General features: G+C 43.0%; 1 protein-coding gene across 8 annotated transcripts; it reads left to right on the top strand.

The window, feature by feature from the left end:
• Positions 1–18,464: 18,464 nt before the first annotated feature.
• LOC145542868 (monocyte to macrophage differentiation factor) lies at positions 18,465–49,563 on the top strand. 8 transcript variants are annotated; one of them, XM_081582591.1, is made up of 7 exons: positions 18,465–18,738; positions 25,944–26,025; positions 30,937–31,102; positions 34,591–34,660; positions 36,587–36,688; positions 38,843–38,912; positions 47,607–49,563. In XM_081582591.1, the coding sequence occupies exons 1-7, from the start codon at positions 18,713–18,715 to the stop codon at positions 47,805–47,807; spliced, it is 717 nt and encodes a 238-aa protein (XP_081438717.1). In that variant the 5' UTR covers positions 18,465–18,712; the 3' UTR covers positions 47,808–49,563. The 8 variants fall into 8 exon arrangements, with proteins under 8 accessions (XP_081438717.1, XP_081438716.1, XP_081438723.1 ...); XM_081582590.1 differs by having other exon boundaries at positions 30,937–31,097; positions 34,586–34,660; XM_081582593.1 differs by having other exon boundaries at positions 18,580–19,535; positions 30,937–31,097; positions 34,586–34,660.
• Positions 49,564–72,089: the final 22,526 nt, after the last annotated feature.

Here is a 72,089-nt window from a genome sequence, read left to right on the forward strand (position 1 = left end):
AGCTGATTCTTAGATAGGTTAATAAGGAGTCCAGAGCCCTCGAGAAGGAGAAAGAGGTCCAGGGCTCTCAAGGAGGAGAAAAGGATAAACGTTCCTTAGTCTTAGTCACATCAGACTTTTATTTAAGCCCAGAGCTATTTTCTTTAAGTTATTAGTTACTATATATTCTTTAAGCTATTTCTTTAGTTTCTTTAAGCCCAGAGCTGATGATCACACAACAAAACAACTCATCTTAAACTCTGCACTAAGGATTATAAAACAACAAGGTATACTAATCTTGTTATCCTGTGTGGGAGTGGGTCTGGTAAGACTTTTCTATTGTTAGTTCTAACCTTGTTAATTTAAGATATAAGTTGTGGGAGTGGGTCTGGTAAAAATGTATAAGACCTTGATAAGACTAGTGAAGGGAGCACTCTCCATTCCCCTTCTGATGTCTATGTCAGAAGCGTTCTCTGTCTTTATACTTTAGTAAAACTCTGCTACACAAAAGCTCTTGAGTGATCAAGACTGGTCCCTGGTACCGAAGCTAAATCTTCTTCTTTGGAGATCACGAATCTGACATCGTTCACCATAAGCTATCACCACCCTTCACTGTCCAGAGCAAATGACTTTCTCCGTGAAGACTTTCTCTATAATCCCAGCAGATGGACAGCGTGTATTTATCCCTTTCTGTGGAGTCAACACTTCATGCCTATGGAGGCATACCATATTAGTCATACACTCTCTTGGTTTAGAGTTATTTTTATGAAACCCACCAGGTTTAAGTCCCTTGAAAGACAGAATTGCTCCTTATTCATCTTTACATTCCATCCTCTGACCTGACCCCAGCATCACCACCTGCACAATGCAGACTAGGGTGCCTGATACACTGTAGGCATTTGACAAATGTGGGCTGGGCCCATGAATCTCTGGGATGTAAGAAAGCATAAGGGTGAAGATGCAGGAGAATTCCTCATATAGCCAAAATGGTTGTTCAGTCGCTAAGTGGTGTCTGATTTTTTGTCACCACATGAACTGCAGCACACCAGGCTTCCCTGTCCTTTACTACCTCCCAGAGCTTGCTCAAACTCATGTCCATCGAGTCGGTGATGCCATCCAACCATCTCATCCTCTGTCGCCCCCTGCTCCTCTTGCCCTCCACCTCTCCCAGCATCAAGGCCTTTTCCAAAGAGTCAGCTCTTCGCATCAGGTGGCCAAAGCATTGGAGTTTCAGCTTCAGCATCAGTCCAGGGTTGACCATCATGTTCAGGGTTGACTTCCTTTAGGATGGACTGATCTGATCTCCTTGCTGTCCAGGGGACTCTCAAGAGTCTTATCTGGCACCACAATTCAAAAGCATCCATTCTTAGGCGCTCAGTCTTCTTGGGGCCCATTGAGAATCCCATGAATACTATGTAGCCCAAGTGGCAAAACAAAAAGTAGATGCCTGTAACCCAGGGGGTGCAACCACTTACTAAAATTCAAATTCTGAGGACAAATTCTTGCATACATCAGGAGCGAGCTACACTCACACCCTCTTCTGAAAGAACTGTCCCCCGTACTCAGAGCCCCTGGTGAAATGATGGATGAGTCAATTGTGTTGTTCTGTCATAGTTCATCTTCTAGCCTGAGTTAATTGGATCAGGGCAGTCAGTTCATAGAAAGCCTGGTTACCTCAAACCTCAAGAGATAAGCCTCAGCTAATGGCTGTCCCACTGAGAATGTCAGATTGGGATTTGGAGTATTTAACCAAGAGCTATAAATACCAGAGCTGCTGTAATAATAACACACCTGTATTTATTGAGCATGTACTATGTGTCATGACTATTCAGAGTATTTAAGGACATTATCTTATTTATTCCTCACAATATCTTTGAAGTTGAGGCTGTTATTAGCTCCATTTTATAGATGAGGAAAGCGAACACAGGAGTTAAGTGATAAATCATTAGCAAGACTCCACCAATCTGTCTCTAGAGTCTGTGCCCTTAATCTCTGTGTTGAAATATTTGTTTCTCCAGGACAGGGCAGGGCAGGATGAACAGTCCTGAAGACAGAGAGGAGACAACCGTTTGAAAGTCGCAGGCAAGTCAAGGAGTAAGTGGAGGAAGCCAGTCTACAGAGGAAAACACAACAACAACAGAAGTAGGGTCAAAGATAAACGTAAATGAAAGACTACGCAGCAGCAGAAAGACATCATTTCCCGTCAGCTGTGAAATTCCCAGGGGCTTGGCAATATTATGTTTCCTGCCATAGGATTTTGAAACCCAACTGCTTATGATAAACTGACCTTTGTATGAACTAAATCGTAGGGCTTCTTTGCAATGAAAAGAACCTACGTGCATTTGTTCCAAGCCCGTGTTTCCATGTGGCATGTTCAGCCTGTAGACTCAGAGGTCACACTCATTTCATGGTCCCCAACCCAGCCCTGCTCCAACTCTGCAGACCCTCCTGCTCAGAAAAGAATTCCTTATTCAGAATCCAGGACCTTGTTGGAGTCCTAGCTCAGCCATCTTATTAACTGTGTGACCTTTTACTGATCCTGATGTGTTTGAACCTCAACAGTGTCATTCATAAAATGGAGGTCAGGGAGGGGATGGCCTATAACAAAACATTTGTCCTGCCTCCAACCAAGAGTTGTTGCTACAGTGTAACTAAGTTAACAAAGTAGGTGAAGAGGCTGTGGAAATATGGAGCGCTTTTTTAAGTACAGCATTCCTTAGGGTTTGTTTGAGAGCTACAGCTTTTATCAGCGGTGCTGGACCAGTCAGGAAGAAAAAGGACGCCATCACCATCGCACTCCCTTACCCCTGCCTCTGTTTACAAGGTCACAGGTGTTGCGAGAAAACACTCACATTCCTTTGTTCTCACTAATGAGGCAACACTGGAAGCACCAGTCTCTACCAGTAAGACATCTGTTTTTCCTCTGCTCTGTTTACAAATGAGGGGAAACACCCTCCTGGGCCGGTTCTCCCCAGCCTTGGCATGAGTCTTCCCACTTCTCTGCCTCACTGAACCTTTGCTATTCTGCCAAGTTGGGCCTAGACGGCCCAACCCCCAGCAAGAGTTGTGATTGCTGTCCAGGGAACCCTTAACTGACTGGGAAGAAATTTACTTCACAACAAAGAGATGGCTCAGATAGATATTATCATGAGGAAAGGAAAGGAAAGTGAAGTCGCTCAGTCATGTCTGACTCTTTGCGACCCCATGGACCGTAGCCTACCAGGCTCCTCTGTCCATGGGATTTTCCAGGCAAGAGTACTGGAGTGGGTGGCCATTTCCTTCTCCAGGGGATCTTCCCGACCCAGGGATCGAACTCGGGTCTCCCACATTGCAGGCAGATGCTTTACCGTCTGAGCCACCAAGGAAGCCAGCCATCTTATCTTGAGAGTCCAGCCAATTGTGTGATTCTCTGATATAATTAAGATCAATTGTATCTTGTGATACAAGGCAGAGGGATTTAAAATCTAGCTTAATTTCTTTGGTAGGTTTCTTTATAAATGAATCATTATTTTGTGGGGTTTTCCCAACTTTAGAAATGTTTACCATCTCCTCAAAACCACAAAACTCACTAAATTATAGAGAAAACTCACTTTCTCTTTTGCAACTCAAGCAGACATAACCTGAATTTCCTGTAAATAAATTATGAGATAATGGCATGCTTAGTTGTTCAGTCGTGTCTGACTCTGTGTGACCCCATGGACTGTAGCCCACCAGACTCCTCTGCCCTGGTATTTTTCAGGTAAGAATACTGGAGTGGGTTGCCATGTCCTCTTCCAGGGATCTTCCCAACCCAGGGATCAAACCCATGTTTCCTGTGTCTCCTGCATTGCAGACACATTCTTTACCTGCTGAGCCACAGGGGAAGCCATGAGATAGTGTATGCTTGCTTTATTAAGTCAGGGAGTAGGGAGGATCTTGAGACATAGTAACTCTGAGGTGGGCTGGCAGGTGAAACACAGGACTCTCAGTTAAGTTAAATTTAGATTTCAGATAAATAATGAATAAACAAGGGTGTATGGAAAATGTTTCCTGCCATATGGGTAGAGAAAGGATGTTGTAGTCATCGAGCCATCAGTCACTGCAGCCCATCCTGACTATCACCCTGAGAGGATTCAGGATAAAGAAAAACAGGATACTGCCCTAGATAGTTAAGGTGCATAATCAAAGAAATGATTTCCATGAGCCCAGACTCTTGCATCTCCCAAAACATAGAAAAGAGCTAAATTCATTCACTCGAGATGTCTGTTTTTCTTTAATGAGCAATAATCTTTTGATGTTCTGGCTATCTTTTGTTTGCAAAAACTCCTATATATCCTTGTTCCTCCCTTACCTATTCAGAACAGCCCCTCAGAAATGTCAGAGTGGCTGTCTCTCAGGTCTAAGTCCTCAATATGTCCACCAAATAAAACATAATTCTGAACTTTAAGTTGTGCATTTATTTTTTCAGCTGACACAACCAATACTTCATGGGATGAATTTATACTAAGAAATTATTTGTTGTGAACTAAAATTCAAATTTAACTGGGTGCCCTCTATTTTTATTTGCTAAATCTGGCAACTCTACTCTATTCTGACTCTTATTTACAGATTAACATTTAAATTCTCCTGTCCTCAGTATCCTCTATAAAATGAGAAGTCTGAAGAAGATGAACCCTAAAGTTTCCTATAATTACATAAGTCTATGACTCAGATATTAATGAACAACAAACATGATATTCAGTGAGTGATTTAATCTTTAGACAGATCATCTTCAAAATAATGATAAAGCTAACATCACAGAATTGATCATCATAGATGAGTGGACCTTTGTCAAAGAGAGACAAAGTCAGACACTGAAGTGATGAAAATATTTTATTCAGTAACTACTGACAGTGAAGTGAAGTGAAGTGAAAGTTGCTCAGTCGTGTCCAACTCTTTGCGACCCCATGAACTATACAGTCCATGGAATTCTCCAGGCCAGAATACTGGAGTGGGTAGCCTTTCCCTTCTCCAGGGTGAAGGAGTCTTTGGGCCTAGAAAAGAAAACAACAGTCTCAAAGGTCCTTGCTGAATCATCTAACTTCAGAGAAAACAAAACCAAACTTTAGGTCCTGCCCTGGTGCTCCAAGCAGGTTATATCTATCTGGGACTTATTAACCCCTGTCCAGAAACCTTCCACCCCCTGCATCTGCCAGAGACTTATCACCCCCTGCCCAGAAGACTTATCACCCTCTGCCCAACTACAAATGCCACCACAACTAAAGAATACCCAAAACATCCTGCCTGATTAACGTTTTCCTTATTGCTTCCACAAACCTCCCTTTAAATATGGAGCCTCCCTGATCCTTCTGGTGCTCAGCTTGGTCGTTAGGCTGACTGTCGCCCCTCCTTGCCTGAATAAAGGTAACCTACCTCCGTTGAGGTCGTCTCTCCTTCTTTTCTGCCTTGGCCCAAACTATACCTTACACAGGGGATCTTCCCAACCCCAGAGATCGAACCCAGGTCTCCACCCGCACTGCAGGTGGATTCTTTACCAGCTGAGCCACTAACTACTGACAGTAAGGGAAAGAGTTCAATTCCATTCTGTTCTGCGCAGAGGTATCTGATCTGTGCAGGGTTGGGTGTTTAAAGGGAAGATGAGCCAGTGGAGGTTGAGGGGGGCAATTGGAGCCTCAAGTAGAGGAAGTAAGAAATTACAAAAGGTTAGTTAATGTAAATCTAGCAGCCAGCTGTGTTGGGTAGCTGGCAGTTACTAAAGCAAGGAATCTATCCTCCCACCGAGACTGGGAGACATAGGCCCTTGATTCCATTTCAAAGGAATAGCTTTTAGGGGAATTTGTCGGCAGTCCAGTGGTTAGGACTCTGTGCACTCACTTCAGAGGGCCCAGGTTCAGTCCCTGGTTGGGGAACTAAAGTCCCACAAGTCTGTCAGCACAGCACCCCCCGCCCCCCAAAAAAGAAGGAGGAATAGCGTTCAGAAAAACACCCCCAAACCTATCTGAACCAAAGTCACCTGCCTCAGTCAGGGGATAGTTTCCTGGTTACATTCACACTGTCAGTAACAAAACTGAGTTTGGCACAAGCCAGACAGGCCTTTACTCAGTGGCCAGAGAATGTAGAAGAGGCGCTCATGATTCCGCAGGGAGGAAAGTAGGGACCTTATAAGGGATAAGAGGCAGGTGCATCATCAGAAACTGGGGTGGACGGGGATTTCCAGAAACAGATGGCACACGCAGTCCCTCAGACTCCCTTGCACATGGCACAAACTGTGCCCAGCAGAATACAAATCTACCCCTTTGGGTTGACATCTTAGCACGGCAATGAAGCAAAGGTAACTTTCAAGCACCTCCAGGTTTCACCTGAACAAGCTCATTCCTGTGGTCAAACCAGAGCCAGTTTGAAGTGGTTGACTATTGTATATCTCTCAAAGCATGTATCTCTCAAAGTATAGCTGCAAAGCATCTCTGCCAAACATCAAGGACTCTTGAAACAGAGACATGAATCAAGGCAATGAAAGTGGTGACTACTAGCCTACTTGGCCCACTATCTTGGATCCAGCTGGTCAGTTTTGGTTTGTTGAGGGCCTTCGTGGCATCTTGTTCATAAAACACAGTTAGTCTATATGATTAAAAACAGTTTTGGGCCCGGAGGCCTGATCTGCATCGTAAGGGTGACAATTCCTTTTTTCATTCAAAATACTATAAGATCGTTTCTAATCAAACTGTATTCAACCAGAATGTTTTACAATGTGAAGAAACAGCTTTTGATGCAAAGGTTTAGTGTAAAAAAGAGAATAGAAAACTTGCTTAACGTGGTTAAAATATTGTCTTAAGAAACTGTTGGCAAGCAATGGACATGCTGCATTTTAAATTAATCTTATTTTTTAATTAAGACATCTTTTAACACTTGCCATCAATGTTTTTGTTTACATGAAGTGGGTGATCTATAGGCACAAAAAACAGACATTTAAATTATTCTAGGATTTTTACTGTAAGTTAGCTCTCAGTAACTTAATCCAAATACAAAGATTTCTCAAGTTTCTGAATAGGTAAGGGTACTACATTGATTTAATTTTATCCGTATTGCTACCAACCTGAGCTGAGTGTGGAGAAGAGCATATGTTCTATTTTTGTTTCTCTTTACTCATTAGATTTCTATTTTTAAACAGTACTGAATTTTGAGTTTAACTTAATGCTCACAGAAGCAGTCATGGATGGAACTATTCCTCCTTGAGTTTTCACAGATTCAGGCTTTGTATAAAGAGCCCTTTTATCCTTCTCAGATGAGCTCCTTTCTCTGCATTCCAATGGCTTTACTCTAGTTCTGACCTGCATCACTTCTTGGCTGGATTATTCTAATCATGTTTCACCTGGTCACTCCATTTCCAGCTTTAGTCACAGTATCCGTTAGAATAACCTGCATGTGAGAGAAGCCCAGAATAAGAGTGGTATAAACAAGACAGAACTTTATTTCTCTGTTGCTCAAAAGTCTGGCTGTTATGACAACTCTGGATCATGGGGGCCCAGTTCCTTCTATCTTTCTGCCCTGTTCTGCCACATACTCCCCTACATTGCAGTTCAGTCTGTGGAGAAAGGGACCTGGGTGAAGGGGAAGTCCCTCATCCATCATCCAGCAACCGCACTTCAGCTCACATATCTCATTACCCAGAATGTAGTCATATGGCCCACACTTAGCTATAAAGCATCTTTATTTTGTGCAACCATGAGGCCAGCTAAAAAACTGGGTCTCTCTTAGGACAGACAAAAAGGAAATGATATATAATAGTGATGCCAAATATGGTAGCCACTAGCCACATGTGGCCATTTACATTTAAATTTAGTAAAACTCAGTATCAGCAAAATTGAGTTTTTCAGATGCACTAGCCACATTTCAAGTGCTCAGTAGTGTAAGTGGCTACATACCATGATATTGGACAGCATAGATATAGAACATTTCTATCATCATTGAAAGTTACACTGGATAGAACTGATATAGACAACCAACAATCTTGTCCACACCCCTCCAGTTCTCCAAACAAATTTCATCGTATATAACTAATCACTTCATTTGTGTGTTTAAAGTTTTTCAACAGGTCTCCACTGCTTTCAGAAAAAACGCCAAATCTCCTTAGCTTATCACATCAGTCCTTTGTTTAATCTGAACCCTTCTTATGACTCCATCTTCATCTATGACAATTCTCCACAAATGCCTTTGACTTAAAGCATGTGGAATTGCAGGTCTTGAAACATATCATGCTTTTGTATATGCTATGCTCTCTCTGTTACCCCCAAATTGAGTTCACCTCTTGGTGGGTATCAAGCCCAAAGACCCTGTACCTTATCTCCTTATAAAATCTCCCCTTGAGATACTTCACTCTTCAATCCCAAGCAGTACTGGGCTGAAGGTCAGTCTTCTGTAACTGCTTCCTGCCGAGAACATGTGTTGTAGTATCCCTAGTTAGATGAGTGAAACTGTTGCTGCTTGAGCTAGATAAGTTTTGGAGTCCACTGAAGTAGCATTTGAACCTCACTTGAATAGGATTATTCTAGCATGTATAGGAGAGGCACAGCAAGAGAGACAATTAACAGAAACTTTGCAATGTAGAGATATGAGCCAAGATTCCCCTAAATCAAACTAGTTTTCTAACATTTCCCCTAAACTAGGAAGGGGTTTCCCAGATAGCTCAGATCATAAAGAATCTGTCTGCAGTGCAGAAGTCCTTGGTTTGATCCCTGCATTGGGGAAATCTCCTGGAGGAGGAAATGGCAACCTATTCCAGTATTCTTGCCTGGAAAATTTCATGGACAGAGGAGCCTGGTGAGCTACAGTGCATGCGGTCACAAAGAGTCAGACACAACTGAGCAACTAAATACAGGAAGGGAATAATTCAGAGATGAGATTTTATATATATATACCATAAGTTGAATCACATTAGAAGGCTCATCAGGTATAAAAAAGTAGCATTTGGTATGTATTATATAATAACATAAGCTCTTTCTTGAGAGACTGTTAAAATATCAAGGGCCGTGTGTTTTCGTGGGACCATTTTTTTTTTAAATCATAGAAACATTTGAGTTCAGCAGATTGGTGTTACTACTTAAATGATTACTATCTTTTAAGTCTTGCAGGGTAAAATTCCTTAAGGCCTCTATGTGAGTGACAACATCCTCTATTTTTTTATTTCTGAATGCATTCCCCTCTTCAACAGCCAAAGCAGATGTACAATGCATGTTTATAGGTCACAAAACAGAGCACTCTAGTCAGTGTAAAGTTTGATTTAAATCATGTGCTGGTCACAATAACCTCCTCAGTTGGAAAATTTCTATCTTTTGATTGAAATTCTTTCAATAGGTCAAAATATTTGTCCCTACATGCAAGGGTGCTTGCTGCCTGCCATGACTCCGTCATGTCCATCAACACAAGGCCTCCTTTTTGTTCATATATTTGCCTAGTCATCCACATTTGCGTAAAACGAATCAGACCCAGTGAACAAGCTTAGAGTTATGTTAATGGGGGAAAATGTTATCAACTATACACGTTATCAATTATCCTGAATTGTCACAGAAATTTTGTACACGTGCTTTTAGCAGTAGACTTAAAGCAAGCCATAATACAGATCATGAGTAGTTATATTCTGTGACAATTTCACTAGAGAATTTCCTTTCCATCCTAAACATTGAGGGAACTTCCAGTGTTGATGATGAGACAAACATTTGGTAAACAGCTCAATTAAAGGAGTAGGATGGGTCTTGGTCCTGGTCCAGATTCCCAGGTCAGCTGTCTATCACTGCCGCTGTCTTTCCCACTCCTAGTGTGGATGTCCTCTGGGGCCAGCAGGGCCTGGTATAGACCAGTCCAATGCAGAGGCCCTCTTGATAAGGGTCATTTTAATAGGTACTTTACAGTACTATAACATAGTACTTTATAGTACTATAACATAACAGAAAGGAACTATCTGGAAAGTGAGTTTTAGGCAGTAAATACAGACCTTAGTTAACAAAACTAGAATTTAATATCCACTGAAACATAATCTTTTTATTTCTAAAATCACCCTCATTTCAAGTATAGTCAAGTTAAAACTAATTTGCTTGCAAAATTAAGTCTGGTTAATGGACCATGTAGGCTCTTTTAACTTACCTGTGCTGAAACTTCATAAGGTAACTAATCTTTTCTGTTAATAGTTTTATGAAGCCATTGGGGTTTTCATTAAGATTCTTTAATTTATTACCCAGTTCAGCAGTATGATCTGAAATTTATCAGCATCAAGTAATTGTCAAAAAGTCCTTCCTGTGAATCTTCTTGACGATAAAACACTTTTGCAAAAACATTGGAGTTAAACAAAAGCTGTCTATGAATAGCAAGAGACTTTAAAGGCATGATTAAACATTTGATCACAATCAATTGACAAAGAAACTTGGTTATAATAGCTAGAATTATGACTGATAATACTATATTTTATCAGGATATACCAGATTTTTTGGAACTTCATATAATTTTTAGAATACCTATATTAATAACATTTACCCATACAGCATAACCTGAGAAGGCTTATCACCGCTCATTTTACAAAGCTTCCCACATAATTTCCGGAGAAAGGAATGGCTACGCACTCCAGTATTCCTGCCTTTAGAATTCCACGGACAGAGGAGCCTGGTGGGCTACAGTCCATGGGTTGCAAAGAGTCGGACATGACTGTGCAACTAACACTTTCCACATAGTTTAACATACCAAATAAACCTAGTTAATTTAGTGTTGCTCCGAGATTCCCCAGAGTTTCTCTGAAGCATCCCAAAGTTAGCTGGTCAAAAGAACTTCAATTAGCATTTGATATTTGGGAAGTTTGTAAAAAGTACCAAAACATTTCAAAACATCTAGTCAAATAGGATTAGAGGTCACTGTGAAATACTCATTCACTTAACCAAAGTGACAATAAAAGATTTCATAGGCAAATACAGAAAGTTCTAATCAGATCTCTCAAAAGGCAAAGAAACTTATTAACTATTATCAACAACTCAACACTCTAAGAAAACTTTGTTTTCCTAGAAGAGAGAAATCCAAACCTCAGTCTTGCATCAGCCTACTCTGAATAACAAAATTTATTTACTTAATTAAATTCAGTCTAATCTTAGCCAGTCCTAACCATTTACAAAACACTGGACTGGATTGCCATGCCCTCCTCCATGGGATCTTCCTGACCCGGGAATCAAACCTGTATCTTTTATTTCTCCTGCATTGGCAGGAGTGTTCTTTACCACTAGCACTACCTGAGACACCTCCTAGAAAGCCAGTTGTTACTGTGTGGCAAAACCAGTTTTAGAATATCAAAGGAGCCCCATCTTGGCATTTCCAGTGTCAGATTTCCTAGTATCTTTCTTTCCTGAGACTCATTTGACGTTGTAGTTCCTCTTGGAGAGCGGAACACCTTGGAGATGTCAACACGAAGAATGTATCTGGTATCTAACAAAAATTCAATTGGTTCTTCCCTTATTTCTATGGTGAAACAGGGCTCCTCAGGAAATATTGAGATGGTGCTTTGAAGACACAGTTGGGGAACCCCCAGGGCCCACCAGCTCTCTTCTTTGGCTACTGGGAGCTGAAAGGAAGGCTGTTGAGTTCAGGCCTTCCCTCTCTGGGAACAGTCAGAGCACCCCCTTTACCAATATCCCTCTTTCTCAGTAAGCTCATTGACTAGGTGCCAGCTTTGCTGGAGATCTTCCCATGTTGGGGGCAGGAATCACTACCCATTCCTGGGGTGGTCCACTTTTTGTCTTCATTTTCTTCTTCCATCATGTCCCACTTTTTGAAAACTCTAAAGACCAGTGCAACTAGTTGGGAGATGGGAGTGTTAGCTGCAATATTTTGAAATTTGCAGCTAATATTATACTGGGAACATTCTGAGATATGACCTAAGTGTTTATTACTACTGTACTTCTTGTATCCTCAGGGTCCAGGGTGGGGTATTGCCTAAATTACTCTCTAATCTTCTCTAAAAAGGTGGAGGGGTTTTTACTCCTTTCCTTTTACAAACAGTTCAAGTTGAAAGATGGTGTTATAATTTAATGAGCCACCCTCTGGCCATTTCTCGTAGTCACCTAGTTGGTATTGTGGCCAGACTGTATTACTAAAAAAAAAAAAAAAAGTTGGTTTTTGTCATCGGGATATAGCTACACAGTTTCCAATGACTCAGAATGTACCCTAATTTGCTGTCTGAGGGGACAAATATCTGTTTTCCCGTATCCTCAGATCTTGGTTGAGGATTTGTCTTCAACTCCAAGAGGTCTATGGTAGGCGCTGATGGAGACACAGATTGAGCCATTCTTAGCCCAATGAAAATTTCCTTATTTAGAGAGTTAGTGATAATTTCTTTCAATTAATAATTTAAGTGTTCACTATTCACCTGAAACTATCATAGCATTGTTAATTGACTATGTGTGTGTATTAATTGCTTAGGCATGTCTGACTCTTTGAGACCCCATGGACCATAGCGCACCAGATTCCTCTGTCCATAGGATTCTCCAGGCAAGAACAATGGTGTGGGTTGCCATTTCCTTCTCCATAATTGACTATCAGTTCAGTTCACTCACTCAGTCGTGTCTGACTCTTTCCGACCCTGTAGACTGCAGCACGCCAGGCCTCCCTGTCCATCACCAACTCCCACAGTCTACTCAAACTCATGTCCATTGAGTCAATGATGCCATCCAGCCATCTCATCCTCTGTCATCCCCTTCTCCTCCTGCCTTCAATCTTTCCCAGCATCAGGGTCTTTTCAAATGAGTCAGCTCTTCCCATCAGGTGGCCAAAGTATTGGAGTATCAGCTTCAGCATCAGTCCTTCCAGTGAAAATTCAGGACTGATTTCTTTAGGATGGACTGGTTGCATCTCCTTGCAGTTCGAGGACCTCTCAAGAGTCCTCTCAAACACCATAGTTCAAAAACATCAATTTTTTGGCACTCAGCTTTCTTTATAGTCCAACTCTCACATCGATGCATGACTGCTGGAAAAACCATAGCTTTGACTAGAAGGACTTTTGTTGGCAAAGTAATGTCTCTGCTTTTTAATATGCTATCTAGGTTGGTCATAGCTTTTCTTCCAAGGAGCAAGCATCTTTTAATTTCATGGCTGCAGTCACCATCTACAGTGATTTTGGAGCCCAAAAAATAAAGTCTGTCACTGTGTCCACTGTTTCCCCATCTATTTGCCATGAAGTGATGGGACCGGATGCCATGATCTTAGTTTTCTGAATGGTGAGCTTTAAGCCTACTTTTTCACTCTCCCTTTTCACTTTCATCAAGAGGCTCTTTAGTTCTTCTTCACTTTCTGCCATAAGGGTGGTGTTATCTGCATATCTGAGGTTATTGATATTTCTCCTGGCAATCTTGATTCCAGCTTGTGCTTCTTCCAGTCCAGCATTTCTCATGATGCACTCTGCATGTAAGTTAAATAAGCAGGGTGACAATATACAGCCTTGACGTACTCCTTTTCCTATTTGGAACCAGTCTGTTGTTCCATGTCCAGTTCTAACTGTTGCTTCCTGACCTGCATACAGGTTTCTTAAGAGGCAGGTCAGGTGGTCTGGTATTCCCATCTCTTTCAGAATTTTCCACAGTTTATTGTGATCCACACAATCAAAGGCTTTGGCATAGTCAATAAAGCAGAAATAGATGTTTTTCTGGAACTCTCTTGCTTTTTCAATGATCCAGAAGATGTTGGCAATTTGATCTCTGGTTCCTCTGCCTTTTCTAAAACCAGCTTGAACATCTGGAAGTTCATGGTTCACGTATTGCTGAAGCCTGGCTTGGAGAATTTTGAGCATTACTTTACTAGCATGTGAGATGAGTGCAATTGTGTAGTAGTTCGAGCATTCTTTGGCATTGCCTTTCTTTGGGATTGGAATGAAAACTGATCTTTTCCAGTCCTGTGGCCACTGCTGAGTTTTCCAAATTTGCTGACTTATTGAGTGCAGCACTTCCACAGAATCATCTTTTAGGATTTGAAATAGCTCAACTGGAATTCTATCACCTCCACTAGCTTTGACTGTAGTGTAATTCATGCCTTCAGCAGAGGAGAATTCAGCACAGAATTGAGAGTTAGGTCAACAGAGTCCAAGCTTTAGTTCCAGATTATGGAAATTTTTTCTCTCACTCATTTCCGTCTTGTAAACCAATATAGTCTCTCTGCCAAGGCCTCTTTTTTCTCTCTAGATCTTTCTTCCCATTGTTTTCTCCAACTGTTTTCATTGTGAAAGTCTAGGATCTGGACATGAAAGAGACAGGTATTCCTTGAAGGTCAAGTTTTAGTCTACTTGGGCTATTAAAAAAAAAAAAAGACTGGGTGGCTTATCAACCACAGATATTTATCTTTTACAGTTCTGGAATCTAGAAGTCCAAGATCAGACTGCCAGAATGATCAGGGTCTGATGAAAACCCTCTTCTGGGTTGAAAACTGCTGACTTGGGTCTTCACATGATGAAAGGGGGCCAGAGATCTCTCTCATGGCTCTTTTACGAGGATATTAAACTCATTCATAAGGGTGGTGGTTGACCTAATCACCTCTCACCCCTCCTCCCATCACCCCACTAATACCATCACATTGAGCATTAGGATTTCAACATATGCAGCTTGGAGTAGGGACGAAGACAATAAGGAAATGTAGGCAAAACACTAAGAACTAAGACTAATACAGCATTCCTGTCTTCGGGAAAGGGAAAAAAGGATGGGAGCATTTACATTTTAATAACTGCTTTACAGTGTCATATTTGTAAAGAGACACACTGAAAGCCAGTCAGAGAGTAAGACTTGCAATCAGAAGTTCAGGCAACCTCCTTGGTCATCTGGGGCCACAGTATGGAGCACAGCTGCTACTTTCTGATTGGATGATGGCAGCTGAAGGACTAGGTTTCAGGTGCTTCCTAGTATGGTCAGCATCAAATCAGGAACTCTGTGGCCCTCAGCAAGCAGGGCAGGTGTTCTCCCAAGAGATTCTTCTGCAGCTGGCATCTGCTCCTTCACAAATCCTTTCTTCCAGGCAGAGGCTATGCAAATAATTGTCTGCTGTTTTGCAGAAAGAACTAGTATATTTCTGAGCTCAACAAAATTGTCACATCCTGCTAATGTGAAAAATTCCATTTTCTTCCACTTCAAAATGCTAATCTTTAAGTCAAAGCTAGTACCTCTTTTCTGAAAACATACTCAGGATTTCTCCTCAAAAAGATGAAAACAACAACAAAAAAGATTCAAGTGGACACCTCAGTAAAAAAGGGAGGAGGGGCAGGTGTTTATGTAAATAATCTAAACTCTTTCATGGTTTTTATTTTTATCTTTTGAGAATTGCTTTCACTTGGGAGAGTCACCAAGAATGAGGTTGATTTAAATTTGTGATCATATTGTTTACACAAGCAATTTTTAGTTAGTTAAGATTCCTGTGTATTTTATTCCTACAATATTTCCATGGAAGAGACTACTATAAGTCAAGATACTTTATTCTGATTTGATCTAATTTTTATCTCACTCATTTTCCCCCCGCCTTGGTAAATGCTATTCATAATGATGTTTCTAAACCTAGGTGGCCATTCACAAGTTTTCCCCATACTGACCATATTTCCTATGTTTCCCAAGCTATTGTACTTTATGAAAGGATGTGTGCCAAGTCATGCCCATCATCTCTTTTAAAATTCATCTGCATGGCTAACAAACACATGAAAAGATGCTCAACATCACTCATTATTAGAGAAATGCAAATCAAAACCACAATGAGGTACCATTTCACGCCAGTCAGAATGGCTGCTATCCAAAAGTCTACAAGCAATAAATGCTGGAGAGGGTGTGGAGAAAAGGGAACCCTCTTACACTGTTGGTGGGAATGCAAACTAGTACAGCCACTATGGAGAACAGTGTGGAGACTCCTTAAAAAACTGGGAATAGAACTGCCATATGACCCAGCAATCCCACTGCTGGGCATACACACCGAGGAAACCAGAATTGAAAGAGACGCGTGTACCGCAATGTTCATCGCAGCACTGTTTACAATAGCCAGGACATGGAAGCAACCTAGATGTCCATCAGCAGACGAATGGATAAGGAAGCTGTGGTACATATACACAATGGAATATTACTCAGCCATTAAAAAAAATACATTTGAATCGGTTCTACTGAGATGGATGAAACTGGAGCCCATTATACAGAGTGAAGTAAGCCAGAAAGAAAAACAACAATACAGTATACTAATGCATATATATGGAATTAGAAAGATGGTAACGATAACCCTATATGCGAGACAGAATAAGAGACACAGATGCATAGAACAATTTTATGGACTCTGAGGGAGAAGGTGAGGGTGGGACGTTCTGGGAGAATAGCATTGAAACATGTATATTATCATATGTGAAACAGAACACCATTCCAGGTTCGATGCATGAGACAAACGCTCAGGGCTCGGGCAATGGGATGGGGATGGAGGTGGAAGGGGAGTTCAGGATGGGGAACACATGCAAACCCATGGCTGATTCATGTCAATGTATGGCAAAAACTACTACAATATTGTAAAGTAATTAGCCCCCAACTAAAATAAATAAATTTATTTAAAAAAAAAATGCATCTGCAGACTTCCTTCTCTCATGTACCGCATTCCCTAATTAGCCTCACCACACTTAGCATCTCAGTCTCCTGCACATTTCTAAACCATTGCTAGGATGGGACCTAGCATCTGCTGGTTCATTGTTTTTTTAATGCTTCCTTTGTTACTTCATATTGTTATTTTTTTATCTGTTTTTATTAGTTATTTCCTTTGTGACCTTTCCCTCCCCCACCAATTCATTTAACCCAGTGGCTGGACAGAGCAGTTTAGTAAACCTTCAATCCATGCTCATTTTTCTGACTTTTAGAAAAAAAAATTAAAGAAATATACTACTTTACAACTTAGGGAGAGGCAATTTGGGGCTGAAAGGATCTGAGGCTTTATGTTAGACAAAGCTAGGAACAAATCCTAGTTTTGCTTTTGGCAAGATTCTAAACTTCTTAGCCTCCTTATCTGTGAAATGAGTAAGATAATGCTTATCTCCTGGGAAATTGATGAAGTAACCATGGAAAGCACCCTTCTAGATCCAGCCAACTTGGAAGGTGCTAAAGGAAAGCAAACTAGAATTTTGGGTTACCTACTTCTCAGCTTTCCAATGTTCCCACTGCATGTTGACTAAACACTTCTAATAGGCTGACCTACTGTCCCCTTGAGAGCCTGAAGTTTGGGGTGTCACTAGAAATCAGCTATTTGGGACTTCCCTAGAGGTCCGGTGGATTGGGACTCCTGGCTTCCACTGCAGGGGCACGGGTTTGTTCCCAGGTTGGGGAACAAGAATCCTACAGGCCATGTGATGCAGCTGAAAAAAAAATTAAAATTAAAAAAGAAAAAATAAAACCAGGGGCTTCCCTGGTGGTTCAGCGGTTAAGAATTCGCTTGTCGATGCAAGATACACGGGTTCTACCCCTGATCGTGTCAGTTCCCACATGTCACGGAGCAACTAAGCCCAGGAGCCACAAGTACTGAGCCCACGGGCAGAAACTACTGAAACCCGTGTATCCTAAAGCCCACACTCCCCAACATGAGAAATCCTCACACCACAGCTAGAGAGTAGCCCCCCACTCAGGGCAACGAGAGAAAGCCTGCACAGCAATGAAGACCCAGCACTAAATAAATAAATATATAAAACTTGAAAAACAAACTATCATTGACGGCTTTGAAGATGATTAAAAATTGTACATAGCTTAGTCCATCCCAAGAATTCTACCCCAAAATTTAAAAACAAACAAACAAACAGTCATTCACTAAATATTCTTTGACCCTCTTACAGGAAGCCCTCTGAGTTTAGATTTTTCCCAAAGGACCCTGATTCAAATCTACTTTTTGGCTTATTTAGAAGTTGCTTGGATTAAGCAAATAAATGAAAGGATTATATGTAAGCATCCCTACATGACAGGCGAGGAAAGATTTTAAAAATCTATCCCAGAACCTCGCGTAACAGCCTCAGAGTAGCTGACCTTGAAAATGATGAAGGAATAAATGAACGGAGAGATAAAGAAACAAATGCTGAAGAACGAAAGACACCGAGTCAGGACTAGAACACAGACAGAGGTCTTGTTTGTTGCTGTTTTCATCATACTCGCTTTCAAGAGTCGTGCCTCACATCCTCCTTTACCATTTTTCTTCCTGTCATCGGGCACTTCTATCTTCTCGCTCCCACTCCACCCCGCGAGCCGTGAGCCGCCCTCTAGCTCCCGCCCCGCCGGGAGGCCCCGCCCCTGCTCTCGCCCCGCCCCCAGTCGGGAGGCCCCACCTCCCGCCTGGCCGCGGGAATGAATGGCAGCGCGGCCGCGGCTCCACTCGCGCGCTGATTGGCCCCCGGGCCCGGTGACGCGCGGGCGGCCGCGGGAGCACGCAGGCGGGCGGGGCGTGAGCAGGGGGGGCGGGGCCGGGGGCCGGGGGCCGGGCGCCGGGCGGGGCGGGGCCTCCCGGCCGGGGCTGGCGGGGCCGGCGGCGGGAGGCGGCCGGGCCGTTTAAGGGCTTCCCTCCCGCCCCCAGGCGCCTGGTCTGGCTCTGGCCCGGCCCCGACCCCCCGGCCCGGCCCCCTCTGCGCCGCCCCGTCCTGTGGTCTGCCGGGCACGCGGCGGCCCCCGGAGCCGCCCCAGCTCCTGAGGGCCGCGCGCCCGGCCGCCGGCGCTGACGAGACGGAGCTCGCGGTCCCCGCGGAGGAGCAGGAGCATCGATGCGGTTCCAGAGTCGATTCCAGCGGTGAGAGGGCAGCGCCCCGGGCCTGCCGCCCGCTCCGGCACCGGGTCCCGGACCCGCCTCCGCCCGCGTGGGGCCTGACGCCCCGCCCGGTTCTCCTCTCGTGCTCCCGAGGCTCCTCGCCCCGTCCCCGGGCGCCCCCGCTCCGGGAGCGGGTCTCGCGCCGGCCCAGGTCCCCGCTGCTTGCTGAGGACTGCAGTCCCCAGCCCTCGGACCGCGGTTGCCCTCCCGGGGCGTCGGTTGCCCGCCCTGCTTCGCCCTGCAGGGACACCCTCTCGCTTGCTCCGGGGACCTGAACGCCGGCTGCAGGCACAGCCCCGGATCTTCCGACCCTAGCCTTGGCCTGCACCCCTGACCGGGCTTAGGGGGGTCCCCGAGGCGCCCGGACCCGAGCCAGGTTGCCCATCCGGGGTGCTGGGGGTTTCCGGCGCTTTGTCTTTGAACGGCCGTGGCGGTGGGGGAAACTGAGGCAGGCTCCGCCGGTTTAGCCGTGCCTGCGGGGTTTCCGGGCTTAGAGCCCCAGCGTGTGCTATGTTGGGCCACCGCGCCGGGACAAGTTAGCTTCTGGGTGGTGAGACCTGCAGTTGAGGCGCCTGGGTTAGGAAACAAGGAACCGAGGAGGCCCCCCGGAAGGCTGGCCGGCTGCTTTTTGGCTGGAGAGCCGGTGGGAACGCCAGCCTGGGGAGACACCGTGGCCTTAATCCTGACTCCAGGTCTCTGCCATCTAGCAATGAATGGAGGCTGGCCGTAATTCGAGAGGAAGCTCTGCGCTTTTTTTTTTCCCCCTAATTCTCCTTCGTGTAAGTGGGTGAAAGTTCATCTCTCCTGTGTTTGTGGTAACTCTCCATCCCTTTGTCTGAATCAGGCAGGCATCCCCATTCCCAGGCCTTCACCCTGAACGGGCTAGCTTAGTGTGCAGTGACCCGGGGAATTTGAAAAAAAGAAAAAAAATGCATGAAATCTTCCAAGGTTTTTGTTGAGTTTTTAGGCATTGCTTTTTATTACAAGATTTTAAAGTATGCCTTTTTTTTTGTTCTTTCCAGTGCCTTAATACCTAGACACCCTCTCACCTATTCTGCTGGTCTCATTCCTCCTCCAGTTCCGAAGGATAGAGTGACATTTGCACAGGGAGAGTTGGGGTGATCAGGGTGAAGACTTGGATTAACTTTTGAACACTGCTTATCACTCAGGCCTGGCAATGTTCGCCTAATGGGAACATCATATCAGTTCTTCCAAAGGCAAAAAGAAACCATGATGTTCTGGCTTTAGAACATGAAGTCAGCCATGAGGACTGGAGGGGCTTAAAGGGAGGATGTAACCCAGGTTCAGCAGTGGTTGGCAAAACCCTGTATGTGTGGTTTGTTTGATTTGGTTTTACTTCTCTGCACATCTGTGCTCTTCCTGTTTTCCGGAAACAGTGGCAGTCTTCTATGCATTTACCGGTTTTTGTTAGATTAAAGAGTTCTATTTCTTTTCTATCCTTTCAGTTCTTCTCCAGAAAAAGAAGGAAAAAAAGGAACTTGTGTCATTGTTTATCGCGCAAACATTAGCAGTATTAAGAGAAATGAAAAACAAACATCTTTATTTAAGATCCTACCACCTCAGCTGATTGAACTGTTCTTTTTTGCTGGACACTAATCTATGCAGTCCTTATTACAGTTGTAATGTGATTTTGCGCTCCACTCCATTCATTTAAAAATTAAAAATACAGGCATTTTCTTTTGGTATAGCATAGACATTGTAATTTTCGCAGCAACTGCACAATGTCAGTGGATATTTAACAGTTATTTTCTTGATGACATCTCAATCTACCCGATTTTCTTTGCAGAATGAATGATCCCATAATTTCTTGTTTGGAAAGATATTTCTATAAATCAATTTGAACTTAGAAATAAAGTCTGCAAATAAGTAATATATTGTGGTCTGTACATTAACATATTGAGAGTACTGTTCTGCATCTCTTAAAAGCTGTGTTTGTTATCTATCTTGTGAGCATTTAGGATAGTTACAGGTTGTAAATGACAGAGGAACTAGAAAGAGGAACAGACTTATCTTTGAGCCCATGTGTTCCTTCTGATAGATTCACCAGGACTCCGTTGAAGAGCATTTGACTCAAGTAAAAACATTTCATTAGGCCATCCTTTGTGGCTATGTCTAAATTATAAGAAAACTTGAACACCCTGCTGGTTTGTTCATAATGGAAACTTGGTGGTCACTGTGGCTTTGGATCAACTTCCAGAGCTCTGCCATATCTGGAGAAGAGCTGTAAGGATGCCTAACCCGGTGTAGTAAGTGGAGGGCTTTATGCAGGCATGGCTTCTCAAAAATCTTAGGTTGTGAAAAATCCCACTGGGACACCTTTTATCTTTTGTACTGTATCCCTTTCACACTTGATTCCACCCCCACACTGCACACAGAGTCATTCTCTCCCTTTCACAGCATCTCTGACTGATTAGAATACTTGCTAACCTTTATTGAGTGCCTGTCGGTGCCAGGCAGTAGCTGGGTATTTGTGGATAACTCATCTCATTCCTAACTATAACCCTGAAAGGCTAACTTTCTACCCATTTAATAGAAGAGCCTTAGAGAAGAAAAGAGAGCCTGCCATCATCATACAACTAGCAAGGGGCAGACAGAAGGGTGCATGTCCCTTTCCACCGCCCATGCAGCCCACACACAACATGTGTGTGATAGCTCAGAGGCCTAGGACCCAGAGCTGCTCAAGTGTCCTGCTGGTGTGTGCTCGTTTCTCCAGCCTGGCAACCAGAAATCCAAGGAAAAGGATACTGCTTTCCTTAGCTCCAGCCTCATGACCACTGGTTAGTTTCAAATTGAGTATGTGGTAAGGCATCTTATTCTAAAGCACTAGGAAGTCTTCCAGTGCTGCCTGTTGCCTCTCTTTTTGTTCCAAGTTCTCAGAGCATTGACTCATACACTGATTCGGTGACATTGAAGAACATTGAAGTTGTTTCCTTATATGTACCATTTCCCTTATTTAATAATTAATTAAATGTCCCCCACCACTGTCACCAGCTCTGGCAGCACTTTTTCCTAAACATCATGCTCATTCATACAGGACAGCTAGTAGTAAGGTTGTACGTAGGGATCAGTTCTGTTGACCCATCGAATGTTGGTGAAGGAGGCCTTGAAAGAAATATTCATGGTCTTGTCCTTTGTCCATTTTGTTTTCACGAGACTGAGGATTCTCTTGGCTCTAAGACTGTCTGTTTTTGTTGCATACAGAAATCCCCAGTGAAACTAATTGACGACAGGATCTCTCTCAGGATAATAAAATGCTTTAGCAGCAGGCAAAATTCTGTCTTTTTATTCTCATTCAACACTTATTTATTAAGCTCCAACAATCAGCTGGACTTTGTGTTTAGGACTGGAAATGAAAAGGTAGACAAGGCAGCCTTCATGGAATTCACATTACAGTGGGGAAAGATGAAATAAAAAATAAGTTCAAAAGTCCAATTCTTACTAACCGTGATAAGGGCTCTGCTGAATTGATACTTTAGGTAGGATGGTTGAGCCGAGTTTGACAGGTGAGAGGAGAGCTGGGCACACTGGAGGAGAATGTTCTGGGCAGAAGTAAACAGCAGACACAGATGCTCTGAGTCAGGTCAGACCTGGTTGGTTTGAAGAGCAGAAAGGCTGTGGTTGGCTGGAGGGGGAGAGGGAGAGGTGGGAGCCCCCGGCTGGAGAAGTTGGGAGGGCTCGTGGCCTGCAGAGGAGGCTGTGTTTCCAAGCACTTTGGGAAGCCAGACAGGTTTTAAGCTGGGGTTAGCGTGTGATGTGATCTGGTGTTAACAGACTTGTGGTGGCTGGGTAAAGAAGAGGGTCCATGTGCGGGCGGGCAGGGAGACCAGAGCCTTTGTTTACAGACCAGAGGAGTCGATGTCTTGATTTAAGGTAGTAACTTTGAAACTGTAGAGAGTAGGACTGACTTGGAATATATTTTGAAGATAGCACAGACAGTACTTGGATTTGGAGTGTGGGGACCACAGAGGAATCAAGGACGACTTCTGAGATTCGATCTCAGGCTCTGATATCTGATGGCGCGTTGCGGATTTACCTTCAGAAGGCCCTGCTTTGGGCTAAAGGTTTGTGGGGGCAGTGGGGAGGCTGTGCTGTATCTTCGCTGTAGCATGTGGGCCCTTTCTTGGGGCACAGGGGCTTTCTCCGGCTTCCCATGAGACACTACTGGTAAAGAACCCACCTGGCAATGCAGGAAACCTAAGAGACACGAGGTCAGTCTCTGGGTCAGGGACGTGCCCTGGAGGAGGGCATGGCGACCACTCCAGTGTTCTTGCCTAGAGAATCCCATGGACAGAGGAGCCTGGCGGACTACGGTCTGTAGAATCACCAAGAGTCCAGGCAACTGAAGTGACTTAGCAAGCACGCATGGGCTTTCTCTAGTTGTAACAGTTGTGGGGGAGGGGGCTTCTGTTGTTGCGGCATGGGCAACATACCCAACGTTAGAATGTTTTCTCGCATTGGATGACCATCAGGATGGCCTTGCTTTAAGTGGAGGTGTCTTGCCTAAGTGCGTGCTGTTTCCCATAAACTCTTGAGATCCTTCCTCATTCTTTTTGGGGGGAAGAGAATAGCCTCAGTGTGTGGGGATTTATTTGCATTTTTACATCTGCTTTTCATGTAGGTCTTGGGTGACTAATTTCTTCATAACGATTTCTTCAGGAGGCAATGGGAGGTATGATTGGATCAGAGAGAAATGGAAAAATGTAAATTTCCTGGTAGAACCATGTGCCATCCCACAGGGCCCCAGACAGTGCCTGGCATACTTGCTCTTCCTTTCCTTATTGCCAGAATCTTGACCCTGCCCTTAAAGAGAAACTACCTTAAGTCACATGGGTGGAATATTTTTCTCTGCAACTTCTGAGTTTATTTTTAACCTGAGTGATTCCAGGTGGGCACAAACATGTTACAAACATGGCCACTCAGCTTCTTTGCTTTTAAAGTCTACCCCTGTCTCTATGTTATAGCCTGACTATTTTTAGATTGGGCTGCCAGAGATATAAATTGCTATTTTAGTCTGCAGGCTGGTGGTGGGTAGACAAACCCTACTGACTGTGCCCTGCACAGAGTGCTTGCAGTTTAATCTACCCTCAGCCATCCTGGAGCGTAATTCTTTACCCTTTACAGTCCCTAACAGGGCATGCTACTTATAGCTGTGTCATTATGTCTCAGGCTGATAATTTGGTAGGCCCTTGAATGCTGGGGACACTTTTAAGGCCTCCTTCCCAAGAGTGTAATTATTTTCCTTTTTACTAATAACTGCCGTATAGCAACACTCTCATCCCTTAGGAAATTAGTGAAATTATTTAAAGGATTGTCAGGGGAGAAAAGATTTATTTATCTATGTGTGAGAATATTTTGGAATGATTCTGAAGCTGTTAACTGTACATTTCTCTTTAACAGCTTCCAAGCCATGTGATGAATCCCATTCAGTATGTGTATCTCTTGCATGTTAGTTAGGTAGCTGCCCATTGGTGTTCCAGGGAAGGTATCTTCACAGTGCCAAAGCCATTCCCTAGGGGATCTTCCACTCGAACTTTCTGTGTCTGGTTGGCAGGGACTGCCACTTGATCTTTCCTCATTTGCTCTAGGGATACCAGGCCCTTCTTTAATTCAGGGAGAAAGTGCCAGCTGGTCTTTTGTTCATACACTGCACACTGTTTGGAACTGCTTGGCCACATGTTTTAGTCAGTTTTTGGCAACCTGTCTGTGCCATTTGGTTTAGCCTGGTACCGTTTTTCCATTGTGTTAAATGATAAGACATGACTAGTCAGAACTTACTAGTGACGAGTAACAAAGTCTCCTTCCCCTACCCACACCCTCTTAAACTAACTCAAGCAAAAACCTACATTATTGTGCAAAGCCTGTTGACATCGTGCAAGCCCCAAGCACAGGAATGCTGCTTGAATGCTCAGACCTGACTGTCACCAGGGCGCTCTTACCGCTGTGTTCTCTGCATCTGCTGCTTTCAGACAGCTGCCTTTTCATCTTCCTGAGCTTATATCTCACTCCTTCCAAAGAACACGCAGACTAAACCAGAATCCTTTGTTAAACATGGCAGGGGTGTGAGCTGGGGCTGGGGAGATCCTCACCCACACACTGAAATAGAAGGCAGCTGTTTCTCTCTTTCATGTCCAGTGGTATTGGTGCTTTTCACTGCTTTGCTGGTTGCCACAAAATTAGCCCAGAGAGGGAGGGAATGGAATATGGACATATGTCTATATGTATGGTATAGACCATACAGATACCAAATTTTGGTATTTAGATACAGGCACACTTTGGGGCTTCCCAGGTGGCTCAGTGATAATTCGCCTGCCAATACAGGAGATGCAAGAGACGCAGGGTCGATCCCTGGGTTGGGAAGATCCTGGCAACCTGCCCCAGTATTCTTGCCTGGAAAATTCCATGGACAGGGGAGCCTGGGGGGCTACAGTGCATGGGGTCACAAAGAGACACGACTAAGCACCATGCACCCATGAATGTTATGACCAGTGTGTCAGGCGCTAGTCACATATTTAGATTTTGAAGCAAACTCTTTTTATTCAGGAAGAATGCAGGTGAAAATGAACCTCTTGTTTCAGGTGGCCTAGAGGCAGCCAAGTATCATTTATTTAAGCTGTCTGGTGCTGGAACAGGTAGTGCAATTCAGGGAAACTATTTGGCAGCCCTGCTAATAATGGGATGGAGCATTTAAAAATCTGCATGTATAAAGCTTTATACATTTTGAGAGACAAAATAGCAACTTTCAAATGCATTGAATTCACATTAAATGGTGGTTACTGGTATTTGTAAAGTTTAGGAAAATGACCTTTATTTTTTTTTTCAATTTCAGATTTGGTTGTGCCATTTTTAATTTTTTTTTTTTTTTTTAACTATACCGGTTGAAGAGTACCAGTTGAAGGGATAGATATGAGTTTTGTTTGCTTTTGGTTGGTAGAAGGTTTTTTTGAATGAACTGAAAGAATACTTAATCCAGTTAACTAGGGCATTCAATTTAGACCAAGGTTTTGGTTCAATTTACACCAAAGCTTTGTGGCTTTGGTTTTGTTCCAGTAACTAGGTATTTCCAGCAGTCACCTCTTCAGTTAGAATACACCAGACAACCTCTGACGAGCTTTCCCATCATTCTTTACACTCTGAGCTTTTCTCACGGGAGGTCTTTGTTCCTGTAGGTTCATGAACCACCGGGCCCCCGCCAATGGCCGCTACAAGCCGACGTGCTACGAGCATGCTGCTAACTGTTACACACATGCGGTGAGTGTGAGCTTTCTGCCTTCTCTGTGCTTCCCAAGCGCTTTGGTGGGAAGAAGGGGCAATCATCTCTGTTAATCTCAGCCCCGTTGACCCAGTTCACCCATCCCTGTGACCTTACCTGACCTAGTATCAGTACCACGTCATGTCACCAGAAACTGTGAGCCTGTCAGATACTTTGAGTGCTCTGACCTACAGTCAGCTCTGTTGATCCTGAATTTGCTTTCTCAGATAAGATCTTCTTTGAAGGAAAATAAGTGTTTAGTTATAAGAGAAACCAAAGGAAATTATTTATAGACTATCACCCCTGGAATGAAATGAATTACCTTTTCAAGACAGTCAGCAGAGTTCATTTAGCAAGAAGAGTTCACCATTTGCTGAGAAAGATTTTTCCCTCCAGTGATCCCCGAAAACAAATAGCCACATCCTTCCCATCCCTATGGTCATCATTGCTTTTCAGAGCAGATGTTAGTCCGTACTGTAAAAGAAAAGTTTAATTCCTGAATTCAATTTTTTCTTCCTTCTAAAAGCAAAGCATGTTCATTTTAAGAAAAATGGAAAATACTGAAGAATACATAAGAAAAGCAAAACTACCTAGAAAGTGAAGTTGCTCAGTCGTGTCCAACTCTTTGAGATCCTATGGACTGTAGCCCGCCAGGCTCCTCCGTCCATGGAATTTTCCAGGCAAGAATACTGGAGTGGGTTGCCTTTTCCTTCTCCAGGGAATCTTTCTGACCCAGGGACTGAACTCAGGTCTCCCACGTTGCAGGCAGACACTTTACCATCTGAGCCACCAGGGAAACCCAGTGTTTGCGTTTATGTATATATTTTCATAGTTTCCCTTTAATTTCATTTTATTGGCATTTTCTTGTGTTATTTTAAACTTCCTTTTATCTATGATTTCATTATTCCCTTTGAAAGTTGCATCTAGTGAAATTTTTTGAGGGGAAAATGGTGGCTGGTATATAGTCTGAAGATCAGAGATAGAGGAGATCAATTTATCCCTTTAGTGAAGAGTGTTTAGAACAGACTAATTCAGTTACTTTAGACAGTGTTAGTATAATATGTAGGTTTCATATAAATGTTATTAGAATAAAATTTGCTTGAATTCAAGTTGTGCCTTTTCATTTCTTTAAGCCCCTTCTCCAAAGAATAGTCAGTGTTTTCTATAAAGGAACGTGATGCCAAATAAACCTGAAATAAACTAGTTTTTGGTAGATTCCCTTGTAATCTAATAGAACCATGCTGTCTGGTCATTACTTAGCAGAAATCAAACTTTCTAACATATCAGTTCTATGTATTATAATGAAGTGAAGTGAAAGTGTTAGTCACTCAGCTGTGTCTGACTCTTTGAGACTCCATGGACTGTAGCCCACCAGGCTCCTCTGTCCGTGGAATTCTCCAAGCAAGAATACTGGAGTGGGTTGCCATGTCCTAGTATTATAATAGTAAAATTCAAATATTATTTGTGGTATTGAAATGTTATTCTCATTTATCACTGTCCTTTTTCTTTAGGTGCTCAAAAGATTTTTATTTAAATAATTGAAATGCTGAAATCTTGCTGAATATTTTTTCTTTAGAAAAGAGTTTCTACCTACTTTGTTTGTACATGCTTGCCCTGGATTCCGTTAAAGGGCTTCTTCAGTAATGAAATTTGGAGTAACCTCACTCGTGGACAGTCTCCCTGGACCTGTGGCTTAGATTCTTAGGGCAGGAAGGATTTGGGGAAATTCTCTAGACTTGTGCTGACCCCTGTCTTTGCGTTAATGACACACACTTTGTGAAGTGAGCGTCACAACACCAAAGGGTCAAAATGTTTAGAGTCCAAACTTAAGAATACACAGCCTAATTTGATTGTTAGCTGTACTTTCCAGAGATCCGTCTTTTATTCTTTTTTTTAAATTGAAGTGTAGTTGATTTCCAATATTACGTCAGTTTCAACAGTACTGTAAAGTGATAGTTTTATTTATATATACATATATATACACACGTGTTTTTCTGATTATTTTTCATTTGTTCAGTCGCTAAGTTGTGTGTGACTCTTTGTGACCCCACGGACTGTAGCACGCCAGGTTTCCCTGTCCTTCACTATCTCCCAGAGTTTGCTCAGATTCATGTCTGTTGAATCGATGATGCCATCCAACCATCTCATCCTCTGCCACTCTTCTTTTCCCTTCAGTCTTTCCCAACATCAGGGTCTTTTTCAGTGAGTTGGCTCTTCGCATCAGGTAGCCAAGGTATTAGAGTTTCAGCTTCAGCATCAGTCCTTCCAGTGAATATTCAGGGTTGATTTCTTTTAAGATTGACTGGTTTGATCTCCTTACAGTAGAAGGGACTCCCAAGAGTCTTCCCCAGCACCACAGTTTGAAAGAATCTATTCTTCATTGCCCAGCCTTCTTTATGATCCAACTCTCACACTTGTACATGGCTACTGGAAAAACCATAGCCTTGACTATACGGACCTTTGTCAGCAAAGTCATGTCTCTGCTTTTTAATACACTGTCTAGGTTTGTCATAGCTTTCCTTCCAAGGCACTAGCGTGTTAAAATTTCATGACTGCAGTCACCGTCCACAGTGATTTTGAGCCCAAGAAAATAAAATCTGTCCCTGTTTCTGCTTTTTCTTCTTCTGTTTGCCATGAAGTGATGGGACCAGATGCCATGATATTCATTTTTTGAATGTTGAGTTTTAAGCCAGCTTTTTCATTATAGGTTATTGTAAGAATTGAATATAGTTCCCTCTGCTATACAATAAATCTTTGAGCTTTTCTGTTTTGTCTGGTAGTGTGTATTTGTTAATCCCATAGTGCTTATTTATCCCCCACTCCCCTTCTCCTTTGGTTATCATGGTTATTTTCTGTGAGTCTGTTTCTGCTTTGTATATAGATTCATTTATTTATTTTTTTTAGATTTCACATATAAGTGATATCATATATTTCTTTGACTTACTTCACTTAGTATGATAATCTCTAGGTCCCTCCATATTGCTGCAAATTGGCAATATTTCTTTTTTTTTAGGACTGAGTAATATTCTATTATGTTTGTGTGTGTATGTATACATGTGTGTATGTGTATATGTTTATACATATCCCACCTTCTTTATCTATTCATCTTTTGATAGACATTTGGATTGTTTCCATTTTTTATTCTTAACTAAATGTCTGATGAATTTAACAGAGCTAAAAGTAATTTCTTAAGATAATTGTCCACAGACCCTTAAGAAAATAAGTGTGTGTGTGTATTTAAGTCTACATCAGTATTAGGATATAAGGGATATAAAAGTTTGAATAACAGCTTATATGGCCTTTTCTTTCACTTATTGTTCCAGTATACATCCATCATTTTATCCATTTACCAACTGGAAAATACTGATAGAAGTTAGAAAAATAATGTCCTGATAGTTTTCAAAATACTGACCTATAAAAGCAACCAGTGAAGTGCTTATTATTTAGCATAATGCTGAACATTTAAATATAATTGCTTGGTTGTTGAGATGCACAGGTCACCTTTAAGAATAATATTTTCTTGAAATAGACCTGAATAATCCTTAAGTTTATCTCTCCTGGATGGTCATCAGGAACACTTATATAAACCAAAGTTAAGGAAAAACTGAAAAAACATACACATTAATTTTTTAGAACAGAAAATGTCCGCTTATTAAATTTACTAAACTGTATTCCTGATTTTTGGATTTCAGAGAGCATTAAAATTTCTAAAAATGACAAAACAAAAAACATCCATCTACTTTCCATTAACAGGAAGATACTTTAATATAAAAAAATAGGACATAATCTCAAAATAAATTAAATTTTGTTTTATGAAAAACTTACTTTGTTGTCCTTAATTTTCAATTTTGTTCTGGGCCATTGTAATCAGCATTTGAAATTCAGTGCTGATCATATCTGGAGGATTTAATATTCTGTTGCAAGAGAGAAAACATAGATGTTGGAGACAAAAATAGATGAGATTTCTAAAGTTTGCATTCTTTGCCAGGTATGTTTATTCTGGTATCTAATAAAGTAGTTTATTTCTTCTGATGATTTCTATTATTATAAAATGTTTATTAGTCATACTGTTATGGCTAGACTTTGTACTTTGTGTCCGTATGTAGTGTAAAATATGGTGCAAAAGCAAAATTCTCTCTTAATAGTCTAGACTCTTAAAATTATTTGACTCGGTAGGAGTGGATTACTCTTGTCTACTTGAGAGGTACTATTAAAAATGAAATAACCCAGGAACTTTCCTGGTGGTCCCATGTCTGAGGTTCCATCCTCCCAGTGCACGGTGCCTGGGTTCAATCCCTGGTTGGGGAACTAGATCTCACATGCTGCAGCCAAGATCTGGCACAGTCAAATAGGTAAATAAATCTCAAAAAATGAGATAACCCAAAGACCCTTTCACCCCTTTCAGTCTACAGTAGCCCCCAAACTGGTGGAATGTAGACATCCCAACTAGAAATGAGGACATATGATTTGGACAAATGATTTGAGTGGTGGTATGTGCATTATACTTGCTGATTTGATTCATTTAGTTACCCTTTGCTGAAATTTGGGGTTTCAGTAGCACATTAGGGAAACAGGAAGGAATATCTAAAGATCAAGTCATCCCTGGGAAATCTGGGTACATGCTTGGTAGTGAAATTAGGATAGAGGATGTTTGTTTTGCAATAGTTGAGTAATTTTGCTGCTTGACTCTGTCCCCATTGGCAGACATAGGTTCCGGGTCCTAAACAACAGTACCTGTTCCCAGTGCAGAAAAACGTCAACTTCATCTGGTTCTTGTTCTAATTATCCAGGAGAGGAAATGTTTGTTTTAAAGTGATCTTCCTAAAGTTGTCCTTGGTAAACCTGTGCATTTTTGACATTCTCAATTCAATGTTTTACTGAATATTTATTTTTCTTTCCCTTTCTCTCAGTTTCTCATTGTTCCGGCCATTGTGGGCAGTGCCCTCCTTCACCGGCTATCTGATGACTGCTGGGAAAAGATAACGGCTTGGATTTATGGAATGGGCCTCTGTGCCCTCTTCATCGTCTCCACAGTATTTCACATTGTAGCATGGAAGAAGAGCCACTTAAGGTACCGTGAATGGCAGCTGCTTCAACAGGTCACACAGAATAATTGGTTCAGGCTGGCCTTTCATGCCAGCATGCTTTGGGCAGGTGAGGCGAAGAATGGACATTTCCCTTCCTGGTAGACTCAGCTGTCCCATTGCTCAAGAAATTTTCTATGGATTGGAAGGAGTTTGAGGACCCCCATATGTATCTTTAAAAGGCGGGTCTTTGTTCAGAAAACAAACAGAACCGCATTGCTGGGAATTCCCTGGCAGCTCACTGGTTAGGACTCTGCAGCCTCACTGCTGGAGCCCCGGGTTCAGTCCCTGGTCAGGGATCCTGCAAGCCTCGCTGCACAGCCGAAATAAAACCCAGCCAGCCAACAAGCAAGCAAACCCACATTGCTTCCCTAGGACTGACTGTGGAATCCTGACGCCTGGTTTCCACTGCAGCTGCAGGGTGGTGGGCAGTACCCTGGACTTGGACTCATCAGTTGGGTTTTGAGTCCCAGCCTTGCAACCTAGCCTCATGTAGCCTCAGTTTCCTCATCACTAAAATGAGAATGGTAATGCCCGACTGGTGGGCTGTTGTGATAGGTGAATGAGATGATGCATGTGAGAGTGACTAAAAATTACAATCACTGCTGCTATACTGCAGGTATATTACAGCTCAGGTTACTGTTTTGCGAAGTTCAGCTTTCAGAATTAGGTCCAGTGTATCTACTCAAACAAAATACACATATGTTGCTACTTATTAGCTATTAAACACTTTCTAGACAATACTGTGGTCCGTTGCCTCCCAATGAGGACATAAACACACTCATCCTTCGAATGAAGGGTTAATTTGGGGGGAATACAAAGGTAGAGCACACCATTTAGTTGCTTATGAAATAGATTCTGCACAACTCCAAAGGGCAAAATTTCTTCTCAGAAAGGAGGATTTAGAACAGACCTAAAGTGATTTAATGTAATATTAGAAGGTAATTTTTGGTTCTATAGAATGTCCAAAGAAATCTCAAGCTATTTGGACAATCTAACATTAAAAAGATGCGCTTTATTTAAAAGCAGGATTTGGGATTCTGCTAGTGATGAGATGGTTACTAGTTTCCTCACATTTAAAGGTCAGTTTTAGAACCAGAAGAATCCTTAAAGAACATCTAATCCAAACCCCATAATTTTCACCTGGGGAAATTGAGACCCAGAGAAGCAGCCTGACTTGCTCAAGTCATTGATACCAGCAGAATCTGATCATCCCAGGTCCTCTGACTCCTATCCTGAGTTTTACTTCCACCACATCCTTCACATTATTGCTTATAGTTTGTAGTCTGCCACCTTCACCCAGAAGCTGACAGTTTCCTGAGCTTAAAATAAAACCACAGCACTGAATCATGAAGGAACCCTGGGACACACTCAGAAGCAAGCCTCAAAAGTGCCAGTCCTGACTCTTCAGGACACACTGTCACAGAGGCTGGAGCACTTCATTATTTTTTGGCATAGTGCAGTCCCTGTGATTGCCTTGTCTCACTTGGCTTTGCTGTCTAGATTTCTGAATCAATAAAGAGTTGTAGGTACCTGCTTCAGTATTCAGGGCCTCCCTACTAGGGCCTTAGAAGAAGGTATAAGAGAAACTAGTCTCTCTTGAACCTTGCAATAGCACTGCTAGAATCATAAGCTAAGGGTGGATTTTTGCTCTGCATTAGTTCTTTTTTTATAATTAATTAATTTATTTTAATTGCATTAATTCTTAAAAATATCCAAGTATATCCTTAATTTAAGTAAAAGAGGGAAGGGAATAAGCATTGGTTAAGTACCTACTATGTGCTGGGTGCTGTGCTAAACACATGGCTACATCATCTCATTTAATGCTCATACATACTCTGATAAAGATGTTGTTATTTCTGTTTACCTGTGAGGAGGGTGAGTGTCAGAGAGGCGGGTGGTAGGATTTTATTTTTTTTAGTATTTTATTTATTTGTTTATTATTTTTTTGGCTGCACCAGATCTTAGTTGCCGCAAATGATCTCTTAGTTATGGCAGGTGGGATCTAGTTCCCACGCCAGGGCTCAAACCCGGGCCCTGAGTGCTGGGCGCATGGAGTCTCAGCCCTGGGCCAGCAGGGCAGTCCCTGGGGGGTGGGTCTTGAATACGCTGCAGGCTTGACTTTGGGTGCTGCCACCGTCTGGAAAGCAGAATTAGAAAGGCCCCAGAACTGGCTCAGAATCACAGTCATCCAAGCCGTTAAAAAAAAAGAGATTCCCCTCTTGCCTTCATCTTCTAGCCCTTTTAAGTCAGGATCTTCTGGCCTAGAGTTTGTGACTATATTGTAGCTTCCCCAGGTGACTCTGAAAGGGAGTCACGCTTGAGAAACATTGATGTAGTGACCAGCACTGACTGTGGCTGATCACCCTCGGCCTGCCCTGGCCACCGCACTGTGTGTGGTGAGGCAGGTCTGCTGCTGCTAAGTCGCGTCAGTTGTGTCCGACTCTGTGCGACCCCATAGACGGCAGCCCACCAGGCTCCTCCGTCCCTGGGATTCTCCAGGCAGGAATACTGGAGTGGGCTGCCATTTCCTTCTCCAGTGCGTGAAAGTGAAAAGTGAAAGTGAGGTCACTCAGTTGTGTCCGACTCTTCGTGACCCCGTGGGCTGCAGCCTACCAGGCTCCTCCATCCATGGGGTTTCCCAGGCAAGAGTACTGGAGTGGGGTGCCATTGCCTTCTCCGGAGGCAGGTTTAATGCTGGTGAACCACCAAGCCATCGTGTCCACCCCTTGGACTGAAAGTGGATTAAAGATTACAGTGCAGTGTGTTTGTACTTTTTACATCCCCTCAGTGAAGGGCAGATCCTATCTTATCTGCTCTGTGAATAGACCTCAGGGAGCCAGGTCATTGTCCACTTCCTGACCCTTTGGTTTCAGAAGGAAAAAACTTGCTTAGAAGCCCAGGTGGCTACCCTCTTGACAGCAAATACACCTTTTTTTTTTCCTTGTTGTGTTGTTGCTGTTCCTAAATTAGTTTCTAAATTTGCTTTATTGCAACTTATTGTCTGCACTAAGATATTTGGAGTAAAGACTGCTTCAGAGACATTCTAAAAAGAATGTGACTTTAGGGAGTATTTTACTGAGCCCTCACAGGTTTGTGCCTTGCACCATGATAGTGATTGAGAGGTGGTCTGCCCTCGGGGAACTTCATTTTCCTGTTAGATAGGATCTAAAAGAAATGGAAAATATCAGAAAGTACAGATTTTCCTTGTTATTTTTTAACAAATTCAGAGTTTCTGATTGTTGTAGGGTTCTTACATGGAGAGGATCTTTGGTATGTGTAATCTTAATAATGAAAGCTTTTATTTGTGGCTTCATCTTATTAAAAAAAAAAGCCATGTGACTTTTAGGCCAATTTATGTATGCCATGAGAACTCAGAACAAGAGTGGCAGCTGTGGCATAGTAGAGTGATAACCCCTACTTCCAGTCTTAAAGTTTTCTGAAAACTTTGTCTAATGTGTTCCCCCCCCCACAGGACAGTGGAGCATTGCTTTCACATGTGCGATAGAATGGTTATCTATTTCTTCATTGCTGCATCTTACGCTCCATGGTAAGACACAGTTTCTCTGGTTTTGAAGATAGCATTTTTATGAGAGAATTTTCAGTCCTTCTTTCCTCCTGTCTTCCTGTCCCTCCCCCCTACCCCCCCACCCCCCCACCCCCCCACCCCCCCACCCCCAAAAGCATATGTACATGGTTTTTTTCCTTTCCCATTTTGTTTTTTTTTAAAATAAATTTATTTATTTTAGTTGGGGGCTAATTACTTTACAATATTGTAATAGTTTTTGCCATACATTGATTTGCTTGAGTTAGATTGCAGACTTTAAGGAAAGAAGGTTGCCGACATTCAGAATACATATCTGGCACTGGAGTGTTTGAGAGAAGTGCTACAAAGTCGTGTGTCGGTAGCAGGCTCACTTTGGAAATATGTTACCTTTGCCTTCCATATGCTTTCCCTGTGCTTCTACTATTCAGAATACTTGGGCATCTAATTGTTTAAATGGAAATGCTATAAGGGAAAGGGAAGTCTCTCAGTCGTGTCCGACTCTTTGCGACCCCGTGGACCGTAGCCTACCAGGCTCCTCCGTCCATGGGATTCTCCAGGCAAGAATACTGGAGTGGTTTGCCATTTCCTTCTCCAGAGGATCTTCCCCACCCAGGGATCGAACCCAGGTCTCCCGCATTGGAGGCAGACGCTTTAACCTCTGAGCCACCAGGGATCCTAATGCTATAAATATATATATAAAGAAAACAAGCTAACTTTTGAGATTTATACTGCTTGTCTTCACAGCACAGTAGCTACTATATATGGAGTGCGTTTCTCATTTCTTCAGCTATATGAATAAGAGAGCTAGCCTAATTAGTTAGCTATTTAAAATGTGTGGTATTCAGTTCAGTGTCCTGGTTCTTCCTGTCTTTTTGGTATAGACAAGATAGAGTCTTTTGCTGTTTTGAATCCATAATTAAAGAAAAATTAGTTTTCCTCTACCACGGTATGGTCCAGTTTTAACCACTCAGAAATTCATATTATGCTGTCTGCTACTATAGTCATTACAAACAGCCGGCCTCTAGATTCTGACTAATGTAGCATCCATCATTCAAAGGAAACCTAATTATGTGTTGTAGTAAAAAGTAAGTGCTGTCTCTCCCCAGTACCTGTTACTAAATTATAGGTCTGCATCATATTGGGAGTGAGAATACTTGGAGGCATTTGTGAAGTATACCTCAATTTAAAATAAGTAAATAAAAATTTTAAATGTAGACTGAGGAAACAAATATGACAGTAAACAGTTTGTTCACATGTAAGTCTTCAATATGCAGATGGTACCTTTTCCATTTGGAAATATTAATTTTGTAGTAATCACTCAACATATTTTTTTCCCCATATCTATTCTTAATCAGAGTTTAGTACCGATGAATTTGTAGCATTTTAAATTCAGGCTTCACAGGAGTCCATGGTTAAATTCTAACAAAATACCTTACATGACATATGTTGGGCTAATTCTTCTGATGTTTTCTTTTGGCAGAGATACTTGGTCTGTGTATTAGGTATCCATTGTGTGTGTGTGATCCGGTTGAGGGTTTTGTTCTCAGGAATCTTTGTAAACAGTCTGCTCTCAAGTACACAGTCAGGAATGAGACGGCGAGTGGCCTTTGCAGCAGCCTGCCTAATAAGGAAAGTCGGGTATCACGGTGTGCTGGAACTCACCTCCACATGTCTCCTTTCAGCTGGTTCTGTTTTTAAACCACACTGGAACTGATTCTAAGTCTTAAAGGCTGAACAACAATTTTATCTTTAAGTTAATAATTTTACCCCAATTGCCCAAATACTTCTACCACGTGTTGAGTGCTTTTTTCTTTCTGATCTTATCCTCGTACCTTCTCTCTCAGTTTTCAGGACTAGAGGGAAACACAGGTTGTATGAATTCCTCTCATTTATCATTTCTGTTCTCTGTTGTCATGTTTACATTTTTAGGTTAAATCTCCGTGAACTTGGACCCCTGGCCTCTCATATGCGTTGGTTTATCTGGCTCATGGCAGCTGGAGGAACCATTTATGTATTTCTCTACCATGAAAAGTAAGAGAAAACAATTTACATTTAATACCTTTAAAATTAACTTCCTAAATTTTATCTACATTACAATATGATTTACTTTATATTTGCACTTCAAAATAGTAGTAATACATAAACAGAATATATATTGTTTTAACAAATCTTCAGAACCATTTGCTATTTATCATTGGCAGACAGATTGCTGCAAACAAATGAATGGTACCTGTGTAACATATGATGCAGGTGAAGGACAAAGTAGACTTCTCCCTCATCTGCCATGGCAGCTCAGTTCTGACTCTGAAATGAGTCAGACTTCATTTCACATCCTCAGCCAGACTAGTCGTATCTGCAAACTAGCCTGATCCTCTGTGACTTACAGTTACCACATGAGAAAAATAACTGCTTTTCTAAGTTTCTAGGGAGGTTGAAGATAATCGATATTAAGCCTCCAGCATAACACTTACCTAGTTAGGAACCCAAAGGCTGTTCCAACCTAGGACTCCTGGGAAAGGGGATGTTTGGAAGGTTATACAAACTCTTAGTATCATCACCATGGAACACACTTTTTTTAACCTGTTATTCATAGGTCCTAGTGTGTGAAACAATATAAAAAGAAAGCTTATTGAAATTTAGCATCTTAGTTCTAGAGGAGACCTTCAAGTCATCTATTTCTGCTTCATGCTTGAAAAATGAGAACATTTAGTACATGCATGAAATTAGTGACACATCTGGAATTAGGACCCAGGTGGCCTAGTTCCTAGTCGATGGCTGTTTTCATCATTTCATATGCCTGAACTTGAGAAACTCACAACCATGAAATCATTTATTTGGATAGAGTTTATTAAATTCTTCATCTATTGTTTTTGGCAGAATGGCCCTCAGAATTGAATATAACGTGTGCTTGTCACAAAGTAATAAATTATTTTGTCTTTTCAGAAGAAAATAGTAAGTTTTAGCTAACTTCTCTGTAACTTTCAAATTCACTTAAGTGCATTTTTGACCATAATTAGCAATTCTGAGTGGTGTTATGCTTTATATATATATATATATATCCAAGGGAACAGTTTGCTTCTCAGACTCAAACCCATAATTTATACCCTTGGATAAAATAAGAAATAAAGTAAGACAACTATTTTTTCTCCTATTTCAGTCCTTCTGATGTAAACCAAACCCACATTCTTCCCCAGTTCCCTGATATGGTTACTTCCTGGTGGACTTTGAGTACAAAACACTAAGAACAAGATGCGAGTCACCTTGGCCATTTGGTTTGGCAGGTATTAGGGAGAACCTAAATGGTGCCACATACTGTTCTAGGCCCTGCAGATCCAAACATAAATGTACCTTGATCCTTGCCTTCGAGGAACTTAGAGTGTAGTTTGACTAGGCATAAATATAACTTGAATTTCAGTACAGTGTGTTTTTTTAGCATTTTCAGATAATCTGCATCTAAGGTGATGAGCCTTACAAATTAAGAGTTTATATAGATACAAAATAAACAATCAGAAACACATTCCCTTAGTTCTTTAAGGCTCCCATCCCTTTGCCACTGATAAAGGAGGCCCCAAGCTATTCTTTGTGCAGCTTCATAATTTCAGTGTCTTATAGTGATGAATTAGAAAGATGGTGAAGGCAAACACTGAGATTAGAAAGGGAAAGTGCATGGTTAATTGGATTCAGTGATAACTTTTGGCAAAGAACATTTTCCATGTAGCATGTAAAATCTTATGCTTTATCAATCCTGAAAGGGCTTCTCGGGTGGCTCAGTGGTAAAGAATCCACCTGCCAATGCAGGAGATACAGATTCAGTCCCTGGGTCAGGAAGATCCCCTGGAGAAGGAAATGGCAGCCCAGTGCAGTATTCCTGCCTGGAGAATCCCATGGACAGAGGAGCCGGGTGGGTTACAGTCCATGGGGTCACAGAAGGATCAGACAGGATGTAATGACTAAACAACAACAATCCTGAAAGAAATATTAGTTCATTGTTACTCAGCTACAGTATTTCAGTTAGAGGCTTAATGGTCTCCTATAGGGAAAATACATTTCATTTGAAATGAAATACATTTCATTAAGAGTTTACATTTGTTTTTCAAAAGAAAAAAGAAAAAATTGTTAAGGAAATGGTTTAAGTGTTGTAGGAATAGATAAATTATATTAATTTAACACATTTCTCTTCTGCAGGTATAAGGTCATTGAGCTCTTTTTCTATCTCACAATGGGATTTTCTCCAGCCTTGGTGGTAACATCAATGGTAAGAAGTTTCTTCGTAATTTAGTTATTTCACCTTATTTTCTTTCCAGTCACTATGACTTTTAATATGTCTATAGATACGATCTGTAGCTGTTATTTCTGAAGCTATAACATGCCTATTAATTAGAGACTAAAAAGAAAAAATATATAAATTACAAAGTGCCACAACGTGCACTGCTTGCTGTCTATAGTTTGGAAAAGCTGTATATCTAAGTGTGTCTTCGTCTGTATGGTGATCTGCTGTATTTGTTCTTTGGGATAACCTTTCTATCTACCCCATCCCCACTCCCACCCTTTTCCCAGAGAGGTGTGAGTTAGTATAAAGGTGGGAATATCTCATGTTACTTAGTGTCTTAACCCTAAATCCATGGACAAGGGTAATTTTTTTAATTTTTTAAAAATCTTTTTATTTTATATTGAAGTATAGCTAATTAACAATGCTGTGATAGTTTCAGGAGCACAGCAAAGCACCTCTGCATATACATGTATCCATTCTCCCCAGACTCCCTCCCGTCCAGGCTGCCACCTAACGCTGGGCTGCATCCTCTGTGCTGCATGGCAGGCCTTCTGGTCGCCCATTTTAAATACAGCCGTGTGCACGTCAGTCCCAGGCTTCCTGCCTGTCCCTTCCTGCCGTCCTCCCCTCCTGGCAACCATAACTTCCTTTTCTGAGTCTGTGGGTCTGTGTCTATTTTGTAAATCAGTTCGTTTGTTTCATTTCTTTTTAGATTGCACATATAAAGGATGTCATACAACATTTCTCTTCTGACTTACTGCACTCAGTATAACAGTCTCCAGGTCCATCCATATTGCTACAAATGGCATTATTTCATTCTTTTTAATGGCTTGTAATTTTAAAATATTACTCAATTATAATGGAGTGATATTCCATTGTATATATGTACCACATCTTCTTTATCCATTCCTCTGTTGATGGACATTTAGATTGCTTTCATGTCTTGGCTTGGCTACTATAAAGAGTTAAATTAATGACTTCTTAAAATTTAAGCATTGAAGGACTTCAAAAGGTCATTTGGCTCAACATTCTATTGGATATTTCTCAAATCCCTTCACTCTTACATTTCCTTTCACTTTCTTTTAAGTCATATTATTTCTCTTTCCCAGGAAAGTGCTTTTTTAAAAAAAAAAAAAACTTTACTTGAAATTTTCTTTTGGGGACTTTAATGAGTGAAAGTGTGGCATTACCTGGAGGAGTCAGTTGGCATGTATGTTTTGTACTCCCAGTCAGACTAATCAGTGTTGAGAAATCCATGTGTATTTGTCAGTTTGAAACAGTAACGTAAGAACCTCACAATCCCACACGCTTCTCACTTGTGCCTTTAGCTTATGTATTTCCAGTGTATACTCTGCATTTTGGGCACTGGGTACTGTTTTAATTAAGGAAGTCATGGTTTGTTTAGTTTGAACTCTCTTCTTAGCCTGCAAGGGTCAGAAATGTACCTATAATTTCACTCCTGAGCTCATAGGCACTTTGTAAGAATTTTGCTGTGTATAGTTCTCGCCCTGGTCACAAAAATACCTGTAAAAGATTTAGGATTTATGTTTGCTTATGTTTTTTCAGAGGGTATGTTTTATGAGATTGTAACGAGATATCTCCTTTGAGATATGAGATTTGTAACGGCTTTAGTAATTTACCTTGCACCAAAAATATATAGTTTAGTTGGTAAAGGCAACAGGGAATGGTAAGAGGAGGGAGGTGAAAGACAGAAGTGAGAAAATCTGCCTGGAAGGCGATTGAGGACACCCAAAGCAAGGTCTGTCTGATAGGTTCAGTTCAGTTCAGTCGCTCAATCGTGTCCGACTCTTTGCGACCCCATGAATTGCAGCACGCCAGGCCTCCCTGTCCGTCACCAGCTCCCGGAGTCTACCCAAACCTGTGTCCATCAAGTCAGTGATGCCATCCAACCATCTCATCCTCTGTTGTCCCCTTCTTCTCCTGCCGCCAATCCTTCCCAGCATTAGGGACTTTTCCAATGAGTCAACTCTTCGCATGATGTGGCCAAAGTATTGGAGTTTCAGCTTCAGCATCAGTCCTTCCAACGAACACCCAGGACTGATCTCCTTTAGGATGGGCTGGTTGGATCTCCTTGCAGTCCAGGAGACTCTCAAGAGTCTTCTCCAACACCACAGTTCAAAAGCATCAATTTTGTGGCGCTCAGCTTTCTTCACCATCCAACTCTCACATCTGTACATGACCACTGGAAAAACCATAGCCTTGACTAGATGGACCTTTGTTGGCAAAGTGATGTCTCTGCTTTTAAATATGCTATCTAGGTTGGCCATAACCTTCCTTCCAAGGAGTAAGCGTCTTTTAATTTCATGGCTGCAATCACCATCAGCAGTGATTTTGGAGCCCAAAAAAATAAAGTCTGACACTGTTTCCACTGTTTCCCCATCTATTTCCCATGAAATGATGGGACCAGATGCCATGATCTTAGTTTTCTGAACGTTGAGCTTTAAGCTAACTTTTTCACTCTCCTCTTTCACTTTCAATCAAGAGGCTCTTTAGTTCCTCTTCAGTTTCTGCCATAAGGGTGGTGTCATCCGCATATCTGAGGTTATTGATATTTCTCCCGGCAATCTTGATTCCAGCTTGTGCTTCTTCCAGCCCAGTGTTTCTCATGATGTACTCTGCGTAGAAGTTAAATAAGCAGGGTGACAATATACAGCCTTGACGTACTCCTTTTCCTATTTGGAACCAGTCTGTTGTTCCATGTCCAGTTCTAACTGTTGCTTCCTGACCTGCATACAGGTTTCTCAAGAGACAAGTCAGATGGTCTGGTATTCCCATCTCTTTCAGAATTTTCCACAGTTTATTGTGATCCACACAGTCAAAGGCTCTGATGGGTTACTAATCATTAGAGTGAAGTTTCAAGTCCATTCCCTCTGGGTATTGTAACAACAAGTTTATCCAGTATTTTTACTAGTGTAAATCTTTCATGGACATTTTCAAGTGGTACAATAACAAGTGACTACTGTTCATGTTAATCAAACAGAAAAATCCCCACCTTTGCCCTGACAGAACTTAGAATAAAGCAGAAAAATACAATTCACATAAAATAAGAAACTACCATAAAGTTTTATAAGGCTTTGACTGGGGAAAGTACAGCCTACTCTGGGAGCACCTGACAGAAGTACCAGAGGAAATGCTATTTAAGCTGATTCAGAAAGACAGATAGGAGCCAAGAGACGGAAAGAGGACGCAGGGATGGACACAGTGAGAAGGAAGTCCTGGAGACGGGGAAGCAGGAGCATCTGAGTGTGCACAGATGTGTGTGGGGTGTGACTGTGCAGGCAACACAAGTTCTGTGATGAAACCGGTGAGCAGAGACCAGGTCAAAAGGAACCATACAGGCATCTGAAGGAACTGTACAGACGATGAAGACTCAAACCTTTGGTGTTGCAGTCAGAATAATGGGTGTCAGAATTACCCTTCTACCACAAAGAGCTATGAAAATGGGTAAAGTGCATGAACAACAATTTTTTGGCATTGGACACAGACATATAGGACTACGATCCTTGAGAGAGAAACCAAAAGATGAGCTTCAAATGCACTGCAGTTTCCTCCTTGTTTGGAATGCTTTCCAAACTACAGTGGAAGAAAGTGGAGTCCAGGAGCAGCCGTCTGGGTGGAGGAAACAAACCAGCAGTTCAGCTCCCCGGGCTGGGGCAGGGTCTTGGAGATGAGGGAGCTTCACAGAGAAGAGTCTCCAGAAATCTACAAAGGGATTTCCTTGAGTCCTTGCCCAAATCCTAAGCTGCATTTGTGCTGGGTGAGACGCTGCATGCCCTGGCTGAAGCTAGGTAATGAAAGGCAGTGAAGTAAGTGGATATTCCTGAGTGAGCCCAGGACTGGAGACACCAGAATGGAGAGACCATGCAGGACACAACAAGTGTTCCATCGACCCCAGCAAGATCGTATCTTAGAATAAAACTGTGGCACTCCCATAACAAAGCCCAGAAACCTCAAAGGATAAAATTGATCCTCTAGCAAATAAATAGCCAGAACAAACTCAACATTCTTTCGAGGAAAACAACAAAATCTGTACTCTTGGCATCCATTATCTAAACAAATATTGCTAGATAAGCAAGAAGAGCCTAATGAAAATTCTACATCTGAAAACTATATGTTGAGGGGGAAAAAAAATGTATTGGAGGAATTTAACAGCAGATGGGATACCGCAGAAGAAAAGATCAATGAACTTGAATAGTCAGGCCTCAGGCTGGGAGAAATTATTTGCTTTCTCTATATGTATCTGACAAAGGATATGTATCAAATACTGCAGCACTCTAAATCAGTAATAAAAAGAAAAAGGGATACAAGTATCCAGTAAACCCTTGAAAAACTGCTCAATGTCACCAGTCATCTCGGAAATCAGGGAAATGAAAATTAAAAGCTTACCACTACACCATACTGAATAAATTAAAAAGGCTGATGCCGCCAAATAACAACAAGGATGTTGTTATTATAACAACTAGAACCTCAATTCATTGTTGGGGAAAATATAAAATGTAACCACTTTGGTAATTTGCTTAGCAGTTTATTATAAAATTAAGCATATATTTATAGTTCAGCAAAAGTGAAAACATATATCTACAAAAGAACTTGTAAAACAGTATAAGTATTAAATTTTATTCATGATAGCCCCCGAATGGAAAGAATAAACAAATTATTTTTTAAAACTTAATGAAATGCTAAGTAATAGAAAGGAATGAATGACTTATGTACATTAGCACTTGCATGCATACATGTGCTAAGTTGCTTCAGTCGTGTCCAACTCTTGGCAACCCCATGGACTGTAGCCTGCCAGGCTCCTCTGTCCATGAGATTTTCCAGGTAAGAATACTGGAGTGGGTTGCCATTTTCTCGTCCCGGGGATCTTCCTGACCCAGGGATCGAACCCGCATCTCTTACATCTCCTGTGTTGGCAGACAAGTTCTTTACCACTAGCACTGAAAATATTATATTGAGCAAAAAAGAAGCCAGACACAAAAATGTACATACAGTATAATTCCATTTATGTGAGGTTATAGAATGGAAAGGCTTAGTCTGTGGTAAGAGCAACAAGAACAGTGGTTGCCTTAGTGGAAGGGGTTGTCTAAGATTGGGAAGGGGCACCAAAGAACTTTCTGGAGTGTTAGGATATTTGTGTATCTTGATAGGAGTGATATGAGTTACATGTAAGTGTGCATTTCACAAAACCTTATAGTCCACTTAATATCTATTCATTACACTATATAAATGAATCATCAATCTTTAAAAGACCTCCCTCCCTCCCGAAAAAAGGAATGTAACTTCAGGAAACAAAACACCTTGGTCTTGGTTCACATCCTGACTCTGGTACTTAAAAGCTCCGTGGCCGTGGGTGAATTATTTAACCTCTGTGTGTTCTAGGTTTCGTGGAGTTGGGATAAAAATACCTAATTTAGGGTTGTGAAGATTAAATGAATGTTTCAAACATTTAATAGGAACATAGAAACACGGAAAAAGAAGCAGACATAATCTGGTTTTAAGATTAACCATGTTCTGGTTCTTTGAAAGGTGATAAAGCAGTACTTATTTCTTTGACTTTAGTCTCTTCATCTCTAAAATAAGGAGGCTGCGTTAGATGAGTGACTCTTAACTGGGGGGTCAGATGCTCCTGTAAGAATCCTAACCCTCCCTTAAGAAAACCTAACCCTCTCTAAGGAAAATGTCCCTAATACGCGTACACAGGGAATTTTGTATTATTAATGGATATTAATTGCTTTATAACCTCTAAAATAATAAATGTGTCTGGTGTTTTGTTTTGCCATGTTTTACTTTTTAAATAAAATGAAATCTGACTGATGTCCTATCTTACCAAGGTTAAGGAGCAGTTTGAGAAGTCTCCTTCCTCATTGTTTGATCCTACAAAACACCACGGTGCTTATGTGAATTTTCAAAGTAGGGCTGCCCCTCGCCCCTGGCCTGGGTCCTCATGCCTGGCTCTAAGTCCAGTGCTGCCATCGCCCCAGCCTTGGCCCAGGTAGGCCGCGGCACTGCGGCTCCCCACGTCCCCTGTTGGACTTGCTGCAGGGACCTGCTCCAGGGCTCCCAAGGTCGCAGCCGCAGGGCCCAGACCTCCGAAACACCCACAGCTTTGTCCCTTCCAAGGCCTTGCCACAATCTGCCGTAGGTTTCCGCTCACCCTACAGCACCTGAGACCTTCCCGTTCCTGGTCTCCAGAAACCCTGGTAAGTTCGTCCATCAGCATCTTGAGCCCTGCCTCTGTTCTCTTCGCCTGTCATTCACACAGCCTGGTCTCATCTTGTAGATGAGTCAAGGGCTTTGAAAACCAAGAGTACTTTATAAAGTTGCTTTTTTGTGCTAAAGCACGCCTGACTGTTAATTTCCTGCTGAGGTAAAAAACTCCCAGGCACTTTTAGATCTTTAATCCATTTTGAGTTTATTTTTGTGTATGGTGTTAGGAAGTGTTCTCGTTTCATTCTTTTACAAGTGGTTGACCAGTTTTCCCAGCACCACTTGTTAAAGAGATTGTCTTTTCTCCATTGTATATTCTTGCCTCTGTCGAAGATAAGGTGTCCATAGGTGCATGGGTTTATCTCTGGGCTTTCTATTTTGTTCCATTGATCTATATTTCTATCTTTGTGCCAGTACCATACTGTCTTGATGACTGTGGCTTTGTAGTAGAGTCTGAAGTCAGGCAGGTTGATTCCTCCAGTTCCATTCTTCTTTCTCAAGATTGCTTTGGCTATTCGAGGTTTCTTATATTTCCATACAAATTGTGAAATGATTTGTTTTAGAAACTCCTAGAGGAAAACATAGGCAAAACACTCTCCGACATAAATCACAGCAGGATCCTCCATGACCCACCTCCCAGAATATTGGAAATAAAAGCAAAAATGAACAAATGGGACCTAATTAAAATTAAAAGCTTTTGCACAACAAAGGAAACTATAAGCAAGGTGAAAAGACAGCCTTCAGAATGCGAGAAAATAATAGCAAACGAAGCAACAGACAAACAATTAATCTCAAAAATATACAAGCAACTCCTGCAGCTGAATTTCAGAAAAATAAACAACCCAAGCAAAAAATGGGCCAAAGAACTAAACAGACATTTCTCCAAAGAAGACATACAGATGGCTAACAAACACATGAAAAGATGCTCAACATCACTCATTATTAGAGAAATGCAAATCAAAACCACAATGAGATACCATTTCACACCAGTCAGAATGGCTGCTATCCAAAAGTCTACAAGCAATAAATGCTGGAGAGGGTGTGGAGAAAAGGGAACCCTCTTACACTGTTGGTGGGAATGCAAACTAGTACAGCCATTATGGAGAACAGTGTGGAGATTCCTTAAAAAACTGGGAATAGAACTGCCATAGGACCCAGCAATCCCACTGCTGGGCATACACACCGAGGAAACCAGAATTGAAAGAGACGCGTGTACCCCAATGTTCATCGCAGCACTGTTTACAATAGCTAGGACATGGAAGCAACCTAGATGTCCATCAGCAGACGAATGGATAAGGAAGCTGTGGTACATATACACAATGGAATATTACTCAGCCATTAAAAAAAAATACATTTGAATCGGTTCTATTGAGATGGATGAAACGGGAGCCCATAATACAGAGTGAAGTAAGCCAGAAAGAAAAACACCAATACAGTATACTAATGCATATATATGGAATTTGAAAGATGGTAACGATAACCCTACATGCGAGACAGAATAAGAGACACAGATGCATAGAACAGTCTTATGGACTCTGAGGGAGAAGGTGAGGGTGGGACGTTCTGGGAGAATAGCATTGAAACATGTATATTATCATATGTGAAACAGAACACCATTCCATGTTCAATGCATGAGACAAATGCTCAGGGCTGGGGCAATGGGATGACCCAGAGGAGTGGGATAGGGAGGGATGTGGGAGGGGGGTCCAGGAAGGGGAACACATGTAAACCCATGGCTGACTCATGTCAATGTATGGCAAAAACCACTACAATATTGTAAAGTAATTAGCCCCCAACTAAAATAAATAAATTTATTAAAAAAAAAAAAAAAACCTCCCAGGCACAAAGACAAAAAGGCCTGGAGCATCTCTAAGGTTAGGAACTGTATTGTGCTATATGATCTGAGGCCACTCCTAGCTATGATTTCCCTTATGGCTATGTCAGCTGTCAGGAAGCCGTAAGCTCACAGAGACAGAGGAGGAGTCTGAGAAAAGCGATTAATGTAGAACATAAAACAGAGTTTGAGGAAGACAAAGGGAGAGAAAACCGTGCTGGAGATGTGAATTATAAGGAGAGCAGCTTGCGGGTGCGTTAGTAGGGAAGAGGGCTCCTCAAGAGAAAGATGAAAGCCAAGGACTGTACTTTATTAAAATGAATGACCGTTCATTTTAGATGCGATTGCAGTCTGCTTAAACAAGCTATAGATGAGCAGAAGATGCTGCTTTTTGCCATGGAACCTATAACCTGATTGCTTGGTGAGATCCAGACGGCTGATGCAGAGGGTAATCCAGGTCGATTTAAGTGTAGTTCATGTTTACAGATAACTTGCTGTGCAGAGCTGCTTTCATTGTCTGGAACATCAGGAGACTTAGGGGCCATTTTCAGGGATGTTTTTAGCTGTCATATTGGAGTAACATCAAAACCTTTTCATTTTTTTTCCTCTGTTGACAGAACAACACGGATGGACTTCACGAACTTGCTTGTGGGGGCTTAATTTATTGTCTGGGAGTTGTGTTCTTCAAGAGTGATGGCATCATTCCATTTGCCCATGCCATCTGGCACCTGTTTGTGGCCACGGCAGCTGCAGTGCATTACTATGCCATTTGGAAATATCTTTACCGAAGTCCTACAGACTTTATGCGACATTTATGACCAATCTGTACTAGGTCTCCAAACCAGTATTATTTCAATTATGGCACTTAAGAGTGGGATAAGAGCTGAAAATTGCACAGAGGAAGAAAAGAAGAAGACAACTGCACTGACTTTCTTTATATCTTTTGAATATAATTACTGTGAACGTATGAAAGCTGTGTTCTGGAATTTTCCCCCTCACAGCAAGTAAAGAAGGTAGCGACTTAATTATTCATTCCATTCCACTATCATGAAGGACTCTGGAGAGACTTGGCTAACTGATGTTTACAAACCAGAATTTTGTATTTTAATTTTACAGATTTTACTACATGATTTTTCTAAATTACTAGGTCAGATTGTAAAAGTCAGTGCAATAACGAAACTTCCTTTTTAAGAGAAAATGATTTCTATCACTTTCCCATTAACTGTTAAAGAATCATGAGTAGAACTTACACTACTTTTTACCATGTTTCATCTTGGCATATGTGGTTATTTTTTAAATAGAAACTTCAGTTTTTTGTAAATTTTTAAAAAATACTTCATTGAAGCGCATCTCTGCGGTTCTTCATTCATGTGAATTTTTGCAGCTATCTGTCAACATTCCACAAATGAACAAACATTATACCTCTTCTCTGATAGTTTTATTAAGCATGGAGAAATTGCCAATTTTTAAAAACTGCAAGTTTTCCAAAACTTTTCTGCCAACCTCTGACTCTGAATTCCGTGCTGCTTTGGGCCATATATTTGACCTAGTTTGGTTTCCCAGTGATAGAAAAGTATTTTGATATCATTAACTTTTTCAAAAGATTGAACTTTTTCTCTATGCCTTTGCCATGTCTTCTTCAGGGTCTTTTCCCACAGAGGATGAGTATCCAGTCTGTATTAAGAGAGGATTGCTGGCTTGGCCATCCACTGAACACTCCTGAAGAAGCGTTATGAATTACAGTGAATAGTGGTCATGCCTGTCTGGTGCCCAGTGGTTAAGTTATTGTCACTTAGCTTTATATTATTGGTTTGATAGTCATTTTAAGTTGTGGAACTAAATGCATAAATTCACGTTTCTACCTTTCCTTTGCATCTCCTGGTACACTTTTTTTCATAGAAAAGTATTTAAAGCACTGTTTGACAAACTCACGTGTCTGTTGTCCATCAGTTATATCCTGGCTCAGTGGAGTGATATTTAATATATTGTTTTTGGTTTTCCTTCAATGTCTTATATTAAGATTAACATATTAGTTGCTTTTTGGTTAATCTCCTGTTGATGTTTTAACAAGTAACCTTGCATTTAGATCCGGTGCTGATACTGCCTGTTTTCTAGTGATGGATTTGATCACTGGAATTGTTAGTTTGACAGTATATTGAATTCAGTTCATTGAAATTTTGTACTAATGTCGCCTTAAAGGAGGGTTTATTTTGTATGTGCGTATGTTTAGAACTCTGACTTTGGTAAATTACATGGGAATGAAGAACAGAAGAACTGCCTTTTGCTGGTGAATTGTTAAATAGGCAAAAGTGAAAGTGATAGTTGCTCAGTCATGTCCGACTCTTTGCAACCCCAAATAGGCAAGGTACCCAGTGAAAACATCGACCAGACCATCCCTTCTGCATGATTCTGAACATCTGGATGCCTCTTGTTTTATTGTGTATATTTAATTTTAAGTATATTAACTTTTGTGGATTCATTTGAAGTCTGCTCAAAAGTACCACTGTCAAAACCACTAAAATGTATGTAAAGAATTGTGCTGTAGACTAAAATAAAATTGTTACTTGGACTTGTTCCACTGTCTCTAAATTAGATGACTGTGAAAATGATAATGCATTTTTGAATGCCTGAGCTCATCTAGCATATGTAATTTGTATACTAGCCTTTTTTTTTTCTTTTTTTTTTTTTGAAAAGTCAGGATGGGAAGAAAAACAAATGTACTGTGTCATCTAGAATTTTCTAGTCCACTTTTTGATAATTGAATTGCCAGAACCACTGCAAACATTAAAATCAAACCACATTTTAGCTTAAAATATGCTAGTCTGGGCCTAAGGATTATAAATTTTATAAATGATATATCTTTACCCAGAGAAGCCTTTTGGTTTAGTTTATATAATACCCTGTAAGATTGAGTTTACATGCTTTTTTGTTACCAAGCAGACACATACTGTAAGTGAGTAACACCTCTGTGAGTGTTGGATTTCATTCTCCCTCTTCTGCAGGGTAGGAAACAGTCAGGTTTACCTGCCTTGTGCTCATTCAGGGAGCTGGGACAAGAACGCAGGTTCTCTCCAATTCTGAAGCCTCCTGTTCACTTTGCATCACAGCATTGTCAGAGTCAGCAAGAACAAATGGATCAAAAAACTTGAACTGAAAATTCATCAGGCATGCACATGGAAAAGAAAACAATTTTTACAACCTCAGTAAACCCTCAGGCAAAACCTCTGCCAAATCTAATTTTGAAGATTGGGTGTCTTGAGGTTTTATTTAGAGTACTGTTGTCTATTCCACCAGGGTAACCTCATCTCTTCCTGGGGCATCTGCTCACTCTGTATCTCCTTCCTTATCAGTTCAGTTCAGTCTCTCAGTTGTGTCCGACTCTTTGCAACCCCATGGACTGCAGCACACCAGGCCTCCCTGTCCATCAACTCCCGGAGCTTGCTCAAACTCAAGTCTGCTGAGTCAGTGATTCCATCCAACCATCTTATCCTCTGTCGTCCTTCTCCCGCCTTCAGTCTCCCAGCATCAGGGTCTTTTCCAATGAGTCAGTTCTTCCCATCATGTGGACAAAGTATTGGAGTTTCAGCATCAGTATTTCCAATGAACATTCAGGGCTGATTTCCTTTAGGATGGACTGGCTTGATCCTCTTGCAGTCCAAGGGACTCTCGAGTCTTCTCTAGCAGCACAGTTGGAAAGCATCAATCCTTATCAGTACCTCCAGCCTAAACTTGTCTGAAGTCCAGACCTCTCTAATCAACTGCCTGTTCCCCACCTCCAGCACATTATCCTCACCCAGTCCCAAGCTGAGGGCATTATCTTCATTCCCCCATCAAAGCCATTTCTCTGACATGTTCCTATCCTGGTGAATAGCATGGCTATAGTTGTCTACATGTTTGATTTCTCTCACTGCTCCCCCCCGCCCCGCCGCCCCCCATATTGAACCAGGCAGCCAGAGCTGTCACCTCCACCTCAGGCCCAGCTCCCTGATTTGGTTCCTCACCCCATTTCCCACTGCAGGTCCCTACAAAGCCCTAGATAGCGATTCTCAGACTATTGTAGCCACTTCCTCATTTGTACCCACCACTGGTCACCCTCAACAAACAAGCTCATCCTCCACGCTTACCAGCGTCATCCCCCTGAAAGAATGAGGATGTCTCTCTCCTGCTTCAGAACTGCCGCCTTCTTGTGGCCTCTTCACGTGCTTAGTTCAGTTCAGTTCAGTCACTCAGTCGTGTCCGACTCTTTGCAGTCCCATGGACTGCAGCATGCCAGGCCTCCCTGTCCATCATCAACTCCCAGAGCTTACTCAAGCTAATGTCCATCGAGTCGCTGATGCCATCCAGCCATCTCATCCTCTGTCGTCCCCTTCTCCTCCTTCCTTCAGTCTTTCCCAGCATCAGGGTCTTTTCAAATGAGTCAGTTCTTCCTATCAGGTGGCCAAAGTATTGGAGTTTCAGCTTCAGCATCAGTCCTTCCAGTGAACACCCAGGACTGATCTCCTTTAGGATGGACTGGTTGGATCTCCTTGCAGTCCAAGGGATTCTCAAGAGTTTTCTCCAACATCAAAGTTCAAAAGCATCAATTCTTCGGCACTCAACCTTCTTTATGGTCCAACTCTCACATCAATACATGACTACTGGAAAAACCATAGCTTTGACTAGATGGACCTTTGTTGGCAAAGTAATGTCTCTGCTTTTTAATATGCTATCTGGGTTGGTCATAACTTTTCTTCCAAGGAGCAGGCGTCTTTTAATTTCATGCTAACTCTTATTCTCTCCCCGACCAAACCCCATGGACTAGCCCCGTGACAACATCTTACCCTCATGGCGCCTTTGTACCTGTGCTTTCGTACCCGCTCTTCCTCGGCTTGGAATGCCTTTACCCCCAGCCAGTCGCCTGCCCTGGGAACATCTACTGGATTCAGACCTCCACCGGCACCAGCCAGGCTCCGGTCCCATGCGCCCTCCCCATTGGGCCTCAGCACTGACGCCCTTTTGTGGCCCCGTCCTTTGCCCTGGGAAGCGTTTGTCTGTCTGCTCCCTCTGTGGCCGGGGCCGCCCCACTGCAGGCAGGAGCTGAATCTCACCCAGCTCCGTCCACAGCACAGCGCCACCCTGACAGCAGAAGTGGAGAGAGGGCCTGGGGGTGAGCGTAGAACAGGAGGGGCAGGTTGGAGGGTGGTGTCCTGCACGAGAAAGACTGAACATCAAGTGCTTTCAGGACACACTTGGTTATGCCCAGTGGATCTGGTCCCTGAAAGCCAACGCAGCTCTCACAGCCTGGCTGGAGCCTGACCTCAGGTCCTTGGCCTCGCCGGCTTCCCTGACCAAGGGTCCGCCAGAACGTTCACAGCCACAGTAAAAGTTGATGAGAAACTGGTGTGGAAACGAGACAGTGCGTCCTAAATAAGGGAAGATCCAAGCTTGATCACCAAAGGGTTCAGAGGACCAGCTACCCATCATTTAAAAGACATGTACCACAATGTTCATTGCAGCACTATTTACAATAGCCAGGTCATGGAAGCAACCTAGCTGTCCATCAGCAGATGAATAGATAAGAAGTTGTGGTGCATATAGACAAAGGAATATTACTCAGCCAGAGAAAGGAATAAATTTGAGTCGGTTGAACTGAGGTGGATGAACCTAGAACCTATTATACAGAGTACAGTGAGTCAGAAAGAGGGGAATACTGTATACTAACACATATATACGGAATCTAGAGAAGCGGTGCTGATGAACCTGTTTGTTGGGCAGGGATGGAGGTGCGGACGTGGAGAGCAGACCTGCAGATGCAGCAGGGGAGGGAGAGGGCGGGATGAATTGAAAGAGTACATAGACACTACCATGCGGAGAACAGACAGTTAGCAGGAAGCTGCTGTACAACACGGGAACTCAGTGCTCTGTGATGACCTAGAGGGGAGGGATGGAGGGGGGATGGGAGGCAGCTTCCAGAGGGAGGGGACATACGTACACCTTTGGCTGATTCATGTCATACAGCAGAAACAAACACGACACTGTAAAGCAATTATCCTCCAATTGAAACTAAATTTATGAAAGTCTAGAAAGCTAGTCTGCCTATCCTACATGCCTCTGGTCCTCTTCTCTGGATGTAATAACAAACTGAAATAACACTTGGTTCTGCAACCCATGAGCCTCAGTGCAAACTGCACTCAATTAGAATGAGTCCACTCATACTAATGCATTATCACATATTTCCTGCCATTCTTTCCCCGCTAATTAAGGAATTTGGTTTTTGTTTTGTACAGTTGTAAATATGCCACATATGCAATTATGTAACTGCTTTTTCCTGCTTATTATATTATAAACGTTTTTAAAAATTATTATATAGCTTTCATAGCCAAAATTTTTAATGGCTCCATCATCTTTCCAGACCAGACGTTCAGCCTTTTTTGTTTAGTCATCCACCTAATTGGGGGTTTTTAGATTCAGATTTTTCATTACTGTAAACAGTGCTGTATGAACAGCTTTGCATAGAGTTTTGTCCCTGTTTGTGACTGGGTCTTTGAGATAATAATAAGAAACAATTGAGTACTTCCTATGTCTGGGGAACTGGTACTGTGCTAGTTACATGGATTATCTCACTCTTTACAAAAAACCTTATACATAGATAATTTTATTATCTCCATTTTACAAATTAGAAAACAAGCACAGATAAATGAATTTCCTTGCTCAAGGTAAGTGTTAGAGCCAGATTAAACCCAGGGATCTTGGAGTCTTAGTGTTTTCATTCTCAAGAGTGCAATCCCTAGGTCAAAGTTTTATTAATGGGTTTACCCAAAGTGAAAGTGAAAGTCACTCTGTCCTGTCCGACTCTTTTAGACCCCACGGCCTATACAGTCCATGGGATTCTCCAGGCCAGAATACTAGAGTGGGCAGGCTTTCCCTTCTCTAGGAGATCTTCCCAACCCAGGGATTGAACCAGGGTCTCCTGCACTGCAGGCGAATCCTTTACCAACTGAGCTACTAGGCAAGCCCAAAGGAAGACCTTTTAAAAATGAGACTCATTCCAAATCTCCAGATTTTTGCTTGACATTTTCAGGTTATGTCTATTCTTCTTGTGTGCCAATTAAATGGAAAGTGAAAGAGGAAAATTTCCAAATGAAACTGACCTTGAAGAAGCCGATTCACTTCCTTCCTTGGGAAGCAAAATAAAGTTTCCCAAGAGGACCCGAGAAATGTTTTTAGTTTAACAAGGTTAGAATTACTGCATTCGTGTCTTTCTGCTGCTTTTGCTAGTTGGAATAGACCGTGCCAACCTCTTACATTCTGTGCCTCTTCCTCCTACATGCTTCCCTGTGATGTATCAGCTGGGTGATTTTTCCAAGAAGCAGTGCCACTGTGCAGTCTAGCCTCTGGCAAAGTGAGTCAAAACTATTCCCATCAGGAGCCAGTCCAATACAGCAGCTCTCTCATTCTCCTACACAATTCACTGTCCCTCAGACTTTCCCTGCACTCGGAAGCCAAGGCAAAACAACTCAGGCTTCAGAGGGCCTTGGGAAACATGCTGTCAGCCTCACCTGGGAGAGGTTGCAGCTCCCCCTGCTATTCTGTGCCAGATCAAACTTAAGACACCTAAACAATGTCAGCCACTGAGAAGGTCAGGAAATGCTATCCATCAAAAAGATTTGGTTCTTTTAAAACATGAGTGTTTTCTGATCTCATGGGCAAGCTGCGTATTGAGTCAGCATGGAATCAGCCAGCCTGGGACAGACTGGCCAGTGAAGATGAACTTAAGTAAATCCCTCGTGACCTTGGAGCCTCCATTCCTACCTGCAGAAGGGGTCCAGGACCTCTCTCGGGGTGCAGCCCCAGGATGAAATGATACCCCAAAAGTGTCTAGTTCATACATTCTGGCATATGACTGCTGCTAGACAAATGTTAGCTTCCTCCCCATATGGCTGAGCTTTCAAAATGATTATAGCCCACCTGCAGAGATTTTCAAGCAGAAGCAAACTGAAGGAACAGTTAGTAGTGCTCTTAAAAAGTCTCCTGCAGTTTTTAGCTCTTAAAAGTTCATGGGACTGTGGCTGGAGCTAAACTGAGGCACATGGTCACCTCTGGCTTTCTAGTGGTTTTGTGCCCTCTGTTACCAATGTTCTTTAAATATCAATATTTCTTGAAACAGATCCAGAGCACTATGTGGACAAAGGGTGGGCAAGGAAAGCCGGACAATTCTCCTTCTGTGCCCAGAGGGGAACATGCATCCTCCACTTGGTCAACCCAAAGGCCCTGGTTAACTGGGCCCACACTCCTGGGCAGCAATGTGGTCCCTGCCTGCTGTTACATGTGCCACTTCGGAGGCTCACCTACTAGACCTGCCTTTGATAGCTTGTTAAAGAATCAGTTCTAGGAACTTCCCTGGTGGTTCAGTGGTTAAGAATCCACCTGCCAATGCAGAGGACATGGGTTCAGTCCTTGGTCCAGGAAGGTCCCCCACGCCTCAGGGCAAGTGGACTCATGGGCCACAGCTACTGAGCCCTGTGCCCTAGAGCCTGGGCCGCACCCGAGAAGCTGCCCCAGGGAGGAGCCTCCACAGCACACCAGAGGGCAGCCCCGCTGCCACAGAGAGAGAGGCCTCGAGCAGCAAGCAGGGCCCAGGCAGCCACAGATAAACAACTTAGGAACTTTTAAAAATGAAGAACTACCTTTAACTACAGTACTACAACGTCTCCTCCATCTTGTCTCTTTCCCACTGAAGTTGAACGTTCATCCATCAAATGTTTGAAAGTGAAAGTGTTAGTCACTCAGTTGTATCCAGCTGGAGTGGGTAACCATTCCCTTCTCGCGGGGATATTCCCAACCCAGGGAGCAAACCCAGGTTTCCTGCATTGCAGGCAGATTCTTTACTGTCTGTTGTTGTTCAGTCACTCAGTCATGTCCAGCTCTTTGCGACCCCATGGACTGCAGCACTCCAGGCTTCCCTGTCCTTCACCATCTCCTGGAGCCTCCTCAAACTCATGTCCATTGAGTCGATGATGCCATCCAACCATCTCATCCTCTGTCATCCCCTTCTCCTCCCGCCTTCAATCTTTCCCAGTATCAGGGTCTTTTCAAATAAGTCAGCTCTTCGCATCAGATGGCCAAAGTATTGGAGTTCAGCTTCAGCATCAGTCCTTCCAATGAACACCCAGGACTGATCTCCTTTAGGATGGACTTGTTGGACCTCCTTGCAGTCCAAGGGACTCTCAAGAGTCTTCTCCAACACCACAGTTCAAAAGCATCAATTCTTTGGCGCTCAGCCTTCTTTATGGTCCAACTCAAGTCTGAGCCACTATCAACTGTTTCATGGGTATCAAATCTGTGCTAGAGACCGATCTCCTACAGCGGATGCTATAAAAAGACAAAACTCCTGCCTGTCACTCAGGCCAGATGATCCCCTGGCTCCACTCCTTTATCTGGTTCCAAGGCCTTAGTGAGTTTTGCTGACCTGTTTTCTGGCACTTTCCAAATGATGGTGGCCAGTGAACATGACAGTGTGAGCAGACAGGTAGGAAGTGTCTGCTTTAACTAGCTTTTCAACAGCTGCCTTGTTCGGAGCAGTAGATTTGCATCTGATGGACCAGATTCAAATCCTTTGTCTTAAAGTCAGCTGTTGCTTTGGAAGAGCATGCCTTAGAGGAAGCCTGTGTGAACTCTGCTCTCAGAGGTGTGACCCCTGAGAGGGCGTGAGCCCCCCTGCACTCCAGAAGCTCAGAAGTTCAAGTGTGTCAGGCGCTTTTGAAGCAGGCCTCCCAGGCCTAGCCTCCCAGGCAAGGGTGAGGAGTGAGAAACACCTGCCCAGCTGAGACGTTTCCTTTGGCGCTGACAGTGTCCGGGCTGCCTGCAGCCCTCCGTCATTCACCCGGTCCTGGGCTGTGTAGGCGTGTGTCAGTGGCTGGGGAAACGGCACCAAATAAGGTGAGTCTGTGCCCTCCAGGCTCCCATGTTCTCCTGGGGAGAAGACTTGGAAACAAATTGGTAATTATGATACAACCTAATCGCAGTGTTTGTATTGGCTGCTATTGTTAGAGGAGGAGTGATTAACCCTGCCCAGGGGAGTCCGAAGTCCTCCCCGTAAAGGCAGTTTCAGCTGAGACTTGAAGGGTGTGTGGCAACTTCCTAGGGAGATGAGAAATGAGGGGGCAGGGTAGGGGACAGATGATATCCTGGGCACCGGGAAAGAATGAGCAGGGGCGCATGGCAGCGGCAAGTCCGACAGGCTTCCTAAACAGCATGGGTGCTCCTGAGAAACGCCGCGTGGGGCCTCTGGAGGGAAGATGATGCTGACGGCAGATAGTAGTAGCAGCTTGTATGATTGCCTACTAAGGGCCTGTTGTACACGATCTCTCGGGAGAAGAGAGAGGGCATGATGCTGAGCAGAGCACTGTGGGACTCCCAGGCACAATGGCCTTTTTGTACACCATTTCTTGTAGGCAAGACTCCAGCCTCCATGACCTTCTCTGAGTTCCAAAGAGCAGATTCAAACAGTTGCTAATCAAGGGAGGAGCAGGCACAAAACCACAGGATTAAAGGGACTCATCAAGATTAGGAGATTGGACCACCTCGGACCCTGCACACCCTACTGTTGTCAGCAACCCCACCCTTCTGAAACTTGGCAGAAGACAGAAGTAGACTGTTATTGCCTTGATCCTTATCACATACCCCTGCCTAAATAGATAATCTCTTTCTATTTGGGCTTCCATGGTGGCTCAGTGGTAATGAATCTGCCTGCTAATGCGGGTTTGATCCTTGGTTCAGGAAGATCCCCTGGAGAAGGAAATGGCAAACCACTCCAGTATTCTTGCCTGGGAACTCTCATGGACAGAGAAGCCCGGCAGGCTGCAGTCCATCGGGTCACAAAAGAGTCAGACACGAATTCGTGACTAAACAACAATTCACCAGGGAAGGGGCACAATTCTTGAGGCACTATCCTACTGTGTACCCCCTTTGCCTGGCAAAGAAATAAAACCACTCTTTCCTTCTCCTCAATAACTGTGTCTCTGTATTTCTGTTTGTCATTGGTGCACAGAGCCAAGATTTTGACAAAAGGAGGGTGGGGCATTCATCTATTTTTTTTTTGGTGATTGAGGAAGATGATCCTGTATGCATATGAAGTGTTCTGCAGCAAACTCCTAGATGGGTTTCTGTGTTCCAATATTTCTGGTTTCCTTTTCCCTTTTTCAACCCCTCCTAAGTACATAACACCTTACAATTCTTATGGGTGGCAAATATTTCATGGTTCATCTGACCTGAAGCTCTAATACCTTGGCCACCTGATGCGAAGAACCAACTCATCGGAAAAGACTCTGATGCTGGGAAAGATTGAAGGCAGGAGGAGGGGATGACAGAGGATGAGATGGTTGGATGGCATCACTGACTCGATGGACATGAGTTTGAGCAAACTCTAGGAGATGGTGATGGACAGGGAAGCCTGGCGTGCTTGACCCCCGTCCATGGGGTCACAAATAATTGAACATGACTGAGCGACTGAACAACAAAATCTGAGGTAATTCTTAAGTTACTGTAAAAAAGTTGAAATAACACATGGTGTTATAGCCACGCGTTCCGGGAAACAAGCTCACTCAGAAGGACGATGCAGATAGTGAAGTGCAGTTTATTACACCGGTGGGCCCAAGGCAGAGTATCCTCTTAGCCAAGGACCCTGACCAGCATTTGTGAAAATCTTTTATACCCCATGTATACGTGTCTGAACCCACCACCCAACTTCCTTGTGACTTACATAAACAAAGGAAAGGTAAATACAATCACAATAACTCCATCATTCATGTGTTATGTGTTCAAACAGTCAATAATCAATAAGCCTGAGGTTACATTCCAAACAGTCAATAATCAATAAGCCTGAGGTTACAGATAAGAATTTATGACCTGTCTGGAGGGGGTCTTATCCTTCTATTGTCATTTCCACAGGCACTAAGCACAGAGTTCAGAGTCCATTAGAGAGGTGGCCGAGCATGATCAGCGCGAACAGGCCTAAGATGGAGTCCAGGCCCTATGAATTCCTTCTTCAATGGTAAAAGTAAGTTATGAGTTGGTTGGAAGGGTCTTCCGACACTGGAGACTGTCATCCTTTGCTGTTGACGTAGATAATCAAGATCTGAAGGTATTATGGAGACCATCAGCATCCAGGCATCCAACAAAGAACGAGCCCCTCCGACATGCCAGATGCTGTTCCAGGTACTGGGGAGACAGTGAACAAAACAGACACAAATTCCTGCCTCATGGGACTGACACTCTCCTGGGGGAGAAACGGACTATAAATAAAATGTACAAGTAAACGGCATGTCAGGTGGTGATAAGTGCTATGGAGGACAGCACTCAGGAGAGAGGCAGGGGGCGTGGGGGAGTGGGTGGACCTGCGCTCACTCACAGGCGCTCTCTGAGAGGGGAGACTGAGGAAGGACCCGCGGCGCCTGATTCCCACTAAGAAAGGCCTTCCTGGGGAGGAACCTCGCAAGCACAGAGGGGGCCGGGAGGAGCCCTGTGAGCAGGCGGGGAGCACTCTCGGCAACAAAGTCAGGAAGGCTGACAGAGACCGTCTCCTTTGACCGAGCTTGATTCAGCCTCCCGAGTTCTGTTTCTGACAAGTCCCTGACCTTGGGCTCTGTCCTTGGCCTGTTTTGCTAAGTCTTGCTAAGTCGCTTCAGTCGTGTCCGACTCTGTGCGACCTCATGGGCGGCAGCTCACCAGGCTCTGCCGTCCCTAGGATTCTCCAGGCAAGAATACTGGAGTGGGTTGCCATTTCCTTCTCCAGTGCATGAAAGGGAAAAGTGAAAGTGAAGTCGCTCAGTCGTGTCCGACTCTTAGCGACCCCATGGACTGTAGCCTACCAGGCTCCTCCGTCCATGGGATTTTCCAGGCAAGAGTACTGGAGTGAGGTGCCATTGCCTTCTCCGAGTCCAGTCTTAGCAAGAATCCTGCTAGGTCAGTTAAAGGGAAAATCCTCACCCTTGAGAGCTAATGAAATGCCTCATCCCCCAGCACTGATATCTTATAACCCTGGCCTGCTCGATCATTTTCCACCCACTGACTACCCCTCTCCTGCCCCCAGCCCCATTCCTTGACTGTAATTCTACCCACCCCCCGGTCATTGTATTGAGCTTAGTGGCCCTTACTCCAAAATCCCACTGCAGTAGCCTCTGAAAGAGTCTGCCTACTCGTCTTTAACAAGTGTCACGGATTATTTTTCCTTTAACAGGGAAACTGAATGGCAGATCTATAGGGCTTTGGAAGCCACTGTAAGGTCCATGGGCACATGTGTGGTGTTGTTATTAGCGATGGAATTCCTTGAGGGATCATCTAGACAGATCTCAGTGCTCTGCTTTCAATAATGAACTGTGGCTGGGCTCCTAAATAGCAGAACAGCACATGTGCAAGATCCCGAGTCTTGCTTTATCTTTAAAATGCAGATTTTAGCAATAAAACCGATCTCAGAGGATAGTCAAACACTGTAAAAGTATTAATTTAAAAATGAGCACCAATCTTAGAAATAAAAAGTGGGCCCGTGTATCTCCAAGCAGCCTTGAACTGTCTGATTTTTTAGGAGGGAGACTTGCAGACTTTCCTCCCCGACCTGCCCCCACCTCCACCCCTCCCCAGCTGATCTTTGCTCCTGAAAAAGAAAGCTGCTTTGTGCAGTGTCTTATCTCTCCTCTGCCCATTGATTTAATTTGCTCCCGTGGTGGCCTCAGTGGTGGAAATCTACCCTGTGTCTGCCCAAGCCTATCTTTTTTCCTTATCAGCTTTAGGAACTTGAGCCAGTGAGAGATAAAGGGCTGGCTCTTCGCAGATCTGCTTTGGAGGCTGTGACCTGGCCAGTGGAAAAGAGGAATAAGTGACTTGACTAAGTCTTGATGTCCTCTGTTTGATAGGGGAGATTATGCTGTCCCCTCCTAGGGCTATGGTGAGATTATTTGCATGAAATGTCTAACACAGGACCTGACAATCAGTAGGTGCTGAATTCCATTCCCAACAGTTCTTCCTCATCAGAGGTGCCCTGGAGAATGTGAACTAGCTCCTGGCTAGGAATACCACCCTTATGGCAGAAAGCAAAGAAGAACTAAAGAGCCTCTTGATGAAAGTGAAAGAGGAGAGTGAAAAAGTTGGCTTAAAACTCAACATTCAGAAAACTAAGATCATGGCATCCGGTCTCATCACTTCATGGCAAATAGATGGGGAAACAGTGGAAATAGTGAGAGACTTTATTTTGGGGGACTCCAAAATCACTGCAGATGGTGACTGCAGCCATGAAATTAAAAGATGCTTGCTCCATGGAAGAAAAACCGTGACCAATCTAGATAGCGTATTAAAAAGCAGAGACATTATTTTACCAACAAAGGTCCTTCTAGTCAAAGCTATGGCATTTCCAGTAGTCATGTATGGATGTGAGAGTTGGGCTATAAAGAAAGCTGAGTGCCGGAGAATTGATGCTTTTGAACTGTGGTATTTTGAGAAGACTCTTTGAGAATCCCCTGGACTGCAAGGAGATCCAACCAGTCCATTCTAAAGGAAATCAATCCTGAATTTTCATTGGAAATACTGATGCTAAAGCTGAAACTCCAGTATTTTGGCCACCTGATGTGAAGAGCTGACTCATTGGAAAAGACCCTGATGCTGGGAAAGATTGAAGGCAGGAGGAGAAGGGGACGACAGAGGATGAGATAGTTGGATGGCACCACCAACTCAATGGACATGAGTTTGAGTAGGCTCCGGGAGTTGATGATGGACAAAGGATGCCTGGCGTGCTGCAGCCCATGGGGTCGCAAAGAGTCAGACAGGACTGAGCAATTGGACTGAACTGACCTGAGGAACCAGAACCAGGAGGTCCTCCTTCCCAGATCTTTCCATCTCCCCATCAGTGAAGGGCAGCCCTCCTCCTCGCTAAGGCTGTTCCTCAAGCCTGTCAGCTATGTTACAGGCCTTGCTCTACCAACCAGGCCCCTTATTTTTGGCTTTTATCAGACTTACTCTCCCTAGGAACCTGAAAGCTCTGTCCACTGTCTCTTCTGAAATCTGCCCTCGCCTCCTTAACATGCTGCCTCCCGGTTCCCCACTGCATTTCTGGCTTCTCTTACTCAGTCTTCTTTCCTGGATTGTCCTGCTCTACTTCACCTAAAATGTCAGTTTCCTGAGGATATGGTTAGAGAGCATCACCAACTCAAAGGACATGAATTTGAGCAAACTCCAGTAGATAGAGGACCACAGAGGAGCCCAGCGTGCTGCAGTCCATGGGGTCACAAAGAGTTGGACACAGTTTAGTGACTGAACAACCTCAGTTACCTGGGGTCCTCTGTGGCCCTCCTGCTTCCTCTCCCTCCCTACTCATCCTGGTGACCTCACCGATGCCCACAGTGAGGGTTTCTAGCCCCAAACACTCTCTTGTCTTGCGTACTGTCTATTTCCACATGGATCTCCCATACTCACCTCAGTCTTTTCAAAGAGAAATAAATCATCTTCTTCCCAAGGCTGATTCTCCTCCTGTGTTTCCTGTGTAAGCCAGCAGGCTGGTCATCACAGTCACCTAAGCCAGGAACTGGGGAGTCAGTCTAGGCGCTCCCTCCCTCATGTCTGTCCCCCACCTTCCATCAGCTCCTCAGTCTCATACCCTCCACTCAGATCTCTCTCTCCACCCTCCCCTCCCCCATCCACACCTGCTGAGTGGAGGCCTTTATCCATTCTCAGCTCTTTTACCATGAAAGTGAAACCGTGAACCTCTGACTGGGACTCGAATCCAGCCAAAACCCAGACTGGGACTCCACAGTCTTTTAACTGAGATCACACCCAGTCTTGGAACTTAACGAAGCTCAGGTTCTTGATGACTCATCACAGAAAGAATCCAGTGAGAAAAAGTGATAGGTAAGACACGGATTTATTTAGAGTGAAACACACCCCACAGACAGAGTGTGGGCCATCTCAGAAAATGAGAGCAGCACCAAGGGATAGGGGTTGTTAGTTTTTATAGGGCTGGGTAATTTCATAGGTTAAAGAGTGGGAGAGTTATTCCCACTATTTGGGGGAAAGTGTGAAAGTGTTAGTCGCTCAGTCATACCCAACTCTTTGTGACCCCAAAGACTGTCGCCCGCCAGGCTCCTCTGTCCATGGAATTCTCCGAGCAAGAACACTGGAGTGGGTTGCCATGCCCTCCTCCAGGGGATCTTCCTAACTCATGGATCAAACCTGGGTCTTCTTCATCACAGGCAATTCTTTACCATCTGAGTCACAGGGAAGGGGCAGAGATTTCCAGGAACTTGGCCACCACCACTTTTTGTCTTTGCGGTCAGCCTTGGAACTGTCATGGTGCCCATGAGTGTGTCATTTAGCTTGCTGATGTGTTACAACGAGCATACACTGAGGCTCAAGGCCTAGTAGAAGTAGACTCACCCACAATCTTGGACCTACTGGTTCTAATCAGTTTATGTTCATGTCCTCAGGCTATGTCATTCTTTTATAGACATGCCCTGTCCCCTTCCCTTCTGTTTCAAAAGCTCCCAACAGGTCTCTCCATCATCCACCCCATTCCTTCAATCTCACATGTCTCTATTCTAGCCTCTACATTCCTGCCAGAGCATTCTTTCTAAAATGAGAATGACCTGACTCCCCAAAGTGGTCCCCCTTGTCCTTCAGGAGAAGTCTGGTGCTGCATCTGGCACCTACTTACCTGGACTCCTCTACTGCCAATCCACAGGTACCCTCCGGTCAATCAGAATACTAGCTGTTTCTCAAATATACCACTGCTGTATCATGCCTGCATGCTGTGCCCTCCTCTTGGAATGCTTTCCCTCACCCCACCATCACTTTTATCCATCCACATGAAAAATTCCTATTGAGGCTTCAAGTCCAAGTGTTAACTCCTCCTGGAAGTCTTTACTGACTCCCCTGGGTTTAGAAAGGTCTCCTCCTTCACAGTCACCAAAGGCATTCCACTATGACAGCTATTAATCACACCATATGGAACTCATCTGTTTCCCACAGCAGACCTCATGGTAAAGGAAGTTTTCTAATCTTTGTACACCTGATCCTTAAGAAGTACTCAACACATAAGAGCTACTTGGAGCATACATTGAATAAGCAAATGAATGAATGATTAAATGAAGTATTGATGGTCAATGGCACTGAAGGGAGCATGTGTTGAAAGAACATCTTCTTGAGAAGAAACTTAGAACCCAGGCTGTCAGATTGAAACCGTTTACCACAGATTGGGACCCATGTGCTGGACTCAAACCCAGCCAAAACCCAGTTTGGGACTCGAACCCATGTGGCTGGGACTCATACCTGGCCAAAACCCTGCTTGGGACTTGAACTCATGTGTCTGGGACTCAAACCCAGCCAAAACCCGTGGTACATGGTTTCAGGACCTAATGAAGCTCAGATCCTTGATGTCTCTTCACAGAAAGAATTCAGTGAGAGACAAAGTGATCGGTAAGAAATGGATATATTCAGATTCAGAGAGAAGCACACTGCACAGACAGAGTGTGGGCAATCATGGTGAGTGAAATGTGAAATGTGGCATGGTAAGTTTTTATAGGCTGAGTCATTTCATATGCTAATGAGTGGGAGGATCATTCCATCTGTTTTGGAGGAGAGGTGGAGATTTCCAGGAATTGGGCCACTGCCCACTCCTTGGTCTTTTGACAGTGCCTTGAAACTATCATGGGTGTGTATTTAGCTTGCTGATTGAGGATCAAGGTCTAATCAAAGTCAACCTGTCTGCCATCTTGGACCCATTTGATTCTAATCGATTTATGTTGTGTCCTTGGGCTATGATATTCTTTCAAAAGTTTTGCCCTGCCCCTTTCCCTCCAGTTACAAGATAAGCCAACAACACCTGTTCTGGAGCCTTTGAAAGTGAAAGCAAAGAAAGGTGAGCCTTGATCCAGGCTTAGTAACCCCACATGACCTTCCTCCCTCCACTCAAAATCTATCTTGGTCAACCTTCTTCCATTTTACAAAGTCAAGCCTGCGCAACAAAGTTAAGGAGGTAAAAAAAAAAAAATTATTATTGCAATGTTGAATTAAAATGATTCCACTCTTTGGAACTTCCCTGGTGATCCAGTGATTAAAACTTCCATTGCAAGGGGTGTGGGTTTGATCCATAGTCAAGGAACTAAGATCCTGAATGCTGCAAGGTATGGCCAATAGACAAATAATCCCACTCCTTGAGATGACCTGTTCTTTGAGATTATGATCTGCCCTCTAGCATGGATAATCAAGGACTGACCACATCTCTTTCTCAGGACACTCTGCTTCCTGAATCATCTGTGCAAATCAATAATACCTCCTGGGGTAAAATCTGTGTCCAACCAACCAAATCAACCAGAAGACATCCAGCTTCAGAAACCCTGAGATCCCAGGCAGGTTGACCACTAAAGCCCTTTCAACTTTAATTCCAGGGCAGCAGGGGCTGCCAGAGTCCTGGACTGTATTAACCCACAAACTCAGGTGAGTCCAGGGAATACTCTAATAATAACATCTCCCAGCTTAAGACATTCTACTTTGGAAAATTTCCAAGTGCCTTCATGGCTATCACCCTGCCTTCTTTTTCAGTTTTCTTGGGAGGTGATTTGGTGGTAAACAGTATTATTCCTATGTTACAGTCGAAGAAAGTGAACCTCTTAGGAAGGAAATAATAACCCAAGATCACACAGTGAAATGGACATCAAGCCAGGACCTGCAAATAACACCTTCTGAAAGGCTGCTCCACAAAGTCTTCTATGAAGCATCAGCTGCTCCTTATTTAAGTCTGGGGGAAAATTAAATTTGGGGAAAAAAGAATAGAAACATAATTAAATTATCTGGCAAGAGATTATAAAACTCGGAGGGAACAACTCATCCCTTTGTGGGTTTTTTTTTTTTTTAGCTGCCTGTGTATGCACATGATTTTTCTTATTCTTATTCCCAAATGTTCTTTTCTCTTTTCTTTTTTAAAAGTCAAATCTTAAAGCACTGAAGCCCAGACCCTTCAGCACCTGACTTCTTTAGGGCCTGACCTTCCTTTGGTTCTCTCTGCTAGGGGTTGGCCAAGCCACTCAACCCTATCGTTTTAATTTTTTAAACTTTTCTGTTATGGAAAATTGCATATGTATATAAAAGTACAGAGCAACTCAACTCTAAATAGAAAGACACATAATGCAAAATAAAAAAGCCTAGGCCTAAGGATGTATTTTCATCTTAGGAAATCATTAGCCCATTTTTCTTCAACTGCACTGAGGCAGCATGAACTCAAGACTTGAAGGAAAATATCTGTACCCAGTTTTTTCCCCTTCTGAACTGCATGGCTTTTGGAAAGTCGCTCTGAGGTTTGGTTTCTTTGCATGCAAAAGAGGAGTGATCAAGCCAACCGCACAGAATGGCTGTGGCAATGAAGTGAGATAATGTCTGGGAATATGTCTTGTAAGTTATGAAATGCTCTTAAACTGTGAAGAACTATTATTAATCTTTCATAGGACCCTTGGAGCGTCGCCATGCAAAAGTGCAGTTAATATGCTCAGGAATGTGGACAGAGGTTTGTGGGAAAGAAGCCCTACCATAGCCCATCCTCTGCTCTGACTTGGTCGTAAACTGTTCATCTTATGCCACTTTGTTTTTCACCCATTTGACCTTGCTGCCCTTCTCACTTCAGGGACAATTTGCCCATCAACCTTGTCTTCCCAACTTTCCCAGATATTTCTGGTCAACAGTTCTGTTTTTCTAACCAGATTAAACCAACTCAAGATTCCTTTATTTGGAAAGACCTCTGCAAAGTGGCAGCTGTGATAGTCTTATTCCAGTAACATCCTGATGTACACCAAGCAGTCAGGACCCAGGCAAGAAGCACTGTGGGCTTAGGAAGGAGGCAGGAAATGCGGACCCCTCTTGCAGGCTCAGGCTCTCTCTTGTAGGTCAAGGAGGAGCTCCACTCTGCTTAGAAGGTGGGTCAAGGACCAATGGTGAACAAGATGAAATCCATGACCCCATGAAGCTGATATTGCAGAGAGGGAGCTGACTATAAATGAATAAACATATAAATAAATAATAAGCAAAATAAATAATAGTTCAAATTGTGAAAGGAAAAATGCAGAGAGACGGGAGGTGGGGGTGGTTAATTAAGATAAGACGGTCAAGGTCACGAGGTGTGAGTGCCCTCCCCATCCTGCCTTATCACGAACAAGGAAGCGAAGAACTCCACTTGCTGCTGGCAGCCATCCCATACCCTGAAAGGAGCTAGTTACAGGATGAAGCCATCACTACAGATAACAGAAAAAGGAAAAATTGTATGCTTGATGCTGAAATACAAAAAAGCAAAATGGCTATCTGAGGAGGCCTTACAGATAACTGGGAAGAGAAGAGAAGCAAAAAGTGAAGGAGAAAAGGAAAGATATTCCCATCTGAATGCAGAGTTCCAAAGAATAGCAAGGAGAGATAAGAAAGTCTTCCTCAGCAATCAATGCAAAGAAATAGAGGAAAACAACAGATTGGGAAAGACTAAAGATCTCTTCAAGAAAATTAGAGATACCAAGGGAACATTTCATGCAAAGATAGGCTCGATAAAGGACAGAAATGGTATGGACCTAACAGAAGCAGAAGATATTAAGAAGAGGTGGCAAGAATACACAGAAGAACTGTACAAAAAAGATCTTCACGACCCAGATAATCATGATGGTGTGATCACTCACCTAGAGCCAGACATCCTTGAATGTGAAGTCAAGTGGGCCTTAGAAAGCATCACTACAAACAAAGCTAGTGGAGGTGATGGAATTCCAGTTGAGCTATTTCAAATCCTGAAAGATGATGCTGTGAAAGTGCTGCACTCGATATGCCAGCAAATTTGGAAAACTCAGCAGTGGCCACATGCCGGAGTCCTGCTCCAACTAGTCCAGGGGTTCCCTCAGGATGGACGGCGTCGGTGATACAAGTGAGAAGACACAGTGAGTCTTGGTGTTTCCAAGTGTCTTCTGAACTTATTGTTTTCAAGACAGCTTTTATATTTTTAGTGGTACATAGAAACAAATGTAAAGTGTAGAGTCATACCAAATCAGTTTAATGGGTCAACAGTGTTGACCCTTATCGACATCGTTTGCATATCTTAGTTCATTTTGTTTACCTTATCTTCTGGCCTGGGGGCCTGCTAACATTTAGTGACTCTTTATTGATAAGGGTTGATTAGCCAGAACACTTTTGTATCAGGCACAGCAGGAAAGAATTCATCAACAGAAAGTTTCAAGGTAAAACCTGTTTTCGGTAATCTATCCTACACCTTGAGCTTAACAGAAAAGAATGTGGTTCCATAAAGTCATAGAACAGCAAGATGAAGGTCAGCTCTAAGTAAGAATCATCAGTTAAATCAACAATTGTCTTATTATTTGTATTAAAGCTAAACTTCTATTTATATAAATCTCTAACTACTATGCTTTCATTACATAGGCTAAATATGTTAAGAGCAAAAACATAGTGAGTAAATATAAACTAAGTAACAGTTTCATAAAGCAATATTTCTTATATTTCCTAATAAGCCTTTTTTCCTACGAAGGGTTCTGTGCGGAGGCTCTCAATACTGTTTTATTGTTAAGGAGCAGTCATGCACATTAGCTCCAAAGGCACAGGCACACTTGTTAAACAGACTAAAATGCTACCAAGGGAAGTTTAGATTAAAATACTCTATATCCTAGATAATCTAATAGGGTGCCACCGTTCGGGGGCCTTGTTGAATAAGGTTTCAGACTGATCTATTTTAGAAGAGAATCAGGAAAAGCCTTTTGCCCAAGTCACAGAAAATAAGAAGAGGTTTATTATAGCTAACATCAGAAAGACAGATATCATCTTTACGGTGAGCACTGAGGCAGCCTTCCAAGAATCCCTGAGGCCTGAGAAGCATTGCTCGATCAGTTCTTCTCCTCATGACCTTGCCATGGGTGGGATCTCATGAGCTGGCTCCCGGCAGCCACAGGACTGGAAAAGGTCAGTTTTCGTTCCAAAGGCAATGCCAAAGAATGCTCAAACTACCGCACAATTGCACTCATCTCACATGCTAATAAAGTAATGCTCAAAATTCTCCAATCCAGGCTTCAGCAATACGTGAACCGTGAACTTCCAGATGTTCAAGCTGGTTTTAGAAAAGGCAGAGGAACCAGAGATCAAATTGCCAATATCTGCTGGATCATCGAAAAAGCAAGAGAGTTCCAGAAAAACATCTACTTCTGCTTTATTGACTATGCCAAAGCCTTTGACTGTGTGGATCACAATAAACTGTGGAAAATTCTGAAAGAGATGGGAATACCAGACTATCTGACCTGTCTCTTGAGAAACCTGTATGCATGTCAGGAAGCAACAGTTAGAACTGGACATGGAACAACAGACTGGTTCCAAATAGGAAAAGGAGTACGTCAAGGCTGTATATTGTCACCCTGCTTATTTAACTTATATGCAGTGTACATCATGAGAAACCTGGGCTGGAAGAAACACAAGCTGGAATCAAGATTGCCGGGAGAAATATCAATAACCTCAGATATGCAGATGACACCACCCTTATGGCAGAAACTGAAGAGGAACTAAAGAGCCTCTTGATGAAAGTGAAAGAGGAGAGTGAAAAAGTTGGCTTAAAGCTCAACGTTCAGAAAACTAAGATCATGGCATCTGGTCCCATCACTTCATGGGAAATAGATGGGGAAACAGTGGAAACAGTGTCAGACTTTATTTTTTGGGGCTCCAGAATCACTGCTGATGGTGATTGCAGCCATGAAATTAAAAGATGTTTACTCCTTGGAAGGAAGGTTATGGCCAACCTAGATAGCATATTTAAAAGCAGAGACATTACTTTGCCAATAAGAGTCCATCTAGTCAAGGCTATGGTTTTTCCAGTGGTCATGTATGAATGTGAGAGTTGGACAGTGAAGAAAGCTGAGCGCTGAAGAATTGATGCTTTTGAACTGTGGTGTTGGAAAAGACTCTTGAGAGTCCCTTGGACTGCAAGGAGATCCAATCAATCCATCCTAAATGAGATCAATCCTGGGTGTTCATTGGAAGGACTGATGTTGAAGCTGAAACTCCAATACTTTGGCCACCTCATGTGAAGGGTTGACTCATTGGAAAAGACCCTAATGCTGGGTAGGATTGGGGGCAGGAGGAGAAGGTGACGACAGAGGATGAGATGGTTGGATGGCATCACCGACTCGATGGACATGGGTTTGGGTAGACTCCAGGAGTTGGTGATGGACAGAGAGGCCTGGCGTGCTGCAATTCATGGGGTCGCAAAGATTCTGACACGACTGAATAACTGAACTGAACTGAACTGATGCTGTGGTTAAACCACTGTGTCATGGAGCCCTGAAGACCTCCTAATTCTGGACCTCCCAGTTAGGTGAGCCAACAGCTTATCTAGGCCATTTTGATTTGGATTTTCAATGTCCAGCAACCAAAGGCATCAGGACTCATGAATGCCTCTTGTGGGTTATAATCCCCACGCAAGCAGCTTGTCCATCCAACCACATGCATCTCTTCCAAGCCATGGAGATTCTGACAAGCCTGAGTTTCTCCACATCTTACTTTTTCAGGGACATCATTACCCAGGTGAGTCACTTCATGTGCCTGACGTGTTAATGATCCTTGACAAATGTCCGTGGAGCTGAATTGAGTGAATAAGCCAGAGTGCTGCTTAAAAGGGAGTGAGACACAGGAAGTCCTAGTCTCCCAGAAGAGAAGCACGTTCTAAAATAAAACATCACAGCCCTTTCTAGGTCACAGAATGCTTTCACATACCTTCCACCATTTAACGTTGTACTACCCTGGGACAATCATTATCATCAGTTCATGCCTAAAGAAGTAAGGAATGAGAAAGGTCAAGTCAAAGAGCATGGCAATCAGGTGACACTAAAAGGAACTCTGACTTCCAATCTCCCACTATTTTCTGGGTTCTGAAAAGAAGCTAGCTGATGTAGTGGATATTGTGGCTCAAGGAACAACCAAAGAGCTGCTAACAGAGTTATTAACCTCAGAGAGCAAAGACTGTGGAGAATATGCTGCGGAAAACGTGTTCATCCAGAATCAGGCAGGCACTGGAGGGGCCACATGTTTGTGATGGGAATATAAGAGCTCTTTTCTGTGTTACTTCAGCCAAAACTGACTGACTCCCACTTGACTCACGGGAAAGTAGGATAAATTCTTGTATAGCTCCTTCCTCTCACCCCTACCCTGATAACGCCAGCAATAAATGCACAGTAGTGTTTTTCATTGTGCAATTGATATATTTATTTATTTGGCTGCACTGTACAACAAGGGGAACTTTCAGGGCAGGGATCAAATCTTTGCCCTCTGCTGTGGAAGCGCAGAGAATTAGCCACTGGACAACCAGGGAAGTCCCAATTAATCTTCTTTTAAAAGATTCATATATTTCTCATAGTCCTTTAAATTTAGAATCATTTGAGATTTGCAGAAAGTGACAATAGTATTGAGTTCCCATATACCCCCTCACCCAGCTTTCCCTGTTATTAACACCTTACAGTAGAACGGTATATTAGCCATAATTAATGAATCAAAATTGCTTAATCATGATTAACTAAGTCTATACTTGATCCAGATTTCCCTAGTTTTTGTCTAATGCCCTTTATCTGGTCCAGAATCCCATCCAAGATGCACTGAGTCGTCATGTCTCCTCAGGTTCCTTGAGGCTGTGAGCTTCTCAGACTTCCCTTGTTTGTCACGACCTTGACAGTTTTGAGGAAGACGAGTCAGGCAGCTGTAGAATGTTCCTCACCTGGGATGTGTCTGATGTTTATCACATGGTTAGACAGGGTTATGGATTTCGAGAAGAAAATTGACAGATGCAAAGTACCATTCTCATCATGTCATACCAGGAGAGCCTACTATCAACACGACTCACCACTGCTGACATTGACCTGGGTCCACCTGGCTGAGCCATTGCTTGTTGGCTTTCTCCACTGTCAGGTTACCCTTTCCCCTCTTTATCCACCCTGCACTCTTAGGAAGAAAGTCACCATGCCAGGACTTCCCTGCTGATCCAGTGGTTAAGACTCTGCACTCCTAGGGCACTCCTAGAACCCAGAGCCACGGGTTCGATCTCCGGTCAGGGAACTAGGATTCTGCATGCTGCA

Source organism: Giraffa tippelskirchi, chromosome 3 (assembly GCF_054371585.1).
Source record: "Giraffa tippelskirchi isolate mGirTip1 chromosome 3, T2T-mGirTip1v1.2.pri, whole genome shotgun sequence".
Lineage (NCBI taxonomy): Eukaryota > Metazoa > Chordata > Mammalia > Artiodactyla > Giraffidae > Giraffa > Giraffa tippelskirchi.

Coding starts and splice junctions, on each gene's coding strand:
- LOC145542868 (XM_081582591.1), top strand. CDS start 18,713: ATGCGGTTCCAGAGTCGATTCCAGCG. Junction 26,026..30,936: donor CTAACTGTTACACACATGCG/GTGAGTGTGAGC, acceptor CCTTTCTCTCAG/TTTCTCATTGTTCCGGCCAT. Junction 34,661..36,586: donor GCTGCATCTTACGCTCCATG/GTAAGACACAGT, acceptor TTACATTTTTAG/GTTAAATCTCCGTGAACTTG.